The sequence below is a fragment of the Ixodes scapularis genome, unplaced genomic scaffold (assembly GCF_016920785.2).
Source record: "Ixodes scapularis isolate PalLabHiFi unplaced genomic scaffold, ASM1692078v2 PGA_scaffold4__175_contigs__length_147842914, whole genome shotgun sequence".
NCBI lineage: Eukaryota > Metazoa > Arthropoda > Arachnida > Ixodida > Ixodidae > Ixodes > Ixodes scapularis.
The window spans coordinates 136,248,879-136,320,967 of record NW_024609879.1 but is presented as its reverse complement, the minus strand read 5'-3'; the positions used below and the strand labels follow the sequence as shown (position 1 = coordinate 136,320,967).

Here is a 72,089-nt window from a genome sequence, read left to right as displayed (position 1 = left end):
TTTATGAGAAATTTCTTGTGTCAAATAAACACATGAATCATACAAGATATATAAGAACATATACGAACATATAAGAACATATAAAAACAATACAAGAATTATATGAGAACTATTTAGGAATCATATAAGATATATAAGAACCCCATAAGAAACTTATAAGAAACTTCCCACTAGTTTCTTATATGGTGTTGTATGTTCTCATATATATTATATAGTTCTTATATAGCTCTTATATGGTTCTTATACGGTTCTTATATGTTCATATATTTCTTGTATGATTCATATGTGTTTATTGGACACAAGAAATTTCTCATACAAAAGATTTTTTTTTACTAGGGTGGCAAAGCTGCATCCACGTTTTATTTTGTCGTATTGGTAAAAAAGAGTGAATGACATAATCTGTCCGTGACATCTAAATGGTATTTTATTCTATTGGCCTGACACTAGGTTGAGCCAGATTATTTTTGCCAGAATATACATTTCTACAAAACATTTGCTTACGACAATTTCTTTCGTACCTGACATCTCATCGTCCAAGTCGTCACCTTCTTTGCTTGCCAAATTAAGTCTATAAGAAAATTAAGCATGTATTAGGTTTTTTGCCTATCTGAAAACAAGTCATAATTCATAGGTACATTTCAAAAATTTCAAGCATAAGTTAATCGGTGACACATGTATTGCCGCCACCTATGCACGGAAATAGCTACATTTTCCACATCCTCACATGCAGAGTGATTGCACTCAAAATTTTTGTTTTCAGTTTTTTTTTCTTTTAACGCAGTTTCTTTAGTATTTAAAATTAGGCAGATGTAAAAGAAATATTAAAACGCTTTAAGAAGATATGAAATTTGAAATATATTTATCAGGAAATGCGTTGTATCAATCTAAATGTAGCGCTTGATGTTGAAACCAGATACCAAAATTTTAGATCTTATCACTCTTTGTATCAGAACTTACAAAGAAATTTGGATAATTTTCATTGTAGAGATAGCGGCCAAGAAAGCCCGCGAACACATGGAGGTGAGTTGCGTCTGGAACTAGGAACGTGCCTCATTCGCTTATATTACATCCAAGAAAACGCCCTTAACATTTGAGTTAGGTTACAATAAGCTCTGAATTTTTTTAATCTACTCCTAACTGCGAGTGCTCTATGTGGAGGGAGAAAAAGTGTCTGCTGATGTGCAGTTTAAATTTGCGGTGAGAAGATAATCAGTTTGTTTTTTTCTCAAAGAATATAGACATTAGTCGTGATTCGTGCTCTCTGAAAAAATGTCTCCTCTGCTCATTTACCCAGAGAACTCCGACAGCACCGCTGATATTTATGGTAGCTATGAAACCAAGTTACTATGAGCGCGAAGTAGACAGATATGTTTAGACGGAAATATTAAGTCTCAAGTACAATACTGGGACTTGTGTGTACATCTAAAACATCTTTTGCAATCTTACACTAGAGACTTCGTGCTTCCTTTTAAACGTATTTTCGTCTTGGTCCCCAAACTCATTTCCGATTACTGAAACGACCGGCTACACGATTGTTCTGCGGAAATGTATATGCGCATGAAAGCTCTTTTTTAAAGCGCCAATTGACAAATCCGGGCCTTCATACGTTGCAAGTGTGTTTTTTTTTAAATCAGAGAGTAGGCAACCTTTGCGAGTCGCTTGAACATTTCAACCTGCCGGAAAGATAGCTGATAAACAACTATAACTAAGTCAATGTTTTTGCTGCTGTCCACCCTTAATGGAGCTATCACGCACAATGGCCAGCAACCGAAGTCTAATTATGGCCGAGCTAGAGACAGCTGAATCGTTGCTTCCGAGGCGGCGGAGGCGGGCTGCCCGTCGTGGTAAGCAGAGGCTTGCACAAATAGCTACTCTGCTTTCTCATATACACAGCGGAGAAACTGAGGTAGTTGAGTCTATTCATGCGATGCTTACAGGCAAGCGAAGGTTGAAGTATTTTACGAGTTTTGCGAGAGGCTTCGGCCGTAAAGGCTTCTACCACCGGAAACCAAAGCACTGTCTTCACGAAGTTTAGTGTGGGTGTTGACAAGAGGACAATTTGCGTCTAAAAGTAAATCTAACAATATGTGGCAGTTTTGTCCTATAATATGAATGTAAAAGGGGAGAAACCCGGGGGCAATCTCTTGTGCACCGAGAGTGTTTCTTTTTTCTTTCGCACACCACTCCCTCTCCCAGTACTTCGCTATTTCTTGTGTGCCACCCGTTTTATACCTTTAAACAAAATTCTCACAGTTCATGCGTATTTTGATGTAAATACTGGCAGGAAGAACTAGAACGTTTTACTAAAGTAACAAAGGGTGGACGTGTTACATAAGTGTTGCAACTAAAGCTCATCCCGTCACTGATTTTTAAATTGAAGCTGTTTCTTTTAAAAATGTGCACTTATAAATTAAAGGCCATTGAATGTAATTGTATTAGCAAATCGAACGAATTGCTCATATATACATTTTTTCAAACATAACCGAATTTTAATATTTCAATACACGCCTTACCCCTTTGCTATTCTCCACGTCATAACTATTTCATTAACGCCGCAAGTCAAAAAGGATTGGTAAACCATTCGCGAGATCAAAACTCGTTCACGGAAAAGCTGATTCAATGCCGCCTAGTTCGCTCATTGCACGGTCCAGAAAGTATCTCATATCGCTAAGCAGTGACGGAAGATTAAATTCCTGGCCACAAGATGGCGGTTTCTAAAAGGGCAATTGAAAATATCTCGGCTAGGGGGTGGTATGTTCCGTTCATTCAATAGGCGCGCAAACATTTGCTTGCTGGGGTATTTCGCTCGAAGTCTTTTGTTTATGCACACACGCGCATACACGCTAAGTGATTCTACATATGATAGCTGATAGCATTTGCTGAGCCTAAACAGTTCAGACATAGAGAGAGCATACACATACACAGTACATAAAAATATCAACATGAATCATGACATAGACTGACCCTAAACCGGTCACTGAATATACACCAACTCAACTCTCCTACGTCACGCCGCGGTGGTGGCGCGCCGGACGCACTTCCGGTCTGGGGCGGTGGGCAGAAGTCGCCGTGCCAGACATGCATTCCTGTGTTCCTTTGGAAGATACGAGACAAAAAACCTGCCTTCTCGTCAAAATGCTGCGACGGGGACTGTACCAAGAGAGTCTGGAAAGGTTTGAAGATCAGTTTTCATGTGTTTTTGCCCTCTCCGTGCGTCCGAGAACGTGGATAGTACCCGTGAAAAGGGTAAAACAGACGCTGTCGAACTACGATTGCGTGTGCGAGCAACACCTTGTGGTCGCCAGATGTATTTCCTTTGTTCCAACATGAACGAGAGAAAAACGCCAAGTTGTTTGGACCATCCACGGGCTCAGTGCGTCTTCATACTCACACGGCCGCCTGATCGTTCGAACTTTCGTCTGCTCTTTCAAACTTGTCTGCTTTTTGTCGTCTGCTCGTTCAAACAAAAGCGGCCCGTAGACCAAACTTTGATGCGGTGATTGCAATAAGAAGTAATTGCAGGCCTGAAAAGACTCAAGTAGGCTCGGTGTAAACAGTAGATACAAGATGTTGATCATTGGTACCAGTGGTCATCACCGACTTTTTTACGCTTGGTCTGTTCCCGCTTCCGATTTTCAGTATACGACTTCGATCATCGCCGCTACCTTCTACATTTTTGCAGCACGAGCGACGTCGTGACCGAAAATAGCTAGAAGAATATCATCATGGTTTTGGCATCCATTCTGCGGCGTTCATGCGAATGAATCGCCGCACGTCAAATTATTTACGAAATGTTTAGCGGCGTAACGACCCTTGATAATTTCGCTCAGGCGATTAAAGTGGTAAGACATTGCGATGACGACGTAGAATCGACAATTCCAACGCGAAGAAGAGTATGCAGACTCACACAGACGCCGACAACGTGACATTCGAATGGTTTGTTGACGCGGGACGCGGTGCTTCTTGCCCGTACTCCATTGCGCATGCGTTCGAACTGTCGTCTGCTCTTTCAAACTTGGCTGCTTTTTGTCGTCAGCTCGTTCAAACGACAGCGGCCCGTCAACAAAACGTTGACCCGGTAATTGCGATAAGAACTAAGTGCAGGCCTCAAAACACTTTTGAAGGTTGGTTTGGGTAAGTAGGCTAAGTGTAAACAGATACAAAAAGATGTTGATCATTGTTACCAATGGCCATCACTGACTTGTAACGCCCGATTCTACTTGCGGTTTTCAGTATCGACGTCCACCATCTCAGCTACGGTCCACACTTTTTCAGTCCGAGCGACATCGCGACTGAAAATAGCGAGCAGAATCTCATCGTGGGAGTCAGGCTTTAGCGCCCATTCTGCGGCGTCCAGGTGAAATGAATCGCCGCACGTCACATTATTCACGCAAAGTTTTGCCTCGTTAGTTTCGCTGAAGCCGCTCAGGTAGTCAGACATTGTTAGCAGGACGTAAGATCAACGATTCCAACGCGAAAAAGAGCACGGGGACTCCCACCGACGCCAACAACAACGCAATTCAATGGTTTGTTCATGGACGACGGCGGGCTTCTTGCCCACCATCCACCGCGCATGCACGGCGCCGGTAGCGTCCGCTAGGGGCGCTCCGGTTTGTTTGTAAACATGAGTTGGTGTATATGCTTTGAGCTTCTCGCTTTTATAGTTGTAGTTTTAAAAGTACGGACTTCTTCGGTGATCTCTTGGGCAATAAATAATGTTACAAGCATGCTTGTTTTTTCTCACTAATGTAATTCTTGAGAAAGTACATTAAACGGCCCATGTGATGAATTCCAGTACAAAGTAAACGTTCACGCTGTAATTACTTGCAACAAAAAAAAAAAACAAAAAAACCTGCATTGCAGTATTAACCGGCCACGTGTTCGCTTGCACTCAAAGCACGTCGTATAACGGCGCGAGAGACGTTAGTTTTTCTGTCATTGTTCTTGTTCTTGCGATGTTCATTGGTAGCTGCGATGGTCGTCTTGAACTAACATCTGTTAACGGGCTTTCGCCCAACCGAAAGCCACGTTTCACGGGAAGAAAAATCGCTTTTGAACCAACATGAATGCGGGCAAAGCAACGATTTGGTTGAGGTATTGTTTACACTTAACTATGCCGCGGTGGGTTCAAAAACAATCAAATCTGTGTGCGTTGCGGGGGAAGTTGTAACTTGCGTAACTAAGCAACTTATTTGTTCCAGGTTATAATAGGCCTGCAAAAAAAATATATTTACCGGTTGTTGGGCCTAGCGGATCTAGCGAGCCCACCGGGTGAAATCAATGGATGCGGAGCACTCGGTGTTATGGAGTTATGACTTCCTGAGAATTGATGGAGTGCATAAGTTTACAGTTAGCCTTAAACGTTAGGAACATATGGCATCGACGAGAAGTCAGGAAATAACACATCCGAAAGTGAACCGCCCATGGAGTCCAATCATAAGAATCCACTCACAATTTAATTTAAATGAATAGCGCGAAAGCGAGGTTCATTTAAGGAAGAAACTGCACAGCATGAGGTAGTAAGAAACATACGCATTTTAGGAACAGGTTTCTTTTAGGTGCATAATCGGGTGAAATCTTGCCCAGAAGAGTGTCCCGAATGGCACGAAGTACGATGAAACATACGTACTTCTAAGTGTCCTTGGTCAAAGTCAGTATTTCGTCGTGTATTTTTCATGTTTCAGGTTTAAGTGTCTTGGTGAGAGGTTTAGCAGGATTCAAACGAGTTTGAGCACTAGTGGGAATCGGCCAGTCGGCTGTAGCCCACACACCCCATTACCGCGATGTCCCGGAGTGTCAAGATACCTGTTGGCCGAAAGTCCTCCCGGATCCCGATCGTCAACGTTCAAGGCTTCTTCTCTTCACCTTTCGTCTTCTCGGCATGCTTCAACAGACCTTAAGATTGGGGACTCGGGGTCCATAGTGACGCCACTCACCGAACATAGGCTTTCACAGGTGCCTCCTGCGAAGTGGAGGGCCGGATAACTCCGAGCTCGAGCATATGCTCGAATTCATGGCGAGCTAACTGGAGCCGTTCCATAAAAAAGGGAACAATGTCGTGCTTAAACAGCTGGAGCAGGGGTAACGATTGTGTGAGTTACCCCATGCTTTGACAGCCTGGCTATGTTCGACGGCTTTGTGACTTCAGAAAACTCATTGAAGATGGCTTCAAATCCCGTTGATGGCGTGATGTCACGTACGCTAAGGGATGAAGGCATTGTAAAAGTTCCACTTTGAGCCAGGTGTCACGTGCCGTCAAGAAGTCTGCGGTGGTAGATGCTGACATCTAGATGGGATACTTGACGTCAGCGACTATAAAGATTCACCTGAAAGTGTGGCGCAGTCATAAGTCGATGGGCAAAGATCTCAATCCAAAAGCTCTTATAGGAGAAAATTGAATACGCTCAAGCGTACGCCACTTTACTGGTTTCTTCTGTCTGCTGCTGTGGGTGCAATAATAGGCGACCCTGCGCCGGTGTCGACAAGAAGTGGATTGTCTGAGAGTTGATCAGCCCCAAAGAAAAGACGTCTCGCTCGTCGGCTTGCGTAACCTACCACCTCCAGTGACTGGCCGACGTGTTTTCCTGCCAGGCACAGAGACGGTGACACTTGACAGCATGGTGTCGGCGATCGCGCTCAATCTTCAGGTGGGTTCCGGTTTTGGGAAAAGCTGAGTCCCGAAGGACAACGCGGGTCCCGGGAAGGTGTTTGAAGAGCGGAGACAGTCGCCGTTAGCTGGTCAAGCTTGGCCCGGAGAGGGTGGGCACCGCGTACTCTGCCACAGGGTCAGCCTTCACCGCAAGACAGTCCAAGGAAATATCAGTTGTGGGAGCATGAACCATGCGGGCGCCCTAGGGCAGACATTGCGAGAAACGTTTACGTTTCTTGGGGTTACTTACTTCGAACGTGCAATCCCTAAGTAGTTCTCGTTTACGGTGTAGCAGTCGCGACGGGCGCTTGTCTCCCAATTCTTCTGTAGTGAGAATGTGCTTTAGGGACGGCTGGTTGTTGACTCCGATTTTTAAAGCAGAATGGCTGCCTTTAGGTGACCGTAGGCATCTGCTATTGGGGTCGCACATAGCACGTCGTCGAGCTCTTCAGCAATTTCTGGTGGCAGGCCGGATACTATAAAGAAAAACCTTGACAGCTGGGCGCTAATCCTCTTCAGGTTAAATTGATCTTCCACCTGAGTGAACCAAGCTCAAAATGTTGGAGCAGAAGAAAAAGTGCGGGTAGCGCTGGCTCACCTTCGGGTGGGCTCTGCTCTATGTTTGAGAAGGGGGGTCCTTGACATATAGGGGACTCTCGAGCCGGCAGAGGCACTACCGGACAGCCGATGCGTTGGCCGATGGCTCCACGATAAAGTACGCCTTCGGTGGTCGTTTTCCGGGTCACCAATCGATGTGGCCAAGGTGGCCCTTTATTCATTTCAAGAGAAAAAAAGATTAAAGCCGTTTGCAACTCCCTTTAACGCCGAATTAGCGCACAGCTCTCGAGGGGCAGGAGGGGAAGTGTACCGAGGGGAAGGTATATCCTTCCTCCCTCCTCCTCACCTCCTCGTCCTGTCTGCTACTCCTCCCTCCGAGCGGCGTCGCCGTCGCCTCAGGAGGGTAACGTGACCTCACGTGGGTCACGTGACCTCACGGGGGTCACGTGACTTCTATGAAGTCACGTCACCATGACGATGACGTCATCATCACTAGTGACGTCATTAGTGACGATGACGATGCGGATGCCGATGACCTCATCATTGACAATGACGCTGCGGATGACGATGACAATGCGGATGCCAAAGACATCATCAGCGAAGTCACTGATGACGTCATCAGTGACGATGGCGGTGACGATGCAGATGCCGATGACGGCATCAGTGACGTCATTGATGACGTCATAAGGGATGATGACGATGACGATGCGGATGCCGATGACGTCATCAGTGACGTCACGGATGACGTCATCAGTGACAATGACGATGTCGACGACGTCACGCCGACGCCACTCAAGCCGGGAACGGGCGCCTAAGAGCTGGGCTCTAAAACACCTAAAAGGAAGTTGGTCACTGGACCTCGAGTCAGCGTTGCAGGGTACTGATGTTCTGTCCCAAGTTAATCAGTCTCTAGGAGCGTCTTCTGCGTGTCGCATGCTGGTATCATGGCTCTTTGTATGAGCGATGTTTCAAATTGTATCGTGACATATTCGCGACACGCCAAAAATATATTACAGCAGATGACATATCGATAAACATTTGCGCTCTTCGACTTTGAGTGGATTTGTAAAAGAATTGCGTATCTTTTCGTATTTGGCTCGTGGATGTGTCCTCGCCTGTATGCTGCAAGGGTACTCATAGCATCGTTCAAACGCTAAGACCCCAATTATGTTCGTAATAGTTATAACACTTACCTGTTCGCGGTAACATACCCTTTTGTATCTGGGATATGCACTTCGACAGCGTATACATAATATTGTTTGTTCTTCAAAAAAAAAAACGTATAGATATAAAAATCCTTAGTCCAACCACAAGGACTGGTCACTGGTCGGTTAGTAGTTCTGACGGCCATATGAAATGTGCATACCATAATTTAGCGACAAGTACCAGTTTTGTCGAGTGTATGGTAAAAGTCCATACACAAAAAAGTGTCCAATCCTAAAAAAATGTTCCTCCACTTTTTTAGTATACTGCCATTAGCAACAATTGAGGGCTATTTTCATTCATCTGTGTGGTCTTTCTGCTAACCCGATAATTATAAAAATTCATTATCCTAATATCGTATGACTCTACTTTCTTTAACAAAAAATGGTACTCACCTTTAATATTGAAACACCACAGAGTTTTATTACAACACGTGGGCTAACCATCTCTTCAAAACGGAAGTTCACCTAGACAGAAATGTATGTATTAATTATTTGTGAACTGTTCCGTTGATTTTTGCATATTACATTTTCATTCAAATGAAAGGAGCCTGAAACACACTGCACTTAAAGGGATACTTCAACGAAATTTGAAATATTCCCGTCGTGTTCAAAAATAGGTTGAATATGATCCACAATATCCGTAAATGACAATCGCACGTTTGTATTTTGAGCCTGGTGGCTGTATTTTTTGTTATAAACGGCCCACTCTGGCAAGCGCTCGGAGAAGGCCCAGCGGAGACCACGTGACATCCAACACAATCGTGGCGTAGGTCGTCTCAAGACGAGCAAAGCTACGGCGAGGCTGACGTCGAAAGGGTGGCCTAGTCGTTCCTGCCACCGAAGCGGCTGCTTTTGTAGGAATTTTGAGTGACGGGTTAATCTTCTATAATCTTGTAGGGGGACAATAGCGACTCCTGCGACACACAAAAGGCATTCTCGAAAAGAGGGGAGTTCCTCCTGCCCCTCTTCTCTCGTCGAGACAAGACAACCTCTGTCACTAGCTGTCAAGGTTCCTAGACGGGCATTACAAGCGGGGCATTAGCGACATCCACCAGGTGCTCTTTGCTAATCGTTTAATTCGTTTTAAAATTCCTTTTCGTGACTTTTTTAACAAGATATTGGTATGTTCGATCTGATGCTGCTTTTTTGAACACATATAAACCAAAAAAAATGAGCGCCGAAATTTCGTTGTAGTATCCCTTTAAAGGGTACATCCCAACCAGACTTGTACCGTACGCATTACAAGTAATCAAATTACTTGTAATCGGTTACTTTTTAGAGTAATTTCGTAATCAGTTGATTACTTTTATTAGGTAGTAATCACAAGAGTAATCTGATTACTTTTTGAAGTAATAAAATTACTTGTAACCGTTACAATTTGTCCACGGGACGACCCCCCCCCCCCCCCCCCCCCCGCACACACACCTTTTTTTTATGAAATGACAAAAATAAAATTTGCTTCTTTTTTTTTTTCGAAAGTGAAAAAGAAAGATTTCTGCGGAGCTGGTAGGAAACAAGGTCAATCTCTTTCTATGTACAGTTTCTGTGGAATTTCCGTTTTTTTGTGTTTTTTTTTTTTTTGAGCTGGGACTGGGAGTGGGAAGCACCAGGGAAGCCACAGTGCGTAACAAAGGCCAGTCAGGGCGAAGTTTGAGGAAGCAGAATGTAGCTTTGTGAGTCCTTCGTTCAAACTAGCCCCCTCACGCACACACACAGAGAAATAAAAAAAAAAAATCCTGCTTAGGGTACCTACTCGCAGCCCGTAGAAAAACCAGAACCAAAGAATGCCTAAAGCAGATGCAAAATATAACAAAGGCAGTCGAAATATTTCCCCATTTCCCTACGTGGTCTTTGTGACAAGCAATGTTTGGAGCTGAGAAGTGGTCGGGGCGATCTCTTCCACCAATGGATACTACATATGGTCCGTTTAAAATCCTGGAGCTGCTGCTCTTTTGTATAACATGCGAGCTCATCCACATGTGAATAATAAAATGAGCCACGCAAACTTTGAGCGACAACCCATGCTCAAGCTTAACAAGATCTAGAACCCCCTCCGCTCCCGCCCCCCCCCCCCCCCCCCACACACACACACACTGGCGAACGCCCAAATCATTAACAGTCTTCAAACGAATTCTATGCTTGTGTCCGCATTGTGAAGGTGCAACGACCACGAAGAGGGAGCCAGTTTTTCTTCTTCAATACTTGTGCAGATGTGAAATATAGGTTGGAAGTAGTTCATTGTTATGAGCGCTAAAGATGTGCCTTCACACAATAAAGTAATCGGAAAAGTAACGATTACTTCTTTAAGTAATGTCCAATTACTTTTGCCGTCGAGTAATCAAGTAATCTAATCGAATACTTTTTAGCCAAGAGTAATAGTAATTGTAATCGATTACTTTTTTTTTAGTAACGTGTACAAGACTGATCCCAACATGCCCCTATTTTTCTTCAGTTAATGTTGTATCACTTCTGAGAGAGAATTAAGACAAATTCTCAGACATGCAGCAGTTCACAGCACTGTCGCGTCATATGTACGGCTTGCAACTACAGTGAACACCAGGGCTTAAATAATATTACGATCTAGTTAACTAGTTAGCCATAACCATAGATGTGATGCTTGTTTTTTATGGAATATTTCGTTGGCTGTATTAAATAACTTAAGTGTTAACTCTTTGAGATCGTTCTTCCTACGGAGGCAAGGAGTCCATTCAACTGTAGCACTGCTTCCACTGCAGCGCGGCGGGCCACATCGCTCCTTACTGACGCAGCCGATAGAACAACCGACCACGTACAGCCTGCCACAAAACTTAAGGAACTACGCGAGCCGTCGGCGAGCTGCATTACCGCGCTACCTTGCGGCGCGGCGGCTGTGGTCGAGATTCGTTGTGCACGCATCAGCGCCCTTTGGTTACTCATGCCCATGTCCCACTACAGCGACAGGCAGAAACAAGACAGCGACAAGAATCGAACCCATGCAGCATGCTCGCGGTGGTACCTTTGGCAGGCGTTTAGTCGTTCGGTGCTCGTGAAGTAAGCACAGGCAATTGAAAGCCTGCCAAAGATACCCTCGCGTGATTGATGCTCATGTTTGAGCATAGCTTCCTTTATTCTACAAAGCCTCTCAAATCGCAAAAGACTCTGGGTGAGGCTTGTCGCTGTCGTTTGTTTCTGTCTGTCGCTCTAGTGGGACACAGGCATCACAGGCATATTAACATTTCCGCTTCCGACCGACAGCTTCATCTCACGAGTACAATGCCGGGCGCCGCTTCGATAGCCACCTTGACAGCCGCGCCGCATCTGTATCTTGCTGGCCAATCAGTGGCAGAAGCCGAGATATCAACTCTGCCTCTCGCCGTCTTCCATTGTTTTACCCAGCTCAGCGGCCAAAAGAAACAGACATTCTGCTTTTTAGTGTTTTTGCTCTGTTTCAGAAGCCTTCCATATTCTCTGCACTTGCTGGAGTGTCAATCAGTCAGCAAAAACAATAGTATCAGTTAGCGTAATTTATTATACATTACACAAGTTAATAAATGAAATATTATAAGACATTAACAGGCGCATAGAACCAAAAAAAAAAAATACAGAACGGCCGTTTTTTAGGCTGCTCAGCTAAAAAAAAAAGTATTTCATGCCGGGACGGCGCAAAATATAATTGATATCGTAGCTTCTGCCAGTCATCACGCCACCGAGACACAGCAGTGGCACGGTGACCAGCGGTGGTTACCAAAGCGTCGCCGGGCGTCGTATTCGTCAGAATAATGAGGCATCAGCCGGAAGCGGGAGAGTTGAAACATAGAGTAATATAGTGAACGTAAAGAGAGGACATAGAAGCCGATTCGCGGCTCAGATAGTGCGTTTAATGCCCTCCGCCACGTGGCGCTTTTCTGTAATTTGGTTAAAGTTAGTTAAAACTCTTTCCGTGAGAAGTACTTATTTTTTAAATAATTATGCTTTAGAATTATGTAAAATACTTAAAACGAGTAAATAGTTTTATCCTAATGCGTCACAACAACCACTGAATGAATGGCGCCGGCCATGGCCTGCCATGGGCCTGCCCGCCTGTTTGCCTGCACGCCGTCGCCACAGCATCATTCTGCATGGCCTCTGCTCGTACGGGCGTCGTTCGTCCGTGCCGTGCGTGCCGTCTGTCTGGGCTTTCTGCTGCAGCGTGTTCGGTCGGCTTTGGATCAGAGAAGGTGACGCATGACCGCTCGCGCGCTCGCATGCTCGGTGTGAGTTTGTGGAGCCGAGCGGCTTGGAGCTTCTCGCTTTGTTGTTTCCGTCGGACTTTCGGGCTAAAATCGTATGTGCACCTCGATTTTCGACAAGATTGTTTTGTAAAGGAACTTGACTTATGACTCTGCGCACGACATTGTCTATGGATTTACAGATGACGGTGTTGAATGGTGTTGCAGATACAGCTTTGGTTGTTGTGCTCTCTGGAATTTCCAGGACGTGGGTTCAGCCCCTCGCATACACTGTAGTGCGCACTTCAACACCGTCTTTTTTTATCCGCAATCTCCTCATTCCTCTCGTTCTGGAAGCTTAATACTGTTGGCTTCACAGTAGAGGCTTTTGTCTGTGAAGAGGGGGTTTCAAACGTAAGCTTGGCCAACCAGCTTGGTGTGTCTGTTAATAAGCAATGTTTGAAGATAACAACGAACGTGTTTGCTTTAACTTTGATGTTCCGCACCTCATCAAAACAACAAGAAACAATCTCCAATCACACAAATTTTGTATTGAAAATGAGGTCATTGAGTAGTCCCATATTGATGAGCTTCATCGTTCTACCCATGAGATGAGGTTGGGATTTGCTCCGAAACTTACTGAGAGACGCATTTTTCAAACCCTTTGGAGTAACATGAAAGTAAAGCGTGCCGCACAGGTACTGAGTGCCTCAGTCTGTCTCGCATTCTTATCTCTTGTTTATGCCAAGGAGCTTCGTGAGGCAGCCATGGCCGCAGCTTATTTCCGCGATAGAATGAAGAGATATTTTGATTCTCTAAGTATGTCACAATTCAAGAAGACAGGACAGAAGTTGTGTCATGCCATTCTGAAAGGAGAACTTGAGATACTCGATTTCCTTCACCAGCAAATCGGATAGATTTCAGCACGGAAGTTCCAAAGTAAGAGGTAGCCACATACCATCATGGGGTGGTAAGTTACTATATAAAGTGTCCTCATGCTCTGGGAGGAGATTTCAAACAGCTATGAGTTTAAGTTCTTCGTTACACGACGCCTGCAGCAAGACCCACTTCAGACCATCTTTGGGGCTATATGACAAATGCTGGGCTGCAATACAAACCTAAATGTGTATCAGTTCACCTCAGGACTACAGCACACACTGATAACGAAACTCTTCAAAAATTCTAACAACGGAAACGTAGAGGATGACAAGTCTGACCTCCTCAAGGAGTTGTCAATATTTTTGCACCATGAAAGTTCAATTGCAGAGAATGTGGAATATGTTCCAACTGATAACTTCCCGCATCTATACGATATCTCTGACGAGACATCAGACATCATGTCTAACATAATTGATAACTCGTCCACTAATTACGTTGGGGGTGATTTGATCAAGCATTTCCTTGAACAGGCAAGCCACAGTTGTGGCTGTTCTCAGCTGCCGAGGGATCAGTCTGACAACTTCACCAGGCCTCACCTGCACTTTCTTTGGGTGAAAGCATGCCATGTGCCTGGAAATCTCTTCGGGAACCTGGCAGTACTATCACGGGCTGCCTCTAATTTCATTCAGCAACTAGAAAATCACTTTCATGCAGTAATAAAGACTGTGGCGCATGTTTGAGGAGTGTGTGCTGCCTTGTATCATACACTTTCAGGACTGAGTAGTTTGACTTTGCTTAGAGTGCCACAAATGGTTTTTAAAAATGTTTTGCGGAATACGCTCGTGTTGGCATGTTTGATTTCTTAACCGGAACTTAGACAAAGTCTGGTTGCACTCTTCAGTTGCTGGTAAGCCACTAGACAAGTTCAAGGGTGAATGGTGTATTAACGGAGGCGGTTGCCAAATCAAAAACAGAGCGTGCCTAGTAATTGAACGGTGCACCTTGCACTCCAAACATTTATTTACCCTATTTCCAACAAATGTGTGTCCTGGGCCTTTTGCAAAAGTATGTATCCACTTGCTACAAAATTTTCATAAAAAAATATTGTATAGTGGAATGCGTCCACTTTTGTATCCACCATCTCTAGATTTTTAGCCGTTTTTATTTTTTGCGCTATACTTCTTTTCTGATCAAATGTATTTCGGGTAATGTTTAGGGACGTTCAATCGTGTCAGATTCTGAATAGAGTTCTCATTGCTTGGTAATGGCTCTCCCACTGTGTGTTTCAGGCTATACCAATTCGTGTGTTTTATATTAGCCGGAAATTGAGAATTTTTATTCTCCGCTGTATGCTTTGCACTCTTATTATACTCTTAAAACCGGTAATGATAGCGATGTCTTATTTATTTCTGCGCTTCCTTCCTGTGCCCGAGTCGTCGTGAAAGCGAAGGGATCACTCAGCATTTTCCATGTTGAAAGATTTTGTCAACTTTGTTCCCCTAAAAATCTATTACAAAGTGTACGATATGCCGAACTCCGTCATATTCATTTATTTTTGTGTGCATATTTTTCTTAGAAAACATGCAGAGCGCCTGAAGTAAATCCCGTATATACAAATGTGGCCCAATAAAATGTTTTCGAATCCTTTTTTGTTGTTGACCCCGAAATGCTTTACCAGTCAGGAGTCAATGTAGAGATTGTGAAACTTCAAACTTTAACAGTATAAAGATCAAACGAACAAGATATACACCTCTGTTTTGTGAAGTAAAAATGTTTTTTGACACATTTTGCACGAATTCTGTCTTCAAAATTTAAATAAACTCCGTCGATATTAAAAAAGAAAAGGGAAAGAAGTTGCTCCGGGAGCCGAGTAGCTCCCGAGAGCCAAGTGAGGAGGGAGGCGAGGAGGAAAGAGATGGAAAAAAAGAGGAGGAGAAGGGTACCGGAGAAACCGGAGCAGAAATGCCCAAACCGAAACTAACTTGACCGGAACCGGAACCAGCTTATGCTTAATGCCTCCTGCTAGGAGCGCTAGCTGTCACTGGTCTATCTGGGCCGCTGGGGCCTATGGCAGTGTCCGCTCTTTGCCTTGTGTATATAACTCTAGGGCTGACATGCCTGCGCATAACACAGGACGCGCATGCGAGCAAAACAGATCTCGACGAGAGGCGCTGCGCCGCAATGTAGCGCAGTGATGCAGCTCGACCAGGGCTGGTCCGTAAACGTGTGTGGCCGACTGTATCATTTCTTGCATGAACTATCATCGCTCCTTCGATGGTCGATTCACTGCGCCACCACTACCCGGTATTTCCTTGAACAACAAACGTTCCGCCCAGTCCCAATACTTCTGCTTAACCTTCGCCGACGCCGTCAGTCCCTGTCATATGCGTCTCGCCGCCTCATATCGTCGGCCCCCGACCGCCGCAACTCGGAAAATTAAGATATCCAGGTTAAAGGAGCCAGGAAAATATTCTTTAAACTTTCACTTAATACTACTTAAAATGACCCCCTAACGTTTAAAACTGAATAAACTTGTCTGCGATTTTCTTTCTAGGCAATGATATTCGAAAAACAAATTCGAGATAGATGAGCCTGATTCACCCCCTCAACTTGGAGCCAGAACAAGCGGCCACGCGGCCTGGTGCCCATCCTATGCCGCCAAAGCTAATCATACCAAAGTGCCGGACTTGGCAAAGTAGAAAACGCTTTTTGAGCTCCAGGAATTGTCAGAGTTCGGCTACTCTCATCACCGCATTGGTTGGACACGAGCCACTCCCCGAGTGTTCGCCGAGGCATTGATGGCTACGAGCCGAAGTGGAGTGCTCACGCAGTTCTCATGTCCGATCCATGAGACGCGCTCGACTGTTGTCATGCGAGTGGTTTCGACTTCAAAATTACGTCATCAAGCTTTGCGACGGAAAGACTGAAAGAAATAGTCTTTCCGTCTTTCCGGTACGACATTTAGTGTCACGTGGTACGTGCTCGTTTTGTGCTCCAGAAATCCTTCCACTGTTTGTCTCGCCCCGTGTACATGTAGTATTCTTTGTTTATGAGCTTTATTGCTCATAATCGGAGGTGTTTCCAGAACACCTCCGATTGGATACATTTCGTTTCTTGTGGATTAATAAGACAGGTAGGAAACGCCAGAAAGCCAAGGTGGAGTGGTGTAGTGGTTAGCACACCCGACCGGACATTGGGAGGCCCAGAGTTCAAATCCTGGCTCCGCCAATTTTTGGCTTTCGGCGGGTTCCTGGAAACTTTGATTCTTTGATTCATTGGATTAAGTACGGTTCATTCATCTGCACATATTCGTTCATATCCTCCTCGGAGACCGCGTACGATGGTGTGAAGTGCCCGTGTTGCATACTCAATAACGTGGCTCTTGATTCTCGCAGATGATGATGATACCGTGTCTCTAGAGCTCATAAACAAAGAATACTACATGCACACGGGGCGAGACAAACAGTGGGAGGATTTCTGGAGCACAAAACGAGCACGTACCACGTGACACTAAGCGTCGTACCGCGTTCCACGCGGCGGCGTGTGTTTCCAGAGCACCTCCGATTGGATACATTTCGTTTCTTGTGCATTAATAAGACAGGTAGGAAACGCCAGAAAGCCAAGGTGGAGTGGTGTAGTGGTTAGCACACCCGACCGGACATTGGGAGGCCCAGAGTTCAAATCCTGGCTCCGCCAATTTTTGGCTTTCGGCGGGTTCCTGGAAACTTTGATTCTTTGATTCATTAGATTAAGTACGGTTCATTCATCTGCACATATTCGTTCATATCCTCCTCGGAGACCACGTACGATAGTGTGAAGTGCCCGTGTTGTATATTCGGGTACTTCACACTATAGTAATATATATATATATATATATATATATATATGTATATATGACTTATATATATATAAATATATATATATATATATATATATATATATATATAAGTTCCACCGTCATTGGTGTTTTATATCGTACTATTTTATTCACGGACGGAAAATTGCAAGGCGCATTTTAATGAAATACGCTAGAACACCATTATTTTACAAAATATATCGCGTAACGCTACATGTTGCATGTAACATATTTTAATACCCTCTTCTGTTTTTCAGGTGTAGTTTAGCAATATTCGCGTTTTAGTGATGCTTAACTCCTGAAAAACGAATAAATATTAACAAAAGGTGATGCAGTCAGTGAAGTTTGCAAGGAAATGTTAATTCGTTTCGCAGGTTTATAAAATTTGTCTATATGTCGGTCGAATGTCAAGCGACTAAAAGTTAAACTACATTCAATACGTATAGGGGATGTAAATTCCCCCTGTGATGGTCTTTAAACTTACTTTAATCAATGCGAAATTGATCAGTTTCGTATTTGCGTTTCTCAAAACTTTGTTGGTACCTTTGAACCTAAATATTCTTATTACAATTTTTACACAGTTCAGTACCCTGGTCCGGCTGTAGACCTTGAGCAACATAAGGCAATCGATTAAGTAGTTGGCATTCGCTCGTCGTAATGGCGTCAAACCATTTTGCGGAACCTATGAACGCCTTTGTACTTGTACTGTTTGGAAACTAAAGGGTACTAGGGGCGTTCTACCGAAAAAAATCATAAGTTGAACACTTTCTCTTTCACCCTCGGACTTTATTTTTGATAGCACTTTAAGTAGTCCTCTTAACACAGTTTCCATGCTTGCAAATCTGCAGATGAAAAAAAAAACGAATTTAGCGTTTTCTTGCATTATATAAAAACAAGCTTGCAGAAATCAAGCATCTATAGTCAAGTTGCAAAAACATCGCGCAGCCAGGAATAAGTGGGGGGACGAATACCTTTGATGTGTCGCAAGGAGTGCCATCATGAGCTGGTGTACTTGCATAGTATTGTGCGCCATCATTATCCGGTAGTGTTGCACATGTCAAACTGCAACTTTTCAGACCATTGTCCTGCATGGTAAAACAAAAACAAAATCCGCCGTGATAGGTATTTCTTTCGTTGAGGGCGGCAATCGCCCCCCGCTTCCAGCCATCTTTAGCGACTGCAACATGACTGGTATGGTTTTGTGTCCCGTGACTTTGAGCAAAGTAAAAGTAGTTTTGTCTTCGGCATCCACGTGAATTGACGCCTTCTTAGGGTTTTATCTTACCGTAAACCACGACGGCATTGGAGCTACCAGGCCGCACCTTCCGGTTGTGTTAGGTCGAACTTAAGGTTCCCGTGCAGAGATGGCAGTAATGACATTACGGTAATGAAATTACTTCAATTCAGTTACTTTTCGCGGTAATCAATAATATAATTAATTACGTTTTCTTCTTAGAAGTTTAGTTATGTAGTTAATTTCTTTCAGGCAATAATTTTCAGAAGATTACTTATTACTTTTGTAATTCTTTTTTTCAAGCTCATCTGATAACCAAATTTCTGAAGCGGGAGTTGAGAGCTAGACCAACACACCAAGACGAGGTCAGAAGGCTGAACGAATGAAGGAAAGCTTTCGAGTGAAGACATAACTGGAAGGCCACGGTTTACGAAACTCCCGTCAAGACGGATTCATGGCAAAAATTAATCGGGGACCATTCCAAGCTACGATGGGAAGGGGGGAGGGGTCTACCAAGATCAGCACATTTTAAAACATGTGACGAAAAGTCAGCAGCTAATCGTAAATATCATGCCAAGGATCCAGACCTTCTCGTGAGTTGCCTTGTCCTTCGAATGCTTTATGCATGCTTCGTTAATATCGACGCTCGACGCAATCGTGCGTCGATATTTCGCCACTTGATACTCCTCCGCCAAAACCCACGCGCAGAGAACAAAGTCAGGTAATGAAAGGGAGGCGGTTGACTGGTCCCACGAGCACGTGGGACCAGTACGTGAGACCATTTTAACACCCAAAGTCGTGTTAAAAGGGTGTTTTTTTTAACCAACACCCTCCCTACACCCTTCCTACACCCTTTTACACGATTTTGAGTATTGGTGGGTGTAACAGGGGTGTACGAGAAGGCTTACACCCTACATACACCCCTCTTACACCCCTATCACGCCCACAATTTGAAATATGCTCAGGAAATCGTGTTAGAAGGGTGTAGGAACTCGTCGCAACACCCCCCGTTCATAACGTGTAGGAAGGGTGTGATGGACTTGTATGATTTCAAAGAGTCGGAGTTGATCACGTTGAAGAAACCCTTGTCTTCGAGAGGAACCGGTAAGGACATCGTGACATCGATTGATCGTCAACGCGGTATAGCAGCATGTGCCCCAAATCGAGGAGCTAGCTCTGAAATGAGCCGGAAAAAAAAATTTCGCCTGCATTAGCAAGCTCGAATTTTTATCTAATATGTGCTTTAAGCGGTGGATTTTATACTTTGTGCAATACCAAGACGTAGCACAAATTGCTTGGAATTATGTAGCGATGCATCGGTCTGGGCGTCCCGTCAAAACTTCAGGACATCAACGATAACGTGCAAGAATGCGCGTCACATTTATCTTACACAAATCCGCTTTCGCCTCAGTTCGGTCAATATCATTGTCATCGACGCCGTTTTTCTTCACGCCAGAGGAGAGGCCATTTATTTCTGCCGGTTTTTGCCCAAAAACCCGGCGCAAATGACAATGAGCAGTGCTCTATGCTTCCGTCCCCGGTCAAGTGGTTAACGGACGTCCACAAACTTTTCATTCACACGGTGTGAGACGGGCGTAATGTTGATTATGTCGATTACACCCATGATTTTATAACCGTTCATGTTTATTGCTTTGATGAAACGGTTGCTGGTGTACGGCGGCTCCAACATCGAATATAATTAATCGCCACACAAAGGCGCGTATGATTAGGAAGTGCTAGAGAATGTTTTTGCAACTCCGATCGAACTCTTCGTCCGAGAGGAGCCTAAAATTACGTGTCGCGCGTGCATCAGTTTTATCAGTTCAACTTCGATTTAAAAAATCACCTCCGCTCGCAAAAGGTGACCGACGACGTGTAAATATACAGCCCAGGCAACACACCGTATGTCGCCGATATTGGATCTATTCGAAAAGATTGTGCCCACACCATTTTGGTTTAGCCAATATTTAACGAATGGGGTGAGTCGCGCCAACGATATCCTGACATAACGTACTCGACGCCGTTTTTAGTTGAGCGTTGAGAGTATCCTGGGTGAATCGGCTATGCCGGAGAGGTATTTCTATTTCTTTGCTGCCTAAAATACGACGTTAAAAATAAAAAGATTAGCAAAAATGGAATCTGCTTGTTTTTAGCCCGAGAAGTCTTTCTTGGGAAAAAAGCAAGCAAATTCCGCTTTGCTTAATCTTTTTATTCATTTTCTTTTTAACGGCGCTGAAGCTTCGAACAAACAGTGGCGCCTTTTTTGGGGTAGCACAAACTCACCTGACCAATAAATGCACTTCCAAACACATGGAGAAAAAGGAAAGAGAAAGAAGGAATTCAAACGCATAAACAAGACGACGATCAACGAGTTCTACCCAGAATGCATAAGCCACTCCCCGGCTCCACACTTTTCGAAAGGGAACCGCCACTCGAACAACAACAACTTCAAGGTCCCACATACAAGGCGACCCTCCCTATGCAGCCCAGGAGGCAGTAGAGGGAGATTAGCAGCTTTGTCCACCCCCCTTTGACCTCTTCTTCTGATAAGCCTCCCCACTTTTTTTTGTGTCCGTGTGGCTATGAGCGAGTGCGAAGGCCGCTTCTAGCGAATCAGAGGTGTGGAGCGAAACACGTGACCGCTCTCCGTAGGACAAACACGCTTGGACGAACATTTGTCACGCGACTTGCCCTGACGCGCTGATGGCTTACTGGGGTCATAGCCTTCGCCGTTTGCCAGTTTATGGTGAGTTGTAGGGACCACGTGAATCCGGTTTCCAAAAAGCGTCCGTCGGTGTTTTCTTTTTTGTGCAAGCAGGTCCTGACGAGTTCCATTTCGCGACCGTGGTTTTTCGTCGTGAACGGCCGGAATACATCTATGCCAACTTTTCCATCTATATTTCGTCAGAGTCTATGGAATTATTGTGCTGTGTTTGTTGGACGAGTTTCGACAAAGAGCTGCTCATCGGCGGACGCGAGACTTCCGTTGAATGTGATCGACCGCCTTCATCCTCGATATTGTGTTTGCGGTGTTTTGTGCTGCCCGAATCGGATTGTGCATCTATCACGACAGAGAGCTGCTCATCGGTGACCGCGAGGCTTCCGTTGAATGTGAGCGACCGCCTTGATCCCCGGCATTGTGTTTGCGAATTGTTCTATGTTGCCCGATTCGGATTATGCATCTATGACGGATTACATGAGATCGCTCTCTTATTTGTAAGTACTTTGCAAGCATGCTTAAAAACATGAACTGCCGCTTGCGTCCCAAGTAACTTCCGATCGTTCCGCTTACGTCACCAGTGCCAGAAAGAATAAATGTCGCAAGCAGGGTTCTCCCCAGGAATTTCTGAGAGGTGGACATTACCGGGGGGGGGGGGGTTAGAAAGTAACACCCCTTTTTAGGGTGTTAGACATTAATCACACCCCTTTTTGGGGCGTTAGAAATCACACCCATGCCTAAGGGTGTTAGAAAAATCACACCTTTATTCTAGGGTGTGAGAATATCACACCCTTTTTAGGGTTCCGAAAATCACACCCCTTTCTTAAGGTGCTAAAACTTACACCCATTTCCTAGGGTGTTCTGTTACACGAATAAAGGTGCTCCCCACAGGACAAGCCATTTACACCAATAAGGGTGTTAAAATTTTAAGTTTGTGTGACTGAATATTTGAAGTACACCCGTAAAGAAACTGCAAAACCGTTTTATGGCGCACTGAAGGGAGGACAGTTGAGCCGCCCGTGTCCTGAGCGGCACGAATTAATACTCTACCATTATCATGACAGGTCCAAATCACATCTTCAGTTTTATTATATTTTCCGTGCGAATAAACCAGCTATTGATAAGGACATTACTGATACGTCGGCAGAGTCATTTCATGGCCAAATAAATATGCAACAAGTTTATTTATTTTGCAATTTATTTTGCAATGCAAAATAAATTTCATGGCCAAATAAATGTTACTTTAAGCTTGTTCGCTTGCGTCTCGGATAGATATTGTTCAACGTTTTCAAATTAGTAAAACAAAATATTAAACAAGCTTTTTTTATGATATTGCGCAGCAAATAAACTTGTCGCAGAGCACCGACTGCAATGAGCACCGGCGCACTGTTACGCAAATTTTGTCATTAAAACATAACCTTCTGGCGTCCAACAAGGGTTGCCCAACCTGCGGGAATCGCACGTTTTCTTTCAGTATCGACATATTTCTAGAATAATATTAGCCAATGAAAAACTCCAAATGAGTACTCGATCAAGGATATCTAAAGCCTGGGCCAGCCTTCAATATTGATTACCATGTTTTCTCAATATGAACGTGTGCTCTAAAACGTCATATTAAAAAGTAATTAGTGCATTTTCGTTAATTTATAATCTTTTAGTGGCATATTCTGTTTTGAACATAATGCACGCCTGGCCGTATAACTCACTTGCACGGGCCATATTTGTGTGACTTTCACCGATTTTTAAAAAATCTGTATTCGATAAAAAAAACAATAAATAAAAAACACTCATGATATTACGTGTATCAAGTACTTTTTAAATACCCTGGTGTGCCACAGCGACTAATGTTGTTTTCCAATATTTATGCAGGCATTCTGATAATAAATTCACACCTTTTAGTTTTGCAAGAATATTTTTTTGCAAGAAATTTCTGGACGTTTTATTGTATGCTGCTTTTTCTACCCCACATGTTAGCAATTCTTTTCGTTTGAGGCTACCAGTTGAACACGAAGTCATGTGGTTGGAATATGATGATTAATTTGGTGATATTAATCTCTCAGTCCGTGCTTATTTGCATTTCGTTCTCGCATTTCCCAAGAATGCAGGCCTGTAATGGAGTAAAAAATATTATTTTTAGTATTATATCTAGCGGGTTTTCACAGGCGTTAACCCAATTCATTAGTAGCACCCATGTAAAGATAAAAAGTGGAAGATTAAATATGTTTTTCATTTGAAGATTAAGCAATTAAGCCTTTCCCGATAGTAGAATATTGTACCGCCAATTGTTGCTGATATATAACTAAGAATAAAATTTAAGTCTGTGTAAGTGTACAAAACTCTGAACAAGTTTGTTTTCCTCGTAAAACAAGAAAATAATAAATATTCTAGATTCGTCGGTCAATTTTGTATACTCCTGCAAACGATCATGGAGGTTAATTTAAAGAAAAGAAAATGAGGCCTCGCACACTAGAATAAGCAACATCTTAAAAGGCAGAATATTGCAGTCCATGTTGGAAACCTTCAAACAAATATTATTCACCGAGATAATTATTTTCTTGGTTATATATATATCCACCATCTTGTTGCATTTTTTGTGTAAAACGTCTGCCAAATTTGTTTTGTCTACTAACGCAAGAAGATTTCTTCAAGAGTTTAAAATGCAGTCCTAATTAAAAAAAGACGAATAAGCTCCTTATACAGAGCAATTTGAGAGTCTACATGACTTCATGAGATCGCAAGACAAATTTGAGCGTTGGTTTTTAATTTTTTAGCGAACCATCTTTTCAATGGCCCATTCGGTCAAAATAAAAGAACATGCAAATCCTTAACTGCTCCTAGAGGAAATAAAAAGATTCTTTAATTATAAATGTAGTTCATAATACATTTTTTAACATATGAATGCCATATGCCAAAGAAAAAATATTTCCAAAGTACCTAAAGGTCTTTACTTAGTACAGTTCGCGTGTATCAACTCACAAAAAGGATGCTTGAGTTTCAAACTGTTATTTATGGCGGAACCTCAAAACTCATCATAGTAGACGTATGGTTACGACGTTATATCCTCTTGCAAGGGTACTCAAACTTTCCGATCTTGAGGAACTCCAATCTTTCTCAATGATTAACCGAGAAACCCATGTCTTGAAATTGACCACTAAAGCAATAAATAAGGAAACGAACAATGTACAGATGACAACGCATATTATAGAGCATTTGGCTCAAGGTTCTGCATCAACGGGTGGCTCGAATTCGCTAAAAGAGGGCTTAGAATGTTATACTTCAGGGACTGCCGAAGCATTTGGAAGAAAGGGGAACCCATAAGGTGTACCTGGGGAGTCACTGCGTTCCTAGGAATTCAGTTCAAGAATACAATAGCTGCAGTACAACGCCCCATAATTTAATAAACCTTCACTTACCCTTCCCTTTCCGCAAGGTGTACCGTCGAGTACACCGAGTGTCCAATACATATTTGATGTGGTGCATTTTACCCTGCAGTTCTGGACGCCGTATGCCTACGTCAAGTTACAGCAGAATATTTGTAGTTAGACAATATGGAAATTTTTTGTAAGTAAAAAACAAAACTTGAATAAAAATTGCAACTCTCGATCCCATTTTGAGCGCGCTTAAAAAAAACATTTACTAGAAAAAGCGTAACTTTTGTTACGCTTCCTCCTGTGTAAAGCAAAACTAAAAGCAAAAAAAAAAGAAAAAAATTAAAGCGAGTGACAGCTTCTTTATATATAGGAAAAATATTTCGTTAGTCAACAACTAAAATGCTTTTCCACTACCTCAAGCATGTTTTGTGGAAAATCGCGGCGCACGGAGTAAAGGGGCCATTATAAGCCGTCTAATTACAAGGAAATACGACACTCTCGGTTTTAGTTCAAATCTGCTGGACTTTTTATTCTGTGCGTTAATACCTATTGGGGGGGGGGGGGGGGGGGGGCTGGAGGGTTAAAATGTCAAACTCGCTTGATTACTTTATATTCTTATAAACAAAACCAAGCCTTTATTCTCCAGCTGTGGTGCTGCCGCTGGCTTCAACATGATGCATGCCCATATACGCTTTATTTATCGCAAATCTCGTTCTATAGGACTGCATATTCATATGTATACATGTGTATTGTTTTTGTTTTAACTTTTTTAGATTGTGTACGTATACTTCACTATAGATGCAGCATCCCATTTTTTTAAATATAGCTTTCTTATGACGTCAAGGTTTCAGAAAGAGGGCAGAATGTCATGTTCTACTATGCTGTGTTCAATGCAGTTCACTTACCTCGTCGGCGTGCATGCCTTTCTCGTACATATACACCCACTGACAATAATTGCTCAATGATGTCATCACACCAGGTAGCTTAGAGGAGCGCTTTATTGTTTTTTTCGCGTTTCGTTCAGTGAGGCATTTGAATTCCGGACGCCTGAAAAAATACAAATAAAAATGATATTTCCGACTTTAATAAAACAAATACGAAACGTCATACTGATCTAGCTCACAAAATCACCTAAATATACCTAAATGCACTTGCGTATACAAATGACAAGTTCAACAAGGCAAGAACGAAAAGTTCAAATAAAAAGCTTCGAGGTTTAAAGAAAGAATATTTTATCATTATCACCATTATGGTTTAGTCAAGAATGAAGGCTAACCCTATAAAGTTTCTCCTTTTATAGAATCTCCCTTGCTGCTACTCGCATCGGAGAGTGACACAACGCACTGGTTCAACAGCATGTAGACATCTCCACACTGTTATCGACGCACGCCGTGATTCACAAACGCTTCGCGCATACACTGAATTGTCCTTTAAAGGGATACTTTAACGAAATTTGAAATATTCCCGTCGTGTTCATAAATAGGTTGATTATGATCCACAATATCCGTAAATGACAATCGCACGTTTGTATTTTGAGCCTGGTGGCTGTATTTTTCGTTATAAACGGCCCACTCTGGCAAGCGCTCGGAGAAGGCCCAGCTTAGAGCACGTGACATCCAACGCAATAGTGACGTAGGTCGTCTCAAGACGAGCAAAGCTACGGCGAGGCTGACGTCGAGATTAGGGCCTAGTTGTTCCAGCCACCGAAGCGGCTGCTTTTGTACGAATTTTGAGTGACGGGTTAATCTTCTATAATCTTCTAGGGGGACAATAGCGACTTCTGCGACACACAAAAGGGATTCTCGGGAAGAGGAGAGTTCCTCCTTCCCCCCTTCTCTCGTCGTGGCCGAAGACGAGACAACCTCCGTCACTATCTGTCAAGGTTCCTAGACGAGCATTACAAACGAGGCGTTAGTGACATCCACCAGGTGCTCATTGCTAATCGTTTAATTCGTTTTAAAATTCCTTTTCGAGACTTTTTTAACAAGATATTGGCATATTCCATGTGATACTGCTTTTTTGAACACATATAGACCAAAAAATGAGCGCCGAAATTTCGTTGTAGTATCCCTTTAATCAGCGTCGGAGCGCCTCTCGTATAGTCAATAGACCTATTGCGAAATTATCCAAGCATCAAGGAGAATGCAGCATTTGGTGTTACACGCACCACACGCGCACGCCGTCCCCGTATAAAAGATTCGAAGTAAATAACAAAAATAAAGCGCTGACGAACGCGCGTGCAAGATGCCATTTAAGTTCTAGGCTTTGCTTTAGAAAAGTTACTATTGCTGTGGCCAGCACTTGCGATGCGTGGAACACTAATCCTTGCATTCTCCTTTTGCTTGGGTAATTTAGCAATACATCAGTTACACTTGGACACATCCCGGTGGAAAATGGCCAGAGACGATTTAACATGCGGGCAACCTGATCGAACGCTTCGGATTACCTGGTTGCTCCTGCGTGAAGTGTTGATTTTGTATACAGCTTCGAACAATGTTGTATGTGTGACTGTTTTATTTACCGCCGGTAAGTGGTAAAAAACAACAATATAATAACATGAGTTCTTATTACTGCAACGTGCTTTTGGGAATCCTGTTTGACCTCTATGCTTCCGTCAATTAGTTTACATATATTTTACGACTAAAACCCCAGTGTACCGAAATTCTCTTCACACACACATTAGCAATAATTTAAGAAGATTTTGAAGATATTTATATTTGTATTCAAAAATATTATGTTCTAAAAAGTTTCGTAGATTTCGTACATAGCTCACTACAACGCATGTAAAGTAGCCGCATGGGGTTTACTGAGTCAAAACAAGGCCCTGTTTTTTTTTTTGTTTTTTTTTTGTCGTATAAGGTTCTATTATATTTACGAAAACGTTTACACAAAAAGTTCCTAGAAGGAACAATTATCGATAACAAGCAACTTCTTCGTCAACACTGCTTCAAGTATTCATAGAGTTGCCTTGTTGAGAACAAAACGACCGCATGTTGTGTAATATATCATTTTGTAAGACAGAAAATTTAAAAGCAAAATATTTGCATTAATGTAGATATCAGTGGTTCTCAAATGGGATTCCGCGGGCACTGTGTGGTTTATGAAGGTCCTCGGAGTCCCCAAAGCCCTGGACCATCGGCGCAAAATACCCGAATTCATGTGAGCCAAGTCAGTAGAATTGATCACCCTTTGTTTAAAAGTTTAAAAGTTGGTTTGCAAGCAATTAGTTTTCCACATCTGCCTATTTGTCCCTGTTAACGTTTAATACCCTCCCCACCCCCCTCCCCGGTGAATGGGTCCCCTCGTCACGTCTGCGGATTCATATGTGGTACTTGAAGCATCAGTATTCAGGAATCATTGATATACAGGATGTTTCACGTAATGCCCGAGTCCCACAAGAGCGACAAACAGAAAGAAACGACAGCGACAAACCTCAAAACAGAGTCATTCGCAATTTGACAGGCTTTGTAGAATAAAGGAGCCTATGCTCAAACACCAGCATCACGGACGCGAGGATATTTTTTGGCAAGTTTGCAAACACTCCTGCATACTTCACGAGCACCGAACGACTAAACGCCTGGCAAAGGTACCATCGTTAGCATGCTACATGCGTTTGAGGCTTGTCGCGGTTGTTGGTTTCTTTTTCTCGCTCTAGTGGGACTCGGGCATAAGAGTATCAATATTTAAACAAAAATGAACCTGAAATGAAGACACGATTTCTTCGGGATTACCTTGACCACGGCCGTGGATGTAAGGACGCAACTGTAAAGTGTTCATTTGGATACTCAAATATCAAAAGGTAACTAATTAACTTTCCAGCCAGCATGCCTCATTAACTAGCATGTTTCATTCAATTAGAGATTTGCAGCCCGTCGTTTACTAAGGCTAAATCAGTAGAGAAATATACAAAAACCTTATATTCCACTTGGAGTTATTGCAGTGCAATGGTTCGTGATTGCCAAACTAATCGCTTGTTTACACTTGCGCATTCGCGGGAGGGCCAGTGCCGGCGGCGAGCGCATTTTAGAGACGGGTGGCAAAATTCGCTTGTCGCTGGAGCAAAATCTGAGTCAATCTGGGGCCCATATCCAGATTTTGCGCCAGCGACGAGTTCATTTCGCCAACAGGCTTCAAAATGCGCCCGTCGCCGGAGCAAATCAGCCTGCAAACTTGTAAGTGTAAAAGCACCATGCCTCAGAAAAAGCACGACAGGAGCGGAAATCAATTTCACTGCAATAGAGGCGTTAGAAAGCGACATCTGGAGGCTCGTAAGTTGCTGTGAACACGTGACCCCAAGCATCTCCCAATCCAAAATCGGCTCGCGGCCTGCTCCGGTGAGTCGATTTGGGATTAGGCCAAAGTATTTCGAAAGTCTAGAGATATCTCTCTGAAATTATTCTTCCCTCCATCCATCACAGCATTATCCTCTACGTATCCTTTGTGTTTTACTTGAACAGTCACCCCTTATGTAATGCCCAGCAATGGGCCTTTAAGGTACTTCAATAAATAAATAAATTAGTATAAAATTATTTAAAAAAAACACAGAAGCGCCAGTTATCTTGTATCAGAGCCGCACGCGATGACTTTCAATGTTTTAATCGGCTTGTGCAAGCAGGGCGCGATCGGATTCGAGATGGGGCCAAATCACTTGTTTCCATGTTCAGAATGACGTACGCGTTACACTCGGACGTCTTTTTGACACTGAAACTGTTTCCGGTTCTAACCCGCTTTACCAGAGTTATTTTGGGTTTCCGACTGCCGTGATTGAAAAATTCACCACGCTATAACTCAAAATATAACTTTTTCAGATCTCTCGACTGCTTTAGTCTCAATAAGGGTCGGGCTAAAAAATCTCTGTATGAAACGTGCTACATAAAACAAAAGAATCAAAAGTTAATGCAGGGATTTTTTTATAAGGAAGTATGTAATGAAAACTCTACATTTTCGTCTTTACGTCCGCCGCTGTGGACATCGTAATCCGGAAGAAACCGTGTGTTTATTTCAACTTTTCTTTTTTCTTAAAGGAATACCTAATGTCATTCTTACACGGCGCGTACAAAAAAAAAAGAGAACTTGAAACAAAAATACAAGATTTTTTTCTCGATGAAAGATTGGTTAAATGCTTACTTGTAGAGGTTCCTGATTTCTCTCTGGCAGCAATTAGAGAACTTATACTGGCGCTCGTCTTGCATCTTGTAGCTCATAAGGTATCCGTCATCCCATGGGCAGTCCGCAGATCCGATGTGCCCTTTCACCCAGCTGCTGGCACCATCTCCGTCGTGTTCACAACCCAAACTGCAGCAGGCGCATTCACAATACAAAGCAATAAGTTCTGCACGCCAACAGATTATTGCGGTGGAACAGTGGGGGCACGGAACAAACAACTGAGTGAAAAAGTTAATGATTAAAAAGGTGAGTTTAAATTTTAATCATCATATTGTTTTAAACTTTCGGGTGTGAAGATCACAAGTTCAAAGCATGCGATAGGCACATCAATGACATGAGGATGCTGTACGCTTGTGGAGATGTATGTTTTTTGTTGAATATGGAATTTTTATTAATAAATACATTTCCTTCGTGCCATACTGTACGGCTACTTAAACAAATATTGAGTCTCTTCAAGGAGCCATTAAGCGAGATTTATTTTTTGTTCATATATAGTGGATGAAACCAGTAGGATGTTTTACGCTTTCTCTTTTTTAATTTAAATCCCTCGATATCACTTTGGATGTAAGGGTGACAGAAGTTACGATAAAACATTAAAGTAAAACAAATGGCTACGCAACTGTGCTTCGTACGTGGAACGTTCTAGCATTACAAGCGTTTAGCAATGCTCTGAGTTTACAGACACCAGACGCATACGTTTACGGCGCTCTTCATCAGATAGGTTAACGCGTACAGTCTCCTGTAATATGAAAGACCCACTGTGAACGCGTGGCCGAGACGACGGCGGGCGGACGGGTGGTATAGCGGAAGAGCGTGCTTCATCGGTGTCAACTTAGACATAACATCCCAAACAAGTTAGTCAACACTAGTTATTATCAGTTGTCTCTGCTGTCTGATGTCAGAAGAGGCACTGAGAAATAAACGAACATACATATTACACCTGAGTTTATTTAAAAGGTAAGTTTCGTTCAAGAGCGCATTCATTTGTTAGAAGAATGGCACGGATGTCACGCTTTAAAAGAGTCAAAATCATCGCCTTGGCTTAGGCTGGTCTCTTTCAGGCAGCAATTATAGCGTTAGTAGAAAATAGCCGCGCAATGACGCTGGAGAACTGCTCTCCGCAGCTAAACCGAAACTGATGAGCGCGTGTTGCGCTTTAACTGAGCCTGGAGTGAGTCCTCCCCTTCAGTGTTGAATGGTATCTCCCAGTGCGCGCGCCGCGTCCCCGCCAGCACAGTCTTGGACATGCGGTCCCAGTGGGTCGTTCATATTGCAGGAGACTGTATGTACTTTGTGTACACTTGATAATTGGTCCTAGATTCAAGCGTTACTGTCGCTAGTCGGGCTGATAATCTTGCCGATCATCCAGAACTTTCAATACCCTTGAGCTCTTCTCCTTGAGTGTGCATAGACTGTCGATCCTGTGGGACCTCACCTACCCCTCTGGTCGCATGACCTCCCCGTTCACCAATCAACGCCGAGCACCAAAGGTCCCCTCTCCCACCCGTTAACCAATCAGTGTCGAGCCTTGCGGCAACGCCTTTGTCCAGGCTTCCCTTTTGCCAGTGCATTACGAAAAACCCAGCCAAAATATTTCACAAAAAAAATATTACGGCTGGGTCCTTATACTTGGTAGCGTTCAAGGGCAAAGGTAATGGCCTGTTAATTTCTTGTTCTTTGTAGAATGTTTAAACTACACGCTTATCTTCTGATTGGGCGCTTTAGTGTATTTAATTAGAGCGAAACAAATATTGTTGCTACCTTTGAGGATAATGGACATGTTCAAATTTCACCTAATATGCCGTTTTTACTGAGCATTTTATTCCTCATTGCAAAAGAACCACAGCAAACATTTCATAACATCCAGTTCAAAATGTAAAAGTGAATTTCTGAAATTATATGTTTTTAGTAACAGGTAGTGGGTCCTGTTTTTTTCAAGATCTTGTTGCTGCAACCTCATAATTTTGTACGGTGTTTATATTTGCATACTTTTCACATGTGGTGCCACACTGTCACAAACTTTAAGCAACGGGGCATTGACTCCGGTGACTATTAGTAATACGAGACTTTATCGAGCCGAATGCGTGGCTACAACGAAGCGCGTTCAGATTCTAAGCGTAGTAAACGTGAAAAACGTCTGGAGCAAAACTTGCTGCATAAAGCCGGACTGGCTCGTTTCCGTCCCAAGGTTTGTGTTAGAAAACATTTGGCCATTCGCAGAGTGTAACTAATTTTCCGCTTTATGATATAATTTCAGGATAGTTGTATATGCATCTGAGATAACGTATATTGTATTTTACCAAAGTGACTGAGACACTGGTTTTCCCACAAAAATTTTTGTAAGAACTACGTCGCTCAACATATGAACTACGTGTGACACTTGTCTTGTTCTTGTGCTGATAACATGCACGGGGCTCATATACACGCACAACAATCAAAACACTCTACACCAAAATGCACAGCAAGTATTATGATCATACGAGAACGCTCCATAATTGCCAAACGGATAATAAAATTAGTTCCCGCTGCCGTAATCCACTAAGGATGGAAAGCCATCGCACTGTTAAGTCGCGCTCACTGCAGTATGACGCGGGACATTCAGTACATGTTTAGCATGCTTCTTCCGCATGAGGTAAAGCATGCAATTAGAATATGTTGTCATCTTTCCGCAGCTTTTTTCAGAAGAATATTTAGTCCCGCGTCGTACTAATTGATATCTTTGGTCTTTTTATAATCTTTTCAACTATAGTTAAGTAGATTTTCAGCATATATTTTATTATCTTTTAATAACTTGTTACCACTTTTTAGAATATTGGCTTGGTTGTTTCATCATAATTTAAAAATGTTTGTTGCGTAATATTTTAGCGATGTAAAGGTATATACATGAAAAAAGATACTTTCAATTTCTGTGTCTGGTTTTCAAGTATCACGATTAGCCAGAGAAAACAAAAGCATCTTGGTCCAGGTTTGAGCCAAGTTGGCTCTAGCTCGCTCTAATCTGGCCCAAGCCTGGGCCGAGAAAGTGTGCGACTTGGGAAGTGCCATCCGAAAAAGTATACAAGCAGGTTCGGGCTAGTAACATAGACTTACTTCAAACTTTTAAATATCTGCTTGCTCTTATAAGTTGAATATTTATAGCTTATTCTACCATAAATAACAATTATAAAGTTATTAAAATGGTTAGAAAACACATAAAATTGAAAACTGATGCTTACCTATGCGCCAGCTCATGGGCGAGAACGTAAACTCCGTAGTAGCTTGTCGGTCGGTCTTCACACATTCCTACTTTCCATTCGGAACACGCTGCTCCTAGATAAGCGTACCCTAGAAATCAATTAATTAAATAATTAATTAATTAATCAATAGAGCTATCTATCTATCAAGCAATTTTTTTAGTCAGATAGACTGTTTTCGGGTGTATTTTTGTAGTACATAGAAAAAGCGGCCGGTATTGCTTTATAGAATTAATTCCAGCAGTATACTTTAAACATTTTCACTTCATTTAATAAACGTTCAGTGCATTGTAGTTATTGACGAAAATTGTAAAAATTTCTCCGTTACAGGTATATTGAAGTGATGAAAATATTCTTAAATATGTAAACAAATGAAGCGACGGATTGACAAAAGAAGCGATGTTATATTGCCGCGCGCAGGGCTGAGAAAGCAACGCTCGGCCACGGACCCCTAGAAAGTTCCCGTTTATTCATGTAGCGCACGTAACTTCTATTATTTATATCCATGTATCTTCTGCTTTTGTTTTCTAGAAAGTGCGTGTTCATTCTCGCCCCGATCATGGGACGGTCGAGCCGCTTTCGCCGAATCTTCGAGATAGCGACGCACTCTAGATAAGAGGCCGCCCGCGACATTGTCGAGTCAGTCTCGCCCCAGCGCTCGATCCTGCGGTTTCGCCGATTTCGACGCTCGCGACGCTCTATTATTATCTTTTGTACTCTTTTATTTTTGGCACAAGTTCGCCACATTAAACGTTTATTTCTTCCTGTTTATTTGTTATTTTTGGTCACTACCCGTGACATTTTGGTGGAGGTGCGGGGTACCGCATGCCCGTGCAGCGTTCCCCTCCAAGGGACCGCAGTGCAAGTCCGATTCCCGGCTCGGTGAGAAGACCACTCACCGCAGAACCTGAAATTCGGACCAGCCGCCGCACCAAGGGAGAGGATCCTGAGTACGGTTTGCTCCTGGACAAGCCCAAGCCGCAGAAGACGACGATGGACAACCAGTCGCCAGCCCCCGCCGCTTCTCCCGTCGTCTACATGCCTGTCGCACCGCGGACGGCTGCCCCCTTCCACGGTGAACTCTACGAAGACGTCGAAGACTGGATTGACCACTATGAACGCGTTGCCCGCCACAATGGCTGGACCGACGAGCAACGCCTGCACAACGTCTACTTCTCGCTTGAGGGAACCGCCAAGCACTGGTACGAGAACCATGAGTCCTCTTTGACGTCGTGGGACATCTTCAAGACCAACCTGAAGGCTACGTTCGTCAACCACCACCGCCGAGAGAGAGCCGAGGACCTACTGCGAACCAGGACCCAGGGCCCCAATGAAAGCGTCACGAGCTTTGTGGAAGACGTGCTCCGCCTGAGCTCCCGCGCCGATCCTCAGGCCACCGAGGGAAAGAAGCTGCGCATTTTGATGCGGGGCGTGAAGGACGACATCTTCGGAGGCCTCGTCCGAAACCCGCCGGCAACCGTCGACGCCTTCGTCAGCGAGGCGACAAACATCGAGCGCGCCCTCCAAGCGCGCGCTTCCCACTACCAGCGGCAGCCAAGCGTCACTGCAACCGCGCTGCTTAGCGGTGAAAACGTGCCTGGTACGGACATCCGCGAAATTATCCGGGAGGTCGTCCGGGAGGAACTGCAAAGGTTGCTGCCAACCACCAGCCGTCCGCCAACCATTTCCATTGCCGAGGCTGTGCGCGAGGAAGTACAACGGGCGCTCCAACCAGAGGTTCCCGTCACCACGGTGGCACCGCAGGAATCGACGTTGAGCTACGCTGCCATAGCCCGACGACCGCCGCAAGCTCCCCGCCAAGCCGCGGCGCCACCCCGAAGAGACGCCCCAACGCCGCAGTATCCCCGACGACAGGAAGATCAGGCGCACGTCCACCCAGACCGACCTGAGCCGAGGAAGACAGACGTGTGGAGGACGGCCGACCGACGCCCGCTGTGTTACCATTGCGGGGAAGCTGACCATGTGTACCGCCGATGCCCATACCGACGACTCGGGCTGCGCGGATTCCACCCAAGCGACCCGCGTCCCAGGTATGGTGAACGCCCTCGGGAGATCGACGAGTACTTGCGACGACCCCAGTCCCCCGAGCCTGCGTCCCGCCGAGAGTTCCGATCGCCTTCACCACGACGTCCAGCTTCGCCGATGCACCGACCCCGACGTGAAAGCCTGTCACCCCTCGCTCCACGCCGGGGAAACTAGGCGCGGCAACCCCTGGAGGTGGAGTTGCCGAAGACGACCGACGCCAAGATCCTCCACGAACGTCGGAGGGCCCCCACTCGAACGCTACCGGAGACCGAAACGACGCTCCTGAAACGGTGTCCAACAACCTGAACGTCATCATCGACGGCCACGACGCATCGGCACTCGTGGACACCGGAGCAGACTACTCAGTTTTGAGTGGGAGGCTCTCCCGCCGCCTTCGAAAAGTCACGACGCCGTGGGATGGACCTCAAATACGAACCGCCGGTGGGCACCTCATCACACCAGTCGGGCGATGCACCGCTCGCGTCGAGATCCACGGTGAGACGTGCCCTGTAAAGTTCGTCGTTCTGCAAGACTGTTCGAGGGACGTTATCCTCGGAATGGACTTCCTCTGCGAGTATGGCGCCGTCATCGACCTCGGAGCAAACCGGTTGACGCTGCGAAAGCCTGTTTCACCACCGGAGGAACCCAAAGCGACGTCATCTGCGGTCCGAGTCCTCGCCAGCCACGTGAACTTACCGCCGCGGTCGAGTGTTTTCGTACCCGTCGGGATCACCGAAGATTTCTGCGGCGAAGTTCTGCTCGAAGGAAGCCTCCAGTTGCTTCTGGGAAGAGGAATAGGCGTCGCAAGAGGAGTTGCTGAACTTCAGGATGGCCGCACTGTGGTCCTCGTCACGAACTTCCGAAATGAAGCGCAACACCTCACAAAAGGTGCAGCCGTGGGCCAGGTCGAGGAACTCCAAAACTCCGCCGTTGTCGCCGCCATTACTGACGAATTCTCGCCACCTCAGCAAGACAGTGCGTCGCCAGCGCAGCTCGACATTGACCCTAAACTCCCGGGCCCGAAACGACGACAGTTGATTAACCTTCTCGCCGAATACCGCGACTGCTTTGCCACGTCGTCGAAGGTGCACCAAACCACCGTTGCGAAGCACCGCATCGTTACCGAGGACGACGCGCGCCCGGTGCATCGATCGCCATACAGAGTCTCCGTTAAAGAAAGGCAGGCGATCCAGGAACAAGTTCAAGAAATGCTGAACGACGACATAATTCAACCTTCAAGCAGTCCTTGGGCCTCTCCAGTCGTACTGGTTAAGAAGAAAGACGGGACGCTTAGGTTCTGTGTAGACTACCGGCAGCTGAACACGGTGACGAAGAAAGACGTCTACCCACTCCCCCGCATCGACGACACTCTAGACCGGCTGCGCCACTCTCGATATTTCTCATCGATGGACCTGAAGAGCGGCTACTGGCAGATCGAAGTCGACGAAAGGGACCGAGAAAAGACAGCCTTCGTCACGCCGGATGGACTGTACGAGTTCAAAGTGATGCCCTTCGGACTGTGCACGGCGCCAGCAACTTTCCAACGTGTCATGGACACCGTACTGGCAGGACTAAAGTGGCAGAGCTGTCTCGTCTACCTCGACGACGTCGTCGTGTTTTCCAGCGACTTCGACGAGCACTTGCGACGACTCCGAGCAGTTCTCCAAGCCATACGGACCGCCGGACTCACCCTGAAGCCGTCAAAGTGTCGGTTCGCTTATGACGAACTGAAGTTCCTCGGCCACGTGGTTAGTAACGAAGGTGTCCGCCCAGACCCCGAGAAGACTCGTGCCGTCGCAGCATTTCCAGCGCCAAGAGACAAGAAGGCCGTCCGAAGGTTCCTTGGGCTATGTGCCTACTATCGGCGCTTCGTTCGAGATTTCGCAAGAATTTCCGCACCGCTCACACACCTCACGAAGGACGCCGAGAAGTTCGAATGGGCCGATGAACAGCAGCAAGCATTTGACGAGCTGAAGCGACGACTGCAGACTCCTCCTGTTCTTGGACATTTCGACCAGGATGCGGAAACCGAGATTCACACGGACGCAAGTAACGCAGGGCTTGGCACGGTTTTGGTTCAAGTACAAGAAGGCACCGAGCGAGTCATCGCCTACGCAAGTCGGACATTGACCAAGGCGGAGAGAAATTACTCCACGACTGAGAAAGAATGCCTTGCGGTCGTCTGGGCAATCACGAAGTTTCGTCCGTACTTATACGGGAGCCCGTTCCGGGTAGTCACGGACCACCACTCGCTCTGCTGGCTTGCGAACCTCAAGGACCCGTCAGGACGCCTCGCGCGGTGGAGTCTCCGACTACAAGAGTTCAACATGACCGTCGTCTACAAGTCAGGCCGCAAGCACAGCGACGCCGACTGCCTGTCCAGAGCTCCCGTCGCAACACCTTCCGGCAGCAGCGACGACGATGACGACGAGTGTTTTCTGGGCGCAGTGAACATCGACGACATGGCCCGGCGTCAACGAGACGATCCTGAGCTGCGCACACTAATAGAGCACCTGGAAGGGCGCGGGAGTGCAATGCCACGTGTTTTTTCACGAGCGCTGCCGACCTTCGCCATTAGACAAGGTGTACTCTACAAAGAGAACTTCGGGAACAACAACTCGCCATGGCTGCTGGTAATCCCGACCGACCTTCGGGAGGAGATCTTTCAAGCTTGCCACGACGACCCGACGTCCGGACACCTTGGTTACAGCCGGACCCTGGCACGTATTCGTGAAAAGTATTACTGGCCCAAGCTACCCAAAACCGTCCACCTCTACACGCGATCATGTCATGAATGCCAGCGACGAAAGAAACCTCCGACGAGGCCGGCCGGACTCTTGCAGTCAATTCCTCCGCCAACAGCACCCTTCCAGCAGATCGGAATGGATCTACTTGGCCCTTTTCCGCCGTCGACGTCGGGAAATCGCTGGATCATCGTCGCCACAGATTATCTCACGCGGTATGCCGAAACGAAAGCCCTTCCTTCCGGAACTGCTGTGGAAGTTGCCAAGTTTTTCATTGAATCCATCGTCCTCCGGCACGGCGCACCCGAAGTCCTGATCTCAGACCGTGGATCATCATTCATGGCCCAGCTGACGCAAGAAGTCCTTCGTCTCAGCCACACCAGCCATCGCCGCACCACGGCGTACCACCCGCAGACTAACGGGCTAACGGAGAGACTCAACAAGACCATCGCCGACATGATCTCCATGTACGTCGACGTGGAGCACAAGACATGGGACGAGGTGTTGCCGTACGTCACATTTGCCTACAACACGGCCGTACAAGAGACCACCGGAGTGACACCCTTTCAACTGGTGCATGGGCGCAAAGTAACGACCATGCTGGACGCGATGCTGCCCCATGAGCCAGCTGACAGTGAGAGCGACGACGCCCAGGTGGTTGCTCAACGGGCCGAAGAAGTCCGCCAGCTCGCCCGACTCAGGATTCAAGACCAGCAACGCGTCGACGCGGGCCGCTACAACCTTCGTCGCAGGGGCGTTCATTTCCAGCCCGGAGACAGGGTGTGGGTTTGGACGCCCATTCGTCGCCGCGGCCTCAGTGAGAAACTGCTGAAACGGTACTTTGGACCATACAAGGTACTTCGTCGCCTCGGCGAGCTGAACTACGAGGTGATGCCCGACGGAACACGAACATCGTCACGCCGCCCACCACGACCTGAGGTCGTCCACGTCGTGCGCCTGAAGCCGTACTACGCTCGATAGGAATGTGGACCTTAAGTGCTCCAAAAGACTCTTTAGTTTATCGTTCTTTTTTATTTTGTTTTGTTTTACACTGCATCGGGGCGATGCACTTTTAAAGGGGGGAGTAATGCCGCGCGCAGGGCTGAGAAAGCAACGCTCGGCCACGGACCCCTAGAAAGTTCCCGTTTATTCATGTAGCGCACGTAACTTCTATTATTTATATCCATGTATCTTCTGCTTTTGTTTTCTAGAAAGTGCGTGTTCATTCTCGCCCCGATCATGGGACGGTCGAGCCGCTTTCGCCGAATCTTCGAGATAGCGACGCACTCTAGATAAGAGGCCGCCCGCGACATTGTCGAGTCAGTCTCGCCCCAGCGCTCGATCCTGCGGTTTCGCCGATTTCGACGCTCGCGACGCTCTATTATTATCTTTTGTACTCTTTTATTTTTGGCACAAGTTCGCCACATTAAACGTTTATTTCTTCCTGTTTATTTGTTATTTTTGGTCACTACCCGTGACAATATTCATACGTCTTAATATAGTATAATGGAAATACGAAAACGTTATTTCATTTATAATCAATGTACACGCACAGAGTTTTAACTACTTGACTTTTACTTCCTATGAAAAATTTCGCACAACTTGAGGTAATTGATATGATGTTTCTTTAATATCTGTGAATGAAAAAGTTAAAAGCAGACCTTGGATGTCGCTTTAACTTTCTGTCTATTATTTTGCGCTTAATAATATATATTATTTTAATTATTTTTTACACCTAACAACTTGCATGTGATTAGGTAAAACATGGTTTTATATTTTGCTAGTTCACAAATTGAATAGAGCAAACTTGTTCAATCTGGGCAAAACTGCAATGACAATATAACCTGACGTATGTACGAAAGCATTTCTATTAAAGATAATAATAACTGAAGACTGAGTCATTTGTCTAGAAGACGCAGGTTATAAATGTTATTCCTAGGGGTGTGCGAATACTCGAATATACGAATTCGAATCGAATAGAAAGTTCCCGAATAATTCGATTCGCCAATCGAATTCCTAGTATTCGGTCACTCGAATATTCGATATATTCGGCCAAAGACGCGCGGTCGGCGCGGAGCTGACAAAAAAAGCAGTTTTTCCCCCGATGTAAGTGCCGTGATGTTAGACAAACCATGCGAAAAACAGCTCTTGGTCCTGCCATTCCACAAAAATCTAACGCACAAGTTAGAAAAAAGAAAAGTAACGAACGCCACGAACTTTATAGCACGCAGATTTACTCACGATCGTGATACAACCTACCCTGGAATAACAACAGAAACATCCCGTTTGCGCCGCTTCCAGAGAGGCACTGTTGGGAAGCCGAAATCCCGCGCCATGCCTAATTCTTTTCACGAGTAAAGCCCCTCGTTTCAAATTAAAACACCGATGTAAAACACACTTGCAACACTCACAGAAATCGGCGACTGCTCAATCACAGAAAGAAAACCACGTTAAACACTCCGATAAAACCAGCCGAGTTATCGTCGTCGTTCTTTTGGAACCTCAAGCCGCAAATTCTGATGCGGAACGAAACGGAACGGGAAAATAGTGTGCCTAGATTTGAAAGGGTTTCCAACCGTTCGATAGCCGCGTTTGAATTACGAACTGCGAGAACGTGACGAAAAAACGAAATCGTTGATCGGGATCGGGCAAGCAGGGCAGGGAGAGCAGGCGTCGTCGCGTTTTTGTTTGCTCGCCTTTTTCCTCGCAACAACGCAACACATGCGCACTTACGACCAATCTGCACTGGAGCCATCTCCGTGGTTTCAGTTTCGCTTGCTCCCTCTTTTAAATCAAGGCCACTGATCTCTATGACAATTGCTGGATCGCGCTTCCCCGCTTGTTCGCTGCAGCGCAAGTGAAGCCACCGGACTTCACTCGCTTGGGATACGATTTGCCGTTTTTGCTAGCCTTTGCTGCGGTTTTCCAGCGTGCTGTAGACACGTTTTCTACTCGTTCGTCGTCATTCGCTGAAGAAGTTTTTTGAAGACTCTGTGTATTGTTGAGACTTGCCGTTGTGAACACGTGGAAAATTTTACGAAAGTGCAGTGTCGCAGGAAAAAGGCACAACGCGTCGAAAGGAAGGGCTGGCGGCGTGTTCAAAGCTTCCTTGGCACGCCGAAGTGCCGTGTCTCTGTGCCTTCGCACGCTTGGATACCGACCAAGAACCGACGCCGTGTGTATTTGTTTAGCGAGTGCAATGTGCGTGAAGCTGTTCGTGCCTCTGGATCAGCGTCTTTTCCCCTCGCGTTTTAGGAACGAGCTTAATCCAGCGTCCACTAGCGACGGAAGATGGGTGGAAGGTACGTCCTTTTCGTCCTTGGACGATTTACACAATACCGTGCACAACAGCTCCTCATCACTGATCAGTGCTGGCTTATTATCAACCTCCTTAATTGCACTTGACGTTTGAGCGCGGCTCGCCTAATTGTAATTGGTCAACAGATTGCACACGACCATATCGGCCGCGCTTCAAAGATTTTCATTCTCGCAGTCTTGTACTTTTGCTTTCGAAAACCCCCCTGGCTCCACAACGTTGCCCTATTCGTGCTCCCACGGAATCTATTAGAGTAGATTTGGGACATAGCCATGGTTAAAGGAGCTGTGCAACGATATTCAATTGGAATGTATCTCTCTATACACGAGCTTACTGGCACACCTGGGACTCAAGGATACTCACACGCAACGCCATTGGCCAAGAAACTCCTTTGTTGCGGTGTAATTTCAAGGACAAAAGCGATCCTTTTCATTCAATCTCTCCTTTGCAAAATTTGATGACGTAACTCGGGGGTCCCAGTACACCCAAGTGACGATATTTGAATGCGGTTCATAGATTGGACCCGAGCATTGCGTGGGCACTCGACTTGGGCTCGTGACAATTGCTAGCTCGAGAAGCATTCGGGTTTTGACCCGTGTCCAATCGCTGCAACGACGACAACAGCCGAGCCATAACAATGCCTGGAACTCAGCGCGTGTCCTGCGCTTTGCCAACCCCAGCGCGTGGCTATGATCAACACTGGCGGCATATAATCGGCTCCAGATCACGTGGCCGCTTGTTCTGGCTGCGAGTTGAGGGGGTGAACGCTGCTCGTTTTTCTTAAATTTTTTTCTGGAACTTCTATTGCGTGGGGTTAAAAACGAACGCGTGTTTCATAGGTCATTAACGTTAGGGATCCGTTTTAAGCGGTATTTGCGCAAAGTACAAATATTGTTGCATTAGTCCTTTAATGTAGTACATAAGAACACGTACAGATCTCCCCCTTTTATTGATAGCAACTCACCGGAACAGCTGGACGATCCAGAACTCCGTGGCCGATATATATAAATGATCTAAAGGCATCTACGCGCGACACACGTTCAGAACTTTGGCGCGGCGTCAATTCTTGACCGGTATCCAAGCGTGCGAAGGCACAAAGATGCATCACTCGGCGTGCCAAGGAAGCTTTGATCACGCCGCGACACCGGCGACACGTTTTCGACGAGTTGTACCTTTTGATACGGCTTCACGCACATTGCATTCGCTAAACACATTCACACGGCGTCGGTTCTTGGTCGGTATCCAAGCGCGCGAAGGCACAGAGACACGGCACTTCGGCGTGCCAAGGAAGCTTTGAACACGCCGCCAGCCCTTCCTTTCGACGCGTTGTGCCTTTTTCCTGCGACACTGCACTTTCATAAAATTTTCCACGTGTTCACAACGGCAAGTCTCAACAATACACAGAGTCTCAAAAACCTTGCTCGGCGAATGACGACGAACGAGTAGAAAACTTGTGTACAGCACGCTGGAAAACCGCAGCAAAAGGCTAGCAAAACTGGAAATCGTATCCCAGCGGGGTTGCGTCCGGTGACTTCACTTGCGGGAGCGGCAAGCGCGATCCAGCAATTGTCATTGAGATCAGTGATCAAGGCTCTCTAAAACAGGATAGATAGACGAAAAAATGGATGCATAGCGGCAGTTGGACGGTGTCTTGCGCCACCTAACCACGCTTTTTTTTTTCTTCAGATTATATTATGTAAGGCTTTTTACTAAGATTTAACACCTATCTGTTTATTGACGTGAAATAAAATCCCGCGTGCCCTTTTCCTTCCTTAAAATGAAAACCAAATATCGCAAAATGCCCCTTTTCTGAGATATGCAAACATTTATAAAAAAAAGTCGCGGTATTAGGTTGGGCTTAAAAAAGGCATGCGTGGCTGTAACTTTTTTTTTTGTGACGTTTAGGGAAGATAGATTATATTTGTGCCATAAAATTGGATCTTTAGTGCCCAACATCCAACAGCAACTGCTTTTATTTTTTTTTATTATTTTCACCAGAATTGTTTTTACTTTTAGCTTTTGTTCTGCACAAGATGCATATTCTGCAACAGGTGCATACTCTGCACATATAATAATCTCATTCGCAGCATACTTTGAAAAATTCCTACAAATAAAATCACTATTCGATATTCGATTCGATATTCGGTTTTTCTTCTTGATTCGATTCGGTATTCGATTCGAAAACTACTATTCGGTATTCGCACACCCCTAGTTATTCCTTATGAAATAAAACCCACCTCCAGTCCAGGACTGTAGTGTGCTACCAGCCCATTCGGACATATTTTTTCTGAAAATTAAAAATATTTTGTATTTATTTGCGCGCTCATTCGAGTCTGATATAGCCAATGCTCTACTTCGTATTTTTTTCAAAAGCTAATACTTTTTGTCAAAAAAAATTTGCTACATTCTCTTTACCTCTTGTGATGCGCATGTAGTCCTTCACAGGAAGTAACAATTTAGTACTAGGGTTGTTGGAATAGTGATTCGAATCGAATAGCGCTGCGTCATTCATAGCCTTGACAATGCAAGGGAAAGCCAAGATGACCGGTTCTTTCAGCGGTACAGAAGATAGGAATGGCGCTGTGCTATGCGATTCCAACAACTATTTGCACACTTCTACTTCTTACATATATTCAATTTGAGAAAATACACTTCCTGTCCTGTCTTTCAACATTTACGGTTTTTTTTGTTCAGATATTTACTGTTATACTTGCTTCAATACCAAAGAAAAACGGCTTGTTTAAAAAGTTATGCGTAATAGAAAAACTGATAGTGTAATAAAATAAAACTTTGTGAGATTGGGGAAATATTTTTTTCTCAAACAGGGGAGGAGGCCGTGCTGTAAAGCAACAAGTTAAAAAAGAACTATATAAAAACAAATAAGTAGAAGACTCTTGGGCGTAGTTCGCGAACTTTAGCACAGCTGACTCCCCACCACCACGAAGAGCATAACGTGCAAACTACTGCTCCCGTGGTAGTTAGAGTAACGAGGTTTGTAAGAAAAATACTTAAATTTTGGTACTTGAGACTAATCAATTTTCGTATATTACTGCGTTTTAGTGGTGGAAATGTTGCACTTCCCTAAAAAGTACATCGACACAACTAATATACTTTCTGACCGTTATGACAGATATATATCTTCGTACTCACGCTGTCACGAGAAACACGATATCGGCGGTAGTATAAAAGCTTTTGGACTTCATCTGAGTGTTGAAATCTTTCAGTGTTTCCCTAAACAAAATGTTCCGGTACTGCTCATATCCCCGTATATTGTGAATGTATGGCTCGTCTGCTGGCTGTTTCAGAAACAAATATAACCGGGATACCAATTAGTACAATTGTGCTCAAAGAGCCTAAACAATATTAGATTACCCCCCTATACATTATAACCTAAACACAACTTACACTTTTGTTCATTGTTATGCCAGTGATCCTAAGCTGTACCTTTGGAGATTCGAAGCTTGCATACCTAAGGTTAGCCTAAAAGAGAGGTGAACAATTAGCCGCGATGTTTATATTAAAAGTTCAATAATACGTGAAATGCAGTACTTAAGGAGCAATCGTTCAAACTTATTCAGAAGACACGGAAACAGATGCTTATGAGAGTAAAGAACCCATTGAATAAGTTGCCTGTATTAGACGTTCTGTAAAATGTAATGAAGATGAAATACACTTGACAGTGTTGGTGGGATGTGTCTTGCTCCTGTTGGTCGCCCCGCAAGAGGGCACAAAAGGAGGGAGGGAGAGAGAATGCGAAAAAGGGAGAAAAAAAGAGGAGGGTAGGGAGGCAGAAAGGGATGTAAAAAGGGAGGGAGGGACAAGGGAGAGGGAGGGAGAGGCTGAAGAGGGGTTAAAGCGATCGGGAGAAGAGGGACAGGAAGCAAGATAAATTAGATGGCAAGGGAGGAAGGAAAGAGACATGAGAAGAGGAAGGGAGATATGAGGGGGAGGGAAGAAACAATGCGTAGAAGGCAGGGAGGAAAGAAACAGAAGCGGTGCCGCGTCACGTGAGCTCTATATGTCACTTGACACCAACTTCTCCGCTGAAGTTAGTGGGAAAACTGAATTGGTGTATAGGTCCTGCAAAGTTAATTTCACCGGCAAGTTTACCTGAAAAACTGAATCGATATACAAAATACGTGATGTCAAATTCCCTTCTGAATTTAGCGGAAAAATGCACTGAGGGACGGACGGACGGAACAAATTCTGGGATGTTGGTGGCGGGGATTTTCACTAAAAAGCATTGCTTTAAAAATTGGACGGGATTGGATGCCTTCATGTGCGCCTTGCATAGGGTATTGGCATCTGACCATTTTATTCTGCTCGCTTTTGTTACTTTGTTTCGGAGCGCGTGAGTACGCGTCTCCCTGCACGAGCTCGTGGCATTGACAGTGCTACGACGGCATTTCATTAGCGGCTATTTGTATTTTACCCGAGAGCTTGTAATGTCGGCATCCTGTACAGCAAAAAAGAATGGCATCACCCTAAACATTAAAAAAATTGATGCCGTTTAGTGAAGGGTACATTGCTCTCTTTGTTTTTTTTTATGAATTGGACAAGACTGACCTTTTTTGTTACTCTTCGTCCAAGGTCGCGTCGATTTGTATTTTGGTACATTAGAAGTATTTATGTCTGTGCATCACAAGCTCATAGTTTCGATCTAAAGAGCTTCGTAGGACGTTTCATTAGTACAGTCACACTATGAGAGCGATCGTTAAATGTTATTAACTTCGTTGTTTGGTCATGAATGTGACCTGTTCGCTTTTTGGTGTATGCTAATCAGAACGAATATTAAAAAGATAATACGCTCTTCAAGGGATGCTTGCGTATCTATCCAAATATCCAAACAACATAAGAGGACGTAAAAAAATAAAGGGGACCTTTATCATCAAAATCTTAAAATGCGGGAAATGCAGTATATAAGGTGCGATAAACATATCTAGAATATATTAAATAATTTTTTTTCCGGGAAAGACAAACATTTATTATTATCTATTTCCCTGGTACATAAAGGGGGAAACTGGGTGCTTAGGTGCCGTGGCATAAATTTCCCGGCTAAATTTTGGGGAAAGTCAATTGCTGTATAGGTGATAAGACGTCTTTTTTTTTTTGCTGACATATGTGGAGAAATTTTCTTGATGTAACACGTGTCGTCACATCACGTGACGTTAGTTTCACCGTTAAATTTAATGAGGAAACCGATGGTGTCTTGGTCACGTTGCATCTAGTTCTCCGCCAAATTTAGCTGAGAAACTGAACTGGTGGAGAAGGCAAGGGGCGTGAAACACGCGACGTAAATATATAATATTTAGGCTAAATTCAGCGGGGATATTAAATTTATTTACAGGGGATGTGACGCCAGATCACGCGAGATCAATTTTGTTTTTTTAAATGTAGCGTACAAAGTGAGTTGGTCTATAGGCCGCGAGACGTCAGGCCACGCAACATTAATTCCTCGCCGACCTTGGCGGAGGAACTCAATTACCATTAAATTTCGAGAGATGCCCACCCCCGAATGATAACCCACTCCTGTGCTTGTCTTGATTTGCTATATACTTTTTTTCTACACCGAAAGATTGCCCAGTTCTCGTAATAACGGTGTTGCGGTCAATGATAACCTCGGCGTAAATGCGGCTTGTGAGCTATGGCGGGATATAACCGAACGCTGCTGACTTGGAAGTACAGTCATCTTTGCTTCGTTGCCCCTCACAAAAAAACAAGCCTGGAAAGGAAACATAACCTAAAAATATTTTTTTTTTTATCTTTCCTTTATCCTACAACGAAAGTTAGCCGACTCTAAATTTTCGCACGATTTGTTCTTGTTTTTAGGTGGGTTATCCCTCGGGATATTACGGCCACGTCACATCCATTGACATCACATTACCTACACAGTATTTAGTTTCGTTTGCTAGATTTAGCAAGAGATGCGTGAACGGCCGGACGGACGGGCACTAGTTTGAGAGTTTAAAAGCATTTTGCTGTAACACTTACCGCATTTGTAAGCACTGCGAAGTAACGCGTAACTTCGTACTCATCAAACTTAAATTCTTTGGCAAAGGCACTATCCACCACAAGGTGAACTTCGGGATAGATTTCCGCTGGTATCTTGGACACTGTTTAACAATGCAGGAAAAACAAATGAAAAACACCTTCTGGAAACGTCATCGAGAATGCAGTAGTATGCAATAATGTAGACTTTGACCGGTCATCAATAACTGCCGCATGGTATATTGAAAATGGCACACAGAATGTAGATAAGCATTCATTTGCAAAGGCCTAAATAAGTTAATGCCAATGTTCACAGGTCAGTTTTACTTAACTTAAAAAATATAATCGCCTCTATAGATATCGTTAATACGATAAATAAAACGATCATGACTTGGGAGTTAAACGTACTCTGGGGTTCTGTGCTTCCAGCTCTTCTCTCGACGGGGGTATTTGTTGTATTCGGTGAACCTGTAAAACAATATGATTTTCTCGAAATCAAAAAGCAAAACAAAGAAAACAATAAAAAAAAATTTTTTTTGTTATAGAATTGTTGTTTAAAGGTATATCTTAAGGTTCTGGTAATTATGTTCTCAAGTGCAAACACCGCCAGAAGTAAATTTACAACCTTCGACATGCATCGAAACGTTGTCACAAAGGTTATTATCGACATTCCTTGCTTTAAAAAAAAAACGAAAACGTTGACGAAAATGCACAACTACAGCCTTCATTACAGTGTCGCAGATGTTTGGTTTTGATCGCTTTTCAGGATAATTTTTCACAGGTGTGGTGCACTGTTGAATCAAACAGCGAACATTCGTACTTCCGTTCTCCACTTTGCTTCTCTTAAGTTAATAATGCAAATTATCTTATTTGATTGAACTCACCCTTGGGTGCTTACCCACCAGATAGTAATTAGTGTGTACCTCAATGGGCTCATGTATAAAAAAATTATATTCTCTCTTGCTTTTATTTAATCTTTTATGAGTCCAGAAGTATTGGTCAAGGAACTTTAGAGCAGGACGATTTTTGAAACTGAAGTTTTGTTGTGAGATAATTTATATTTAAACGTTAATAATGCATATTTCCTAACACAGTTTTAGAAAGTGTTTAAAAACAAATCAAGGATTTGTCGATTTTTATTGTAACAAAAAAGCGCACTAATGTTGTGATACCAGCATTCCCCCCTCAACCGAATGTCGCCGTCAGCTGGCTATCTAAGTGTTTCTTTTAAATCCGAGATTAGTGAGTGTTCGAAATAAAATCCCAGGCTGGGTGGAGCAAGTCGCTGTCCGGTTAGATGGGTTCAGTCGTATCCTTCCATTCATCTATTAACCTTGTTTATAATTAAGCAATGCATGCGCCACTGAACTCACCATAATCATGTTGCCGCTCGTTTTCGTGCGCGTCGACTTCGTACAACATATGCAGTCTGAGGCCATCACTGGTGCGGGCCATTGCCGGCAAAGGTTTAATACGAAGCCTCTCTCCAAGAATTCCTTCCTGCATGTGATTTTTATTCAAATTTAGCGGAAAAAATTTCCCGCAAATGTTTCCCCTATATTTAGTGGAAACAATTCACCACTAAATTTAGCACAAAATTTCCCTGCTAAATTTAGCGTAAAAAGTTCCCCGCTAAATTTAAAGGAAAAATTTTCCCGCTAAACTTATCGGACGAATTTCCCCGATAGATTTGTTGGAAATAATTCCGCGCTAAATTTAGCGGAACAATTTCACCGGTAATCTTAACGGGGAATTTTTTCCTCTGAATTTGGCGGGAAATGTAGCGAAAATTTCCCGCTAAATGGGAGGGGAGCGGGAGAGGATGGAAAGGGAGGGGAGCATACCCTCTCCTCCGTACCCTCCCCTTCTCGTCCTCAAGAGCGGCGCTTTAATTCGGCATTACAAAGAGTTGTAAACTTCTTTCATGTTTTTTTTTTATGGAAAGTTTCTGGACACTACATAACTCCTATAACACCCAGTTCTGAAACGAGGTATTTGATCCGAACAATTAAAACCACATTTGGATGGAGGCTGAGATGACTGAACATTAGCTTACATGTAGGTTGTTTTCGCTGTACCGGCATAGCCGTGTGGCGTTTAAAGCTTGGCATTTGTGCCTTGTTGAACACCAACAAAAACACTTCGCCACCGCACGACACCTTCCAAGCGTCAGAAACACTTCTTTATTCAGTCTAACGAACGCAGAGCTGATACAATGGTGTGCTGCAATAAAAACATCACGAGGTAGGACCGCGACCAAGTAGCCGAAGCCCCCTCGTGCTAGCGGTACCGCTCGGAAAAGCTACGCCAGCGCCACACAGCGGCATTCGCATCGAAGGCCTTACGTAGAGCACGCCGCATTTGGCACTACACCCCTTCTAGAACGCTGTATTTTGAGGCTCGGTTGATTGGATCAGCGGCGCCTCGAGGTGGCATCGGCCATACCAGTCATACCACAGGGTAGACGATATCTTGTTGAGCGCCTTTCGCTCTGCGATCTAAAAGTTATCACGTGTCTGCTTCGACCGGCAAGTGTGAATCTACAGAGTGCAAGCTAACGCTTTTATGTATAAAAAGCGTATTGCGCAGCACTTTACTGCAGAGATGCAAGCAGCTGGGGGAAATGTACAGTACAAAAGACACATACATAAACTTACGTCGTTAAAAATACCTGTTCTGGGTAATCTACGGAGCCGTTTGGCAGGCGATTCGCGAGAACAGAGATGCTGCCGACAGATGGCGTACGCCGCGTCGAGGGAGCACAAGCCAATTCGGGTTAGCAGACGATCTCGCAAACGAAAACAAATCGGTCTCGACGCGGCGTACGCCTTCTGTCGGCAGCGCTTCTCTCTACGCGTGCATCGCCTGCAAAGTGGCGGTGTGGATTGCACAAAACATGTTTTCCCTTTTTATTGGGTTAGTTGATTTCTCGATGTTTTCACTGTGAATTTTCACCACTTATTTGCAACTTTATACTGTCTCAGACGTGTTTCCGACTTGCGTGGTTAACAGAAATGTCCTTCCTCGATTTAGATCTGATTACGCCATAGATGTATCATGCTGTGACCCTGGCGGTGGCGAAGCAAAATATGCGTGTGCAGCAGACATCTGTTCTGTTGTATGTCGATCTCCAGCTTCCCAGTCCACAGAAGCTTGAGCAGCCAGGAGTTGAGACGCCGCGACGACACCGACACTCGCGTTTGCCCGTTCTTTCTGATGGAACTTGACCAATCAACAGCCAGGAGCGCGACGTTCGGCAGCATGGCATTTCGGCTTCTTGATGCCTCTTGTCTCCGCTTCAGGAATAGTTTTGTTTCATTGGCGGTATAGGAGGCTAAACACGTACACCCATTGGAGGCGGGTTGCAAGCTATGTCCTTACTTATGGATGGCTTTGTTCGACCGTTGACTGCGGGGTTGGCTAGATGAGAGGTAAGTGATTTAACAGAAATAAAATATAATTTCAGAAACAATTAACGAGCCGTGACTACATAAACTTTATCATGTAATTTCGGCCACCGCAGGTATAGTAGGTCTGTAGGAACGTATTTATTTACCGCAGGACAAGTAGAAGGAAGTAGGCGTCCTGTCCAACCATCATACAAAACTCTTGGGCACAAATTGTGACCTAATTCGGCAGGGGATGTTTAACATGTTGCAAAGAAACTATGCAACGAAATGGACAACCGAGCGCGCAGCCTTGCTAGAGTAACTTCATATGTGCCCCGTTTGAGTAGCATGCAGAGATACTCGGGCGCATACAGCTAGTATATATTGATCTACAAGCTGATAGTAACTATGTGGTTTCGCCATTTGGTTGCTTTATACATCCCAGAGTCACTGTATATGTTAAAGACCTGCACTCGGTTGATCGACTTCGTTTTGTTGAACACTGGCGAAATCTATTGAGCTGTGTTAATTATTTCAATATAATTCAATATTATAATTTTTATTACTCACCACTTCCACGCCGTCATCATTCGTTACTCTTACTGACGCCATGTGAGTTGCGTCGTGATAGATGTCACGTTCAGCATCTTCGGCTTTGATCTAAAATGTGCGAAATATATACTCTTTACGCAAGTCGAACGCACATTTTGACTGATATCTAACTACGAACGATATTTCTAAATTAAACGATTAATTTGTTCATGCAGCCACTAATAATTATTTTAGATAATGCAGCGTAATTAAATTATGTTAATTATGATAGTCCAAAGTCGATTTGAGTCTCGCAACACGCATCTCAAGTACACTGTGTAAATAAGTGTATTCTTTAGAAGGCGTTGGCTTACACATCAAATATTTTTGTTGAATTGTTAAGGGGGATCGGTGGCCGAGTGGGCTAGCTCACACCACCTCAAAGCAGGGGGGCGAAAGCTCGCGCTACAGAACCCGTGGACTCTGGGTTCAAACCCCACCCATGCACGTTACGATCTGGATGAGCATCGTGAGGCGTGTGGTCGTGTATCACTACTGTCTGGTGTACGTTGAAGACCCCAGGCTAGTGGCTCTACTGCACAGGCTATTGAGGCAGACTAATTTTAGGCTTTATAAGCATACAACAACAGAATTAGTTATCAGATGTTTGGTGTTTTACTTTTGTCAGACTCCAATGTTAACATATTTACGGATCAATGCCACGATAGCGTAGATAAAAGAATTTTGATTTGGCAGGCACAAAAAAGGGCAAAGTGCAGTACGATCAGGAGGGTTAGTTACACAAGTGTAGCCAAGTAATCGAGACTAATGAGCTAAACTATGGTAAGCACCATCTTCTTCTACGCCCATGGACTCTATGTAAGTACGACTTTTCACATGCAATGCCCCAAAATGTTTTTTTATAGAAGCGAGATAGTGGTTATTCAACTGTTTTATCGGCAAACATTCTGCACCATAAGAATTTCCTTGCATCAAGTTTTCGCAGGGTACTCGGAAAATTTAGCACAGTGCTGTGCAAAAAAATCTGCCAATGTCAAAGCAAAAAAAAAAAATTGTAAAAATGAGGTTGCCATTTGACACAGCGAGCATGAGGACAGTGCCTCAATGAACATGCCAGTCACATTGGTGCCTTAGTTTTCCAGTAAAAATATTTTTCTGTCTATTCACCGTGCTCTCGCTCTAAATCTTACTGATTGGCTTTGCGAGCACGCGGCGCGTAATTTCACAATGACGAATATTTTGAAGTTGGGCACGTGCGTAAACGCGCATGCGTGGTTGTAAAGGGTTCACTACTCATTACGCTGAGGGATGTACATTTTGTTTGAATTTGAAGCGAACGGTGTGACCTAGCGGTTAATTTAAACACGAAATTTACTATTTCCGGATCGGTAGAGTCGAAGATAGTGTACTCTCGGCGTTGCAGATGAGTATCTTCCGTGTAAGTTGAGCCTGGTTTACACGTGAGGTAATAATTGAGTCTGTTAAGTTGGTAAATAAAATTTTCGTTTTATGTATGCGAACAACTTGAAATCAATGTAAATGTTTAGATATAGACCGGAAGCTCTACGCTAAAAAAAACAGTAACTTTATTTCGAGAATTCAGGTTTAATTTACGACTTCCATTCATTTGAGGTTGCAACATTACGAGCACAAACAAGCATCTTAAAGATGTGACCAGATTTCCAGCTAAAGAATTTCAACATTTATATAAAAAATGAAGTGTCCCTTAGGAGGATTGCGGCACTCAGCGAACATTATTTCTTAGAATATCTGTTTGTATTTGTAACTCCAAGAAATAAATGCTGCATAGGATATTAGAGCTAACTATAAGTTCATAAGAATAATGAGACAGAGCTTCACTATCTATCTTCTGGGCACCAGCTGTGATTTTGATTAAACTTTATTATCTGCCTCGACACAGTCACATATCACTGTATTTCTTTGGGGGTATTTATGTACGAGAATATACGCATACTCACGTAGTAATCAATAGGTTCATTTTCATCTGTCGTGCTGAAGAGAAAGTCATCAGCGAAGATCTTACTCTTCTGCAGCGTCAACGTCAGGTCATCGTTGATTTTGAGCATCCTCTCTCCAGTTGCTGCTCTGCTTTCAAGCATCCTGGGGTACACGATCCCACGCTCTGTAAGGTAAATGTTCACATTAAGTGAAAAGTAGCAAATATATATATGTTTTCTTCTTAAAGTAACTTAAAAGCTGATTATTAAGCACCTTTCTCGGCCAAGCAGAAAAAAAATAACGCTGCGGTCCATAATTTCAGGCTCAGTCCCGACATCTCTGGTTTAGACGATGCCCGGTTTCCCAAAACCTAAATCTAGCTTCTCCCTGTGACTTAGTGGAAGCTGTACCTTTTATATCCACTAAACACGCTCATTGTGCGTAACCCCTGACGTTTACGTCTCGGGCGCGGCGTACAGCCACTGAAGGTGACAGCTCGACAAAAGACACTTGATGCAAGTTTGCAGTTGCCAGATCTTTCACGTGGATTTTGCAAAAGTGCTCGGTCCAAGCGACATGACATTAGACACGTTAGTCATGATTTCTAACGAATTCATGACATTCCTGTACTTAAACATACAAATAAATGTCGATATATCTTTCTACCAATGTATAACGCGTAATTCAAACCAGCATCTAGGACAGCATAAAGATGGTTAATCTTCAGAGCTACACTTACAATGTTACGTGTAAGAATTGTTATGAAACGAACTTGCAGTTAACGATGATTTAGGTACTCCAAGGGGAAAAAGTACGAATTTATATGGAGCGTATGCTCAGAATGACAAGGAATTTCCATAATTACAAAAATGTAGAACGATCTATATTTTTATGTTTTTGGAAAATGAAATTGTGCCTTAAACATCAGAGAATAAGGCTAATTGTATTATACATAAGGAATAATATTTCGGTCCTGTAAGGCTGCATTATTTCTAGATGTACTTTCGTTTTTCTCAAACCATGAAATCACAAACTATCGTGCATTCTTCAAACCTGAAATCTCATGTTGCCCCTTCTTTTTGGTTCTCCCTCAAAATAAAACCTTAAAATACTGTTACTTAAAGTGCATTCACTTCTTGTGAAACTTTTATTGTTTAATTTTAGGGAGAAACTCTTGTTTCAAATTACAATATCATCCACATACGTCGGTAGTATAAATACCTTTTCACTTGGCTCATATCTTCTTAATATTCACCCTTATTAATTAGCATTTCAAAAGAAAATTCAGGGTTAACCAAATGAAACTGGCTTTGATCATTATTTCCAAAGGCCTAAAAGTAGCAGAATGCTGCACAGTTTTTTTTTAGGGAGTGAAAAACACATTATTTTATTTCCATCGCCCTGCTATGCTGCATCATCATACACTGCAATAGGAGACACGGCTCACGCAACCATTAGCGAATTCGCTTTCTTAACGTTTAAATAGAAAAAAAGCTATGTGCATGTGAGAGGTTTCTTCACATAGGGTTCTTGGGCACATGGAAATCGCGGAGAGCACTGAAAAATGCAGAGGCAGATGGTAAAATTGTGTACGTGTATTTCGTTCAAAAATGGATTTCATTTGTTGGATAGACTGAGTGAGTTTACAGCATATTATCCTATTGAAAAATCCGGCAAAATCTTCCAGTGACATCCAGTGTTAACGGGTGAACTTTCACCCGTTTTCACCCGAAGCCAGCGAAGTTTACCAGTCTCTACTGGAAGTTTCGCCGGCAGCCACTCTTGTTACCTGACGTACCTGGCTTTGTTGGAAGTTTTACCGGCAGTCACACTCATTTACCGGACTTCACTGGAAGTCGACACGAGGGGAATGACTAAAGCCAAGAAAGCCTAGACGAGCCGGAGACTGAGTGTGTAATGGCGGCCGCCAACGCAGCGGCATTCTCGTGAGTGCTTTAGGTCAGGGCAATGTTGCAATCCTACATAAAATGTGCAAAGGGAACTGCTGTGAAGATCCAGAAAGGTTTGCAGTGATCGCCGGCAACTAGCTATTTCCAACGGGAAACATTGTCTGGGGCAGTGCAGGTACGAGACCGCTCGGGCGGAGCAGTCTCGCACCTCGGATTGAGTGTGTAATGGCGGCCGCTAATGCAGCTGCATTCTCTTGACTGTTTTAGCTCAGGACGACGTGTGTCACAAACTCTGGCCATGACCGACCCTCACAGAGAAGTTTCCTTTGCACCTTTTTCCTGCTCGCTGGTGCTGCTCCACCAGTTTTCGTTCTGCATGGGTCTCCCCCGTGATGCGACCACGCGCGGGAAGATGAAACCCGTTTTTTGTTTCCCCCGATGAAGGGAGTGACCTGGAAACCGGCGAGGCGGGGAATGCGATGAGGGAGAAAAACACAGTTTTCGGAGGGCAGGTGGACAGAGTTTTCGGGTCGGAAAGTGAACCTGACGTTCGTGGTTGCGGGGTGATTGGTGGGAAGCGGCGGGCAGGTGTGAGGCTTCTTTTTCGTCGGACTCGCAGCCGTTGTCTTCCTGCTGGACTACCACCGCGGAGAGCCCGACGATGCCCCTTCGACTTCAATTGGAGTGAGGCATAAACTTTTCGGACTTCACGTTTTATTCCATTTGTTCTGCCGTCCGTTTTTTTTTTTTTCATTGAATTGCTTATTGTTTCTTTTAGAATGTTCTGTTGTGAAATGAGGCTTATTTCACAATGAACAATGTTTTGTTGTGAAGTAAAGGCATGGAACTTCCAATTCTATATGTTGTACTAACCGATTTTGTGGTTACCGAATTTTCCAGCATCTGGTAAACATCCACCACCCACGGTTCACTGGCTCTTTCCTAAATGCCTCTCGGAGACGTCCGAAAAAAGAAACGGTAACTTCAGGTGAATTCTGGTGAATCCATGCAAACCCGGTGACTACCGGTAATTTTCGGTGAATTCAGGCAAATCCGATGACTTCAGGTAAATTCCAGCAGTTTTCGGTGTATTCCGGCTATACTGGAAGTGAAAAGAGTCCCATAATTTAGTAAAATCAATATTTTCCTGGAAATGGCTTTCAGTTAAAATACATTTTTTGATAGGGTGACGCCTATAAATAAACTAAATGTGTCGTCGTTTAATTCGGTCAAAGGCATGAGGCGATTTCAAACAAAAGTCTCTAAAACTACTCAAAAGGGTTTTAAGAAAGACAACATGTTGATTGGTGTTCCACGTATGTTTTAATCCATGCAGTAACGAAAGATAGCTCTAGTCGATAAAGCGGTAGAGAACCGGTCTGGAAACTGTGAGATGTTCTAGGTTGGATTCCTGATGGGGACGAGTATACAGAAATATATATTTTTTTCGATTTATGAGTTTGTGCTAGGGTTGGTTTGCTTATATTACCATGGTAACCAAACGGGCTGTGCTGACATGCCCGTTCATGTTGTGTGGATGGACGGAGTGGCGCTAAAATTTAGGGGTGAAAGAAATTCCGTCATAAAACGTTGCAACGTTTAAACATAACATTTCTCCGCACTTTTCGGCCAGAGAAATGATGAAATGGATGTTTTTCATGATGTGTAGAGATATCAATCCCTAAAGCATGCTCTATCTTTTTGTCTAATGAATATTGCATGTATAAGTTTTAGATTTACCCTATAAGCAACCAGTCGCTATACTTACATTTTGTGAAGAGTATACTTTAGGTTAGCGTAAATCTTTGTCCTTTACATATGTGCACATTTGTAGTTTTTTTGTGTGTTTTTTTAGTCTCCGTAGCCGTCTGCTAACTTCACAGGTCCTCGGATTCCACCAGGTCAGCACCCATTTGACGTTTCTCTATTACTCTAACCTATTTATTTGTATTTGAAGAGACGCAGGAAAATATAAACTATTTTATTAATGTTTTTATCGATTTCTTGAGGGTTTTAGTAATTCAACTTTCAAGACTAGAATTAGAAATTCGAAAGTTAAACTTGTTTTGTTTAGTTCGAGCCGCCGCAGTAAGGTTCTATGTCCGGGTTGCCCACTCAAGACGTCCTCCTGTGGCTAAAGGAGGACACACTAAATTTGGCATATTCACATCCCAGCATCGTGTTTGACTTCGATAGACTTACAGTTTATGATGCTTTTCCTCACAACGTAATGCTGAGCAAAGACACGGGCCCTAGGCACCCAAAGAGGTGGGCACAACTTTATGGCAGTCTTTCTCGAAGACAAACACTTTCAAGTGCAAATAGGAGAGGCAATCAACACCAAGCATCCCAAGAGAGTGAAGGTCCTTCGAAGAACGGTGATATCACTTTCACTCTTCAATATTGTAATGTCTTAAAGTACCTCCAAGGTTGGCGAAGATGCCAAATCTCTGCAGGCGGTTTATGCCAATGACGTGACCATCTGGACACACTCTGGGTCGTCGGCGAGTTGGCCCTCCAGACGTCTCTCGACACTACACACGTGTATCACGAAAAAGTGGGGCTCAATGCGGGCAATGAAAAGACAGAGAACGTCGTTGTACGCGGCGGCAGACCAACCAAGCCAGAAAAATCGAAGAGAAAAACAGCATTCAAGTCTTCATTCGCCACTAACTTACCCAGCGGAAGCCGACAATCCATATCCTAGGCATGAACATTGACGAGTGCTGTGCCGCTAATACCGGTTTTAATCGCACCCTCAGGACAATCAAGAAGATACTTCATGTACTACGACGGGTGTGAAATCTTACCCGGGGAGTACGAGAACGGCAATAGGCGCAATATTTGTATTTCGTCGTCTCCAGAGTGATGTGCGGTCTCCCCTACCATCCAATCAGTCGCAAAAAAATGCAAACACTGAAACGACTTAAAGGGACACTGACAGGGTATTTATGCTCGCCACGCCAAGGTTTTCAGTTGTTAATGACATTTGAGAGCCCAACTATCCAGAACCGAATTTGCGGCTCGAAATTCGTTTTGTTTCCGCCAGAAAACCACCGATCGTGAAGTGGCCGTTTCGAGTTGCGCTCACTCTCTTCTCCGTGATCACGTGCCATTTTCTTTGGTTTTGACACAACCACCAAAAATAATGAAAACTGTGGGTCAGCGAATGCATAGACTCAATACTAAAAATACAGACAATGTGATATACATTTTTGTGGCTTCTAAAATGCTGCAAATATTTTGACTGAAAAAAAAAAGAAAGTTACACAGCCACGTAACTTCAGGTAACTTCCTCCTCCCCTATATTTTTCCTTCCTTTCCAGTTCGGTTTCGAGTTCGGTATCGAACTGTGGCGTTTTCTGACATTATTAAAAATATGCGTGACGCTGTAGCAAAATATTAATCGGGTAGTCTTCTAAAATCATATTAAACGCCCGTCAAAAAAAATAAAAGATTGGAGGGGGCGTTAGTGTCCTTTTAACCACGAAACAGGACGCATACTAACGGGTTTCCCACGCTATACCCTCCTGGGCGTGCTGAGAAGCTGCAGATACCTGAATGCCTATAATGAACTTCTCGAAATGCAGAAGCACACTCAAGAAGCCCGCCTACGTTCCACCCCAGCAGGCAGGCATACGCTAGCCAAGCTGGGTCCGTCGTGAACAGACTGCTACTACTGCCACTGTGTTTTCTGCCTCTTTGTGAGTGCACCCTGTTAACCGAGCGAAGACGCTACCCAAAAAGATTAACTCGGAGAAAACCACACAGCGTAAGTCACACGTCAAGAAAGACCTCAGGTGGGTAGAATTCATCATAACCAACGGTGACCACCACATAATCTACACAGACGCGGCATGCCCCTCCCCCCTTCCCCCCCTCCCCTCTCCCCGGACGACTCCGGCTTCGCTACAGCATGGTACAGCGCCAATTGAGGCCAACAGGGCACGATGTTCCACGTGACGAACAGTCCCATCCACTGCACGCAAGCAGAGACCATTGCCATCTTCGATTACTCCAGACATGCAAAAGCGACGTGTCATGCCGGCCAGCCTGTGCACCATCGCGTCTTCACAGATTCACAAGCAGCATTCAGAGCCTGTGCGAATGTAATTCAGACATTTATTGCCATCAGCCAGCTCCGTGTGCACGTCCATCAACTTCGACCGCTGGTACAAAAGTTCACAATACACTGGGATTCCGGGCACAATGTCACACCTGGCAATGAGAAGGCACATCGCCTTGCACAAGGGCATTTGTCCTCCGTACAATTTCGAGCCTCCATTCACCAACAACAACAAAAGTGGGGTCTCCAAGCAAGGGCCACCCTAACTTAGCACATAAAACAGGAGAGCTTTTAGAGAAATCATATTTGCGTGACAAACAACGCTGCTTGTTTGAGTGCGCGTTCTGCTAATCTATACTTGACGTTGTATGATGGTTTCAGGTGGAACGCGCGTATTTTAAAATCAGATACACATTCGCATCTGATTAAATTTCGTTTTAGAAACGATAAAATGCGGATATGTTAAATTTTAGCTCGTTTCGCCATTGTGCCTGGTAGGTAATACTTATCAAAAGCACATAAACATATCATCGTTCATTTCGAAATTGCCTGAGTCAGCAACAACTATTTCAAGAAATACACTTTCGGGGATGTTTTTACTTAATTTAGCGACCGGATAAGTGTTTCAATTTATGTCACATCCTGATTACAATTGAATATATTTCTATTTAGCGTGTTTCATTTGCATCTAGTTCCTTGACGGTAGTGCTTAGAAAGATCACTCTAGTGATATCCCTAATTTTAGTCATTCTTAGTCTTTTCTCTATAAGGTACGTATTCCTCGATAATTCAAGCAACTTTCAAATGTAATTTGAAAGTAGTTAGACAAGGCCGAACATCATTCAATATTTGCTTATACCCAAACAAATCTCAATAAATAGTTCTATATTATTTCTTGGAGTACGCAATATTTTGAGGCATGGTCCTTTTTGTGTTAACATGATGCACTAGTCTATAACTACTTTTTAATTTACAATTACGATTACGTGCAAATGCGACCTGCGTAATTATAGCGAAAGCAATAAACAAATTTTGCCTGTTACTGGTAAAACCCTTAAGTCAAATCCAAATATTCAAGGACGTGTCAGAAAATTATGTCTATCCATGGGATCGAACGACATCTTGCAGTTCTCCAATGGAAATAAAATAGTGACACGCGGAACAATAATGAAACTAACCAAAATCTATAGTTATAGGCAAGGTGAGAGCAACAGGGCGAATTTCGGTATAGCATCTGATCAATAATGGCTGCCTCCTCAAAACCGCGGTTGCAACATGACAGTGATTAATTATTTAATGAGCGATCCAACAAGTATTCGTTAATTAAGCCACCAATTGTAACAATTATCCCTACATCTAAAGTTTACCTAGCACACTTAATGGATCGTGAGGACGATGCCTTTCAAACGATAACACCCTTGGAAAGAGCTTAAGCAGCACACCATTGTTGGATCAACATCGGCCCACCACTGGAAACATTTGGCTCCGATATTGGCCTAACATTGGTTTTCTCGAAAGCGCTATCCTATCCAATGTTGGACCGTTCGCTGATGCCAATGATGGACCACGATTCAACCAATATTTAAACCAACATCGGATCATCATTAATGCCATCTTTGGGCCGCCTTTTAATCAACCGGTTAGCCGTACATTGGGCCACAATTCAAACTCTAACCCATCATAGGACCACTGTTGGATGTGGTTCTCACAACTACTATTGGCATCCAAGTTTAATTATTGGCTTATTCAATATTAGCTCTCAACCTTACGCTCTGTTCTCTAGATATTTCACTTGGGGCATTCGATTTTAACCGCGAACTGTACTTTTTTCGGCAGCCATTTTAGCGGGCATGTTATTGAACACTATTAATACATCTGCAAATAAAGCGGCAGTGGTTAAGTTGCATCCACTGTGGAAAATCTTAATTATGATATTACATGCAGGTAAATATAAAATTATGCAATGCAAATTTTACCGTCATTACATTTTAATAAAAATTTCGATCAAAGAAAAAGAAAACAACAATGTATGCGAGGATACGTCACTGCAAGCTTTGAACCTGGCAGGAACTTGATGGGGTTCCATGCAGGGGACTGGCCACAGGGTTCTGAAAGAAGCAGAAGCCTCGGCCCGAATCCAGGTAAGAGGTTTCGGATGTCACATCTCAACTACTTCCTTATATGCCACCTCATACCACTATCATTTGAAATATTCTTTTCACTTTTATCTTCAGTCACCTTCATTTATCTCATACGCTCGTCAATAACGAATATCAAAATAAAATATAGCTTCATCATTCGTCGCCGTTTAATTAACTAATCTATGAATTGGTTGAGTTGCCATACAAATAAAATATCTGAAAAAGGCGTACCGCTTTATTATATTTACTTTTCCATAACGGCGCTACGCCAATAAAACTAAAACTTTGGATATTCCAACGAAATATATTTTTGTTATTTTATATACAATAAACTTGAGTTTTCTAAGAGACAACTTTACAGCCCTCTAAAATAAATAAATCAGGAGGTAAGACACCTGGGGCAGCCTTGCTAAAACCAGTGTTTTATCTGAGACTGTGTGAAGAAAAGCATTGCAGAAGGCAACGCACGAACGGAGTCGCACGTGAAGCCGAGTCTCAAGCGGTCGTGTGCTCCAGGCTTGGCAGGCTTCCTTTCGCAGTGAGTATCATGTGCTCCGACAGATCGCTGCATCACTGTTAAGTTTTGTCCAAATGATTGCTGCATTAGAGCTCAGCGCGGCGTTGTTTGTGTGAACCGCTTTAACTCTCAGAAGCTGGAATGACAACTAACGTTTTCCAGTAAGGTGGAAGTGAATGGCGAATAAATAAGCAATTCGGAATAATATGGGAACAGAACCACTAACAACTGTTGTCGTAAACTCTTTTCAAACCTTGAGATTCGATTTGTCCGCCGATAGTTTGAACTTTGGCAGAATATACGCAACGTAAACGCCAACATACAAGCGTTTAATTTTTAGTTAGTTTGCTAACCTCTTCCGCCGGGTGGTTTACATTTTCGCTCATGCGCATAATAACCAAACTAACGTTGAAAGTTTGTCAAACTTTGCGTTAGAACTTAAAAAAAAAAAAAAAAAACAGTCAGACCTGGCTTAACTCAAACTTCTTGAAAGGCTCGCGACATGCGTTTCCCTAAAGCAACTTGAACTTTAGGGACCGTAGAAATAAATTATTTTTAGTTCTCAACCGCGAGTTGGCGAACGTCTGCTTCGGGCTTTGTCCCCTTGGCTTTGACAGCAAAATACATTATTTCCATCTTGTCAGGATGTAGGCAACTGCAGCAGGCAGGAATACCAAGCACGTCGTAGTGAGGTAGTTATTCCTACTTCGCCAGCGGTATGTCCCTCTAACCTTTCTCCCTGCCTTCCATCCCTTGCGGAAGTTTCATCGAACAATCACGAACGCACAAATTACTTTTTCTTCGGGGGAGTTATTTCATTGCTGTGTGCCATGTGTGTCATAATCTAACGGTTACTTGAAAAAAAAAAAAAAAAGAAAACAAGAAACCGAGAGACGTAGGACAAAAGGAGAAGAAAAAGGGGGTCAACACAGACACAGACACAGACACTTAAGACCTGTGCCTGTGTTGTCCCCTTTTTTCTTCTCCTTTTGTCCTACGTATTGCGTTTTACAATGTTCAAAGTTCACCAGCTCGCTTGCATCTTCTCTGTAATTTCTATAAGAAAACCAGGTTCGCGCTTGTGTCAGAACAAAGGGTTTCGGCCACTTTCTTGAGCTTTAGGACTTATTTTAAACAGTTGCTTTGTGTACACTAAGGATAGGTCATGCGCGTGTAACGGACGCTCATAATTTGTGCATGCAAAAGGTCTTAGACGGTGAGCATTTTTATAAAATTTTAACATATAATTCACATCCTACGCAAGTAGCTTGTATATCCTTCAGAACATCTTCAGAATCAGTGCCATTGTTTGTTACGTAAGGAGCACACACCTTTAATCAGCACATTTTGAGACCCCCAGCCGGCCAAAGACTGCGCGTCAGCTTCCTTTTTTTTTGTAGTTCAGTTTTTTTAATTTCTTTTCATGTGTATATTAGCACTCAACATGTGTCGTACTGACGGGCTTCGCGAGGATGTCGTGTTCATGCCTGATGTATTCTTGTAAGTAACAATTTTATACCTCTTGATCACCGAAGAGTCCCAGATGTAGGGATGTATACACCCCTCCTTCCCCGCACACACCCCCCCCCCCCCCCCCCCCCGCTTCCAGGGAAAGACTGACACCTCCCCTGATATACGGCCCCCTATAGTCGATTACAAGTCAAGAAGGTAGGAGAAGCTCCTCCCACAAGCGTGATGCGCCCGTTTCAAACCTCTCCGCAGTCGGAAGAAGAGTTCACTGGAAACTACTCCTTGTTCCGCTTCAATGGATTCCAACTTGTCTCCGATCCCACTTTTTAAGAAAGCGACCTTTGCATTTATCAGAGAGGGAACCGAGCCCCTGGAAGCAGCCTTTGTATCCATCGGGGGGAAGCTAATCCCCGGAAGTCGTATTTGTTTCCGTCGGTGGGGGAGAACTCTAATCTCCCTCTCGTGCCTTCCACAATGCTAAGTAAAAGCAGTCTTGTACACGTTACTAAAAAAAAGTAATCGATTACAATTACTATTACTCTTGGCTAAAAAGTATTCGATTAGATTACTTGATTACTCGACGGCAAAAGTAATTGGACATTACTTAAAGAAGTAATCGTTAGTTTTCCGATTACTTTATTGCGTGAAGACACACCTCTAGCGCTCATATCAATGAACTACTTCCAACCTATATTTCATATTTGCACAAGTATTCAAGAAGGAAAAACGCGTTCCCTCTTTGTGGTCGTTGCACCTTCACAATGCGGACACAATCATAGAATTCGTTTGAAGACGTTCAATGATTTGGGGGTTCGCCAGTGTGTGTGTGTGTGTGGGGGGGGGGGGCGGAGGGGGTTGTAGATCTTTTGCGTCGCTTATTTTATTATTCACATGTGGATGAGCTCGTATGTTATACAAAAGAGCAGCAGCTCCAGGATTTGAAACGGATCATGTGTAGTATTCATTAGCGGAAGAGATCGCCCGGACCACTTCTCAACTCGAAACATTGCTTGTCACAAAGACCACGTAGGGGAAATGGGGAAATATTTTAACTGCCTTAGTTATATTTTGCATCCGCTTTAGGCATTCTTCGGTTCTGGTTTTCCTACGGGCTGCGAGTAGGTACCCTATGCAGGATTTCTTATTTTTTTATGTCTGCGTGTGTGTGCGAAAGGGCTAGTTTGAACGAAGGACTCACAAAGCTACATTCTGTTTCCTCAAACTTCGCCCGGAATGGCCTTTGTCACGCACTGTGGCTTTCCTGGGGCCTCCCACTCCCCAGTCCCAGCTCGAAAAAAAAAAACAAAAAAAAAACCCGGGCATTTTACAGAAATTGTACATAGAAAGAGATTGACCTCGTTTCCTACAGCTCCGCAAAAATCTTTATTTGTTCCGTTCAGAAAAAAAAAAGCAAATATTATTTTTGTAATTTCATAAAACAAAAGGCGTGTGCCGGGGTGGAGGGTACCGTGGACAAATTGTAACGGTTACAAGTAATTTTATTACTTCAAAAAGTAATCAGATTACTCTTCTGATTACTGCCTAATAAAAGTAATCAACTGATTACAAAATTACTCCAAAAAGTAATCAATTACAAGTAATTTGATTACTTGTAATGCGTACGGTACAAGTCTGAGTAAAAGTCGAAAGATAAAGCAAATATGTACAGAAAGGCAAGCCCTTCCTCACGCGTTCGCCGCGACGTCACGGAAACTGTGGGACGCTATTGGATGCGGAGGTGGCGGAGGGATATCTGATTCCCTTTGAGGGGCATTTGCCGCTACCTTCTTAACCTGTAACTGACTATAACAACCCCGCAACCCCCCCCCCCCCCCCCCCTTTACATAAAGAGCGACCTCCATCTCTCTTTTTCACGACTTGAATTTAATATCTCCATCAGATGAAAACAATTTTTTTCCCTCCCGGGGAGTAATGTCTTCTTACTTTCTAATAAGGAGTCCCCCACCTTCGCGCATCTCAGTAGTAAATCATGGCAGCACAAATTCATGAAGCTCGCCTATTACCTTTTCAATTCAGAAATACCCCACACGACGTCCAACTAGCCTGACTTGTTTGCAACATCTGCGTCTGTAGTTGCATCTAAAAATCTCGCGAGGTACATTCTTGCGAAACTGAAGAATGCCCATTTCTTGTCATCAACTAGCGTTTCAGGATTTCCGAGGCCTTCGGAGAAGCTGTATTAGAAGACATGCAAGAAAAGCTAAACGGCAATAAACCTTATTCCGTACGTACTGATGAATGTGCAGACGTGAATGGTCATGCAGTCTTCAGCACGTACATTCCCCATATTACGGCTCACGGTGAAAACTTTGAGACTGAAGCAACATTCATTTCAGTCGTAAGCATAGGTCGGCATTTTAGAGCCCCTTCATTCACCATCACATCACGAACAAAATCACGTCTCCGAATTCATTCGCATTCACGTCACAAGGTACTCCGACCTCCCAAATTCGCAGCCCTTCACATCGCGGCGTTCAACCGCGCCAAAACTTCATCCCCTTCACATCACGGCTTTCAAACTCTGCCGAGAATTCATCCCCTTCACATCATGTTGTTCAACCGCGCCAAAAATTCATCCCCATCACATCACCGCCACCTCCAAGTTCACGGAATCATTCACCATCACATCACCAATTCACGAAGTCATTCACCATCACCCCAAATTCATCGGAATTCACCATCACATCATGATTTAATCCGAATTCACCATCACTTCACGAAGTCATCTGAATTCACCATCACTTCACGAAGTTATTCACCATCACGGTCAACACGAATTCACCGGAATTCACCATCACATCATGAATTCCGCATGACTCACGAAGGTTCATCCTGACTAAATTCAACTCCACGGCTGGTAGCCCTTCACGAGTTCTTTTTGTGTCAGCCACTAAAAACCAGGACCTGATTCGACAAAGGGCCACCGCGCTGAGGCGCGCACGGCTACGCAGCGAGGCTGATGCCCAAACCGCCAAAGTCAAATGGGTCCCTGTCATTTGTGGTGAAGGATGAAAACAATTAGCACGCAAGCAAGCACCTGCGTAACATGTTTTCCGCCTATTTTGAATTCATAACCGTACTCACTATCACGTCAAGAATTGAGTACTTCCCATCACGAACTTATCAAGTTCACGAGCCACTCACATCACAAACTCATCGTGTTCACCAGCCATTCACCATCACGTCATGAATTCATTGAGTCATTCACATCCCAATGAATCCTTCACTTCACGAAGTAATTCACAATCACAACTCATCATGAGTTCATTCAAATTCACGAAGTCATTCACCATCACATCGACTTCATTCAACACCACATCACGAATTCATTCAAATTCACGAAGTCATTCACCATCACATCATGACTTCATTCACCATCACATCAAGAATTCATTCAAATTCACGAAGTTATTCACCATCACATCATGACTTCACGACTTCATTCACCATCACATCACGAATTCATTCAAATTCACGAAGTCATTCACCATCACATCATGAATTAATTCAAATTCACAAAGTCATTCACCATCACATCATGATATTTTTCAATTTCAAGAATTCATTCAAGGCCATTCAGATTCACGCCGTCAATGTGAATGAAAATGAATGAGCGAGTTCATGATTGAATTTGCCGAGGTATGGTCGTAAGCCTTGGGTTGACGAAAAACGAGGACATAAAAAATGTACATATTGGAGAGCTCAAGAAAGTCAGGTTGACCCCGGAAAATATTAAGGCCCTTTCATTTGAAACGGCCCAAGATATAAAAATGTTAGAGCGCACGACACAAGAGCGCCGCGACGTTGGAGCCCGCAACTCGAGAGCGCTGCGACGTTAGAGTGTTTTAGTAGATCGTGCAGTGACACCCGCTGCGCTATCCGCTAGCCGCTACGACCTCCGATATATGTAGCGTAGCGGAACCACCATTCTAAGTTTTAGTAAAACTTTGGCAACCCGCTACGGATTACAGCGATACGAGAGCTAACGCAACGCCACTAGATGCTTTTTCGGACACGAACGCTCGCGTAAAACAGATTTGTAAAGCAATTCCTCGCAATTTTTACATTAACGTCGCTATCTTAATAGACTATTTTGTTCTTTATTGAATAGCATGCTAATCGTTGCTTCTTTTGTAAGTGCATGACTATTTTATTTGTAATTGTATACAACCGACGGACCAAGCTTTCCAAGCCAGTCGGATATGAGTCAAGTGCCAAAGCCACCGAGAAAAATCTTCAAAAATAAATGACACCAACCGCAGCTCTTCTGCTGTGTCGTTGTTCACCGAGAATGAAACGCCAAAAAAAAATCTTTCAGATCCGCCTGCTGGCTTGCTTCCTGGTGGGTTTTGTCCTCACGACAGAGCGGCCGAGTAGGAGGCCGCACCCTTCGCTCACAAAAACACGACCTGCGAAACTTTTTTTTTTTTTTTGCCTGGTCGTGTTAAGCACGTCCGTCACAACCTGTTGCAGTCGTGGAACGGCTTTGTCGCGATTACTTCTCGCAGCAGCAAGATATAATTAGGGTTGTTCGTTTTCGGGTAAAACCCGATTTCACCCGATTTTTACACCCCGAACATGTTTCAGGAAAATCGGGTTAAACCCTATTCCTCTCCGAATTCCAAAACCACATAACCAACCTATTTATTTTGAGGCCTCACGGAGTTTGCGGTCCACACACGCTACCTACCCTACTTCGGGACAACAGTGACCTGTAGTTCAATTCGCATGCTGCTCTCAACCAACCGCCCGACGAGCGCGCCTAACTCACCATGGCATTCTATGGAGGCCGGCTGAGGAAAAGCGACAATAGCCGTTGGGGCCTCGGAGAAACATTTCCGTCTCCCCGCTGTACGGGTGGAACCGCCTCGGCACGCCACGTAACTTCGGCCCTGCTGCACGCAGCTTGTAAAATGCACTATAAATCCCTATTCGATCGCTGATCTGTGGAGGCCCCACAGGGTCTCTCGGGTAGCATGATCATCGCGCTGTTGCGTCAGTCGCGTAAACAGATTGGGAAATTTTAACAGGTTTATTTCATAGCAAAATATCTGATCGAAGACGACCGTCCCTCGAACGGTCGGGATTTTTGTTGACACCTGAGAGAGAGGAGGATTCCGTGGGCCGTACCTCCCTTGAAGCGACCGACGGCAATCGAAACTGGAAAACCGTGATGTCCCCCCCCCCCCCCCCCCCCGATTACCAGCTTGAAACACATCCCTAATTTTAACGCGTTAGAATTAAACAGCTCGTAATACCCTCCAATAACAAGGAGACAAAAAAGCGAATGCATTATTGAGAACATTTGTATTTTTAACCGGAAAAAAAACCCGAATTTCGGAATGTTTCGTCAAAAAACCCGATTTCTCCCAATTATCAGCCTGAAAAATAGCACACGATTTTTACCCGCCGAATTTAGAAAAATATAAAACCCGAAAACGAACAACCCCAGATATAATCCACCCCTCAGAACCACCCTCGCGAAGCGCACAGACGGGACAGGCGCGGCGTGGCAGCCATCTTGAATACCGTCTCCCCTTGGCTCTCCCTCATCTCGTCAAGACTCGTTCTCGCGAGACCCACGTCAGCACGCCGCTCTGCGCGCCTTGCTATTTTGGTGCGCTAGAGCGCCCCCGCTAGCCTCCGCAGCTCTGCAATGTTTCCGCGAGCAGCGCGCATGCGCAGTAGCGTCGTCGCTCTAGCGTATAGCGTAGCGGGAGAGCCAAAACGATCTACTAAAACGCTCTATTAGCTCGTGTGTCATCAGAGCGCCCGTCACAAAAGCGCACAACCAGTCCAGGGCAAGTGGCCCGACCCGACCGACCACTTGTTCGGACATAGCGTGTTTTATGTGAAATTGGAAGGGATTCACACCACGGCATTCAGAACAGACATTGCGAAATGAGTCGACGAAATGTTTGCTTGTGGCATACCAAGAAGTGTTGCAAAAAGCTGAGAGCAGGAAAAGCAATAAGAAAAAAGAATATTTGTGACGTCCATTTTCGCAGAAAAAAAGGAAAAAAAAAGAATGATTTAGCTCTATTAGGTTTTTGATGTTATATCTCACAGATTTGCACGGAGGTTTTCTTGTATCCGTCAAAAGGCTGAAAAGCTCTGCATCCGATAAAGTTGCGCTGAGCTCTTCTTCGAAAAGTCTTTTATTGAGAATACATTGGCTACTAAATTGTCCACTTCTTGGGCGGCCCCGATAATATCGCTTCCATAAGATAAGACATAGGTTGTCATTTCCTATAGACCGTTTTGCCCTCCGCCACATGGGCGCTGCCATCTTGGAATCACGTGATGCGGCCGCCATTAGGTTGCTTCAACTTGTTGCTCCGCTGTCCCCTCCGCGCTACTCCGCGCCTTGGCGGATGCGTTAAATTCGTGTTTTTCGTCGCGTTTCATTGCGTTTCTTACCTTACTCCGGAAAGTGTTGTCCGATACTTATACTTACCACGTAATTGCATTACAATTATGTACACAACTTCTGCAGTTTGTACAGTAACAAGTTCTGACTATTTTTACCGTCGGCGTGCCGGATACGTGTGAAGAGGCTATATGGGCACATGAATCAGCGTTAGCACTAACGCACATTAAAAGATGTATTACTCTAAAACAGCACGGGGGTTCAAAAGTCAGTAACGTATGAGAACTCAGGTTTGCTTACTAGTAGTGGTGGAACGTTCGCAATAGGAAGAACAAGGTAAGCATATATATGATCGCGCATTTAGGATCTCAAGGAAGGTGACAAAACTACTCAACGTAAACAGCCACGCGTGTTTCTAGACAGCATCGTGTTTTGTATTTATAACATATCGAGAACAGTTGCTTTTGATACGGTATATGGGGGAACTCGTGGACAAGATAGACTACAACCGTTTAATTGAATTTTTGTTTACTCTAAAAATAATGATATTTCAACGTCAGACAATTTGTTAACAATATAACCTACATCTCTTTGACGTTTGTCACGATCTTTCTCGAACGTGGACAAGGGGGCCGAAGCACCCGCCGAGGAGAGACGACACGCAGCCTGGTTGTGAGGGTGGACGATGACCGACGGGAGCGGCGTGCGCTCTACGGCGTTTATTGGGCGAGGTGAACAATGTTGCCCGCCGAGCCAGGCGGCCGCAGACGGGCTGACTGGAGGGGGGCGCCACTAACTTGTTACACTCCTCCCCCCCAGTTTGTTTTTCCTAAAAACAAAATAAATGAATAAACACAGGGCCGACACCATCTCGGTGTCTGGTCATGCAAAGTCCCGGCCTGTCGACGATGAAGGTCACCCCGGCGAGTAGCGGTCAGGTGGCCTCCTCTGCCGTGCACTCCGCCTGGGCACTGGTGTCGACGGGCCAGGTGTGGCAACGCCGGGCGCTGCCTGACTTGGTTGCGCTCCACCCGGTGGAGCTGCAGTGACCGGATTTGGGAGTGGCACCGGTCCAACTGGTGCCACAGGAGTGGCGATGCTTGTCGCCTCCGGTGTGGGTGGCGCTCCGCTGGCCACGACTGGCGCTGTTGGGCCCCCTGCAGGCTGGTCCTCCGAAGCGACGGCCGAGGGTGGAAGCCAGGTCCCGAGGCGAGGCCTGACATGGTCGGCGTGCCGGTGCCAGGTGGTCCCGTCGGGCATGCGGACGAGCAGCGATGAGGCACTCGCTGGTGAAACCACACGCCCGGCAGACCAGGGTGGGCCAGGACGGAAGTTCCTGGCGTACACCGACGCTCCCGGCTCCGGCAAAGGCCCGGGACGGCACCCTCGGTCAGCAGCCAGCTTCTACTTCAGCTGCTTCAGAAGCGCCGTGGACCGGAGGTCTGGATGCAAGACGTCGAGGGGGGTCTCGACCATCCGGCCCAGCAGAAGCTCGCAGGGGGCACGGCCAGTGACCTCATGCGGTGTGGTCCGGTACTGAAACAGTACCCGGGCCACCTGAGTACGGAAATCCCCGGGCTGGCTCTTCTTGAGCTTGTCCTTGATGGTCTGGACCACTCGCTCGGCCGCACCATTGGAAGCGGGGTGGTACGGCGGAACCAGCATCCGGCGGATTCCATTCCTCTGCAGCCAGTCCAGGTACTCGGCGCTGGCGAAAGCGGGACCAGTATCAGACACGATAATGTCCGGCAATCCCTGCGCCGCGAAGACCTGCCGCAGAGCCGCAATGGTCGCGCTTGCCGAGGGACTGGTGACTGGCAGTGCCTCCACCCACTTGGAGAAGGCGTCCCCTACCACCAGGAAGTAGTGGCCCTTGAAGGGTCCTGCATAGTCCACGTGTAAGCGGGACCACGGCCTCTGTGGGAACGGCCAGGGGGTGATCTCCACGTGGCGCGAGGCTCGCTGGTTCTCCTGGCAGACCTGGCAGCCTTGCACCTGGTGCACGATGTCCTGGTCCAGGCCAGGCCACCAAACGTGCGACCGTGCCACCATCTTGGTCTTTTCGATGCCAGGATGCCCCGCGTGCAGCAACTGCAGCACCTTGGCCCGCAGACTTTGTGGAATCACCACCCTGGAACCCCACAGGAGGCAGCCTTGCTCCAAGCTCAGCTCGGCGGTCTTGTGGCTGTACGCCTGGTGACGCAGCTCCTCCCCTCGGGCAACCGCCTTGACCACCTGAGACAGGACCGGGTCCCGGCTGGTCGCCTGCGCCACCGCAGTCCTGGTGAGCACCCCCGGGTAGGCCCACTCCAGCAGGAACACCTCAGCTGGCTCTGGAATGGCAGCAGGCACCTCCGGCAGGGGCAGGCGGCTCAGGGCGTCGGCAGGTCCCAGGCCCTTCCCAGGGCGGTAGACCAGCTTGTACCTGTAGGCTGCCAGCGTCAAGGCCCAGCGTACCACACGAGGCGATGCTTGCACTGGGACCGCCTTGTCAGGTCCCAGCAGCCCCAGCAGCGGCTTGTGGTCCGTGACTGCCTCGAACT

General features: G+C 44.7%; 1 protein-coding gene across 1 annotated transcript; it reads right to left on the bottom strand.

Moving 5' to 3' along the window:
* Positions 1-23,343: 23,343 nt before the first annotated feature.
* LOC8043373 (venom metalloproteinase antarease-like TtrivMP_A) lies at positions 23,344-53,388 on the bottom strand. Its single transcript, XM_029993562.2, has 14 exons — positions 53,325-53,388; positions 53,072-53,235; positions 51,111-51,200; positions 48,525-48,651; positions 47,560-47,619; positions 47,155-47,276; positions 44,569-44,643; positions 44,314-44,459; positions 43,401-43,450; positions 33,040-33,148; positions 29,786-29,953; positions 25,564-25,705; positions 24,701-24,796; positions 23,344-23,394 (listed from the first exon to the last, which is right to left on the bottom strand). The coding sequence occupies exons 1-14, from the start codon at positions 53,386-53,388 to the stop codon at positions 23,344-23,346; spliced, it is 1,464 nt and encodes a 487-aa protein (XP_029849422.2).
* Between the last annotated feature and the right edge of the window lie 18,701 nt (positions 53,389-72,089).

Excerpts from the sequence above, each read along its gene's own strand:
- LOC8043373 (XM_029993562.2), bottom strand. The coding sequence starts at position 53,388 with ATGTCGGGACTGAGCCTGAAATTATGGACCGCAGCGTTATTTTTTTTC. Across the intron at positions 53,236-53,324 it reads TTTCTGCTTGGCCGAGAAAG|AGCGTGGGATCGTGTACCCC; the intron begins GTGCTTAATAAT and ends TTTACCTTACAG. Across the intron at positions 25,706-29,785 it reads GAAATCAGGAACCTCTACAA|GCGTCCGGAATTCAAATGCC; the intron begins GTAAGCATTTAA and ends GTATTTTTTCAG.